Source organism: Sciurus vulgaris (assembly GCF_902686455.1).
Source record: "Sciurus vulgaris genome assembly, chromosome: 2".
Lineage (NCBI taxonomy): Eukaryota > Metazoa > Chordata > Mammalia > Rodentia > Sciuridae > Sciurus > Sciurus vulgaris.
The window spans coordinates 12,237,586-12,295,870 of record NC_136462.1 but is presented as its reverse complement, the minus strand read 5'-3'; the positions used below and the strand labels follow the sequence as shown (position 1 = coordinate 12,295,870).

Below are 58,285 nucleotides of genomic sequence, written 5' to 3'. Positions count from 1 at the left end.
GAGGACAAGACCTGCTGATGAATTCTAGCTTTGAGGGACTTCAAGCGTGAGGACCTCCCTCCTGCCGTGCTGGGCAAGGGGGAAGATGTCAAAGTCTGGAGCTTGGGAAACGGGCTCTGCGGGAGAGCCAAGCCGTGTCCTTTTCCCATACTGTACCCGGCAGTGTGTGCCAGTTCCTTGGAGTGTGGTTTTCACACTTTAAAATGTCCATTAAAACCACCTGTGATCCCTGCCCTAGTGCAGATACTCAGGGGTTAACTCTCAGAGACCCTGCTTCAACCTTGGGGCCCAGACATCTGAATTTTAGCCAGCTCCTGGGTGGCTCTCCGATGACAGGGTGAGGAATACCGGGCACAGCAACATTAAAAAGAAAAAAATTTGACCCACATTTTGCAGTCGTCCTAGGGAAGGCCTTTGGAAACATGAGATCAGCAGAAGTGACACAGGACAATTGAAGCACATGAAGCTTGGAAAGGCCTCTACTTCAGAACATCCAATACCTGAGAATAAGCTGGGGGAAATGTTTGATGTTTATGGAGCTCTTACAGATTAAAACAATGCCAATCTTTCATAGTCAGGCAAATCACAAAATAAATAAAAGTGATCCCCAAACATGAAAAATGTTTCAACCATATCAACAACAACAAAAAAATTAAGCTAATATTCAAATGCTTGTAAAATAGGCTCTTGAACACTGTGGTACTGTTCGCATGGACTCTTTGGAAAGCAGGAGGCGCTCACGTCCTTTGGCTCCGTAATTCTAGAACTGACAGAACCAGAGCTATCTGGTTCCAAATGAGAGTCCAGTTCAGCTTGGCTTAGGATAAAAGATGGTGCACGGAGCCATCAGACTGAAGGACCAGCGAGTCCAGCTAGAAGCAAGCTTCCTGGGGAGCACCTGTCAACGGAGGGGTCCTCTCTGCCCCCAGACTCCACTCCCTGCTCCCTCCTGAGGCTCAGACTGGATAGGCCGGCCCCCACAGCCTCTGTCCTGCAAGTTCTGAAGGCAAGGTCAGGGGAAAAGAGAAAGCATCTCTTTCCACACGCTCCTGAGCAAGACCCAGGATTCACTGTGATGGGGTCACCTTGGGTCGTGTCCCCTTTCAACAAAGGACTAATTGGCCAGGCCTGGTCTGCACGTCCATCCCTGAATGAACCTCTGTAACGAGGGTCCAATTTTTGAGCTTTGGTGAGATGGAATACCTTCCAGCGCTAGCAGCCCTTCCCTGGGGCATGTGGGGGGTGCCACATGAACCCCATGGGCTGAACCAAGGGGAAGGGGCTCCCCCAAAGGGAAATCGGCACCATTATCAAAGGGAGGTGGGACCTCGTGCCAGGCAAGCAGACACAAGATTCGCTGTGACAGACGTGACCACGGTTCCCTACGAAGATGTCCCATCGCACTGCTGTTTATAAGGGAAAAACACAACGGTATACCACAGGGGAAGAGCCCCGTAGATTATGATAAAACCTTATGATTCTGCAGCCATTATATGACATGTTTTCAAAACCATTTAAGGAAAACTACCCATAGGATATAAAACTAAGTGGGAAAAGAGGATTTAAAAAAAAGGAAGAACTTAACCCAAATTCAGTGAAAATTTCACATACACATATATATATAAACACTGTTGGTATCCTTGGGGGAGGGGTTTCAGGTCCCCCACCCAGATACCCATATCCAAGAATGTTCAAGTTCTCCATGTAAAATGGTGTGGTATTTCCATGTAACCTACCCACAGCTTTTTGTAGTCTTTAAACCATCTCTAAATGCCTTATGGCAACGTAAGTTCTCTTTGCGCAGTTATTGTATCGCATTGTTTAGAGAATATGACAGGAAAAAGTCTATGCGTGTTCAGGACAGACACAGGTTTTTCTCAAACATTTTCCATCTGTACTTGCTTCGAATCTGCAGATGCACACAGCCAAGTGTGCACCAGAGGGTGCTTCTGGAAGAAAGGACCCCGGCCCTGTGGAGGCGTAGTAAATAGGCTCACCCATCCTAGCGGGTTGGATTACACTCCCACGTTGCCACCCTGGGGTGCGGTACATCCATACTCCAGCTACAGCCCCCTGGTGGACAGAGTATGCATTTCCACCTCTTGACTTTGAGTTGGCCATGTGACTTGCTTTGGCCAATAAGATGCAAGTGGATTATGACACTAGCAGAGGCTTAAAACATGATTGTGGAGTGCAGCTCACTACCCGTGAGCTTGATCATGGTGAGGACGTTCCTCAGGGAGCCTCCTGGTTCCAGGAGGATGAGAGCCACATGGAGTAGACACAGACCCAGCCTGGAACATGGGTTCACCTCAATAATCCAGTCATCAGTCAACCCACAGGCCCATGAGTGAGAAATAAATGCTATGAGTACAAGCCAGTGAAAGATTGGGGCTGTTTGTCATGCAGCAATGACTGTCTGCTACACCCAAACTTTGGTTCACATTCCATGTCTCTCCAAACCAAGAGTCACCTTCACCTGGGGAGCAAGTCCACCTGATGGAATGATGTACCCCAGAAAGCTGGGGTATTTAAAAGTGTAGAAAGACAGGTGATAGCAGTTAGCTCTATATCAGAGGATTCTAGTTTTCTGTTTTCTTCTGTATACTTTTGCATGTTTTCCAAAGTTTTCATGTTTAACTTTTATAATAAAAAAAAAATACTTTTTCTTTTTTAATTGGAAACCAACCCTTCTTGGCATCTTGCTGATCCCAAAACTTGGTGTCCCCAAGAGTAGGCTAGCCGTCAGCACCTCCATTCACACTACTGTCTTTGGGGTTCTTGCACCTGCACGTTTTCTTTTCTCAAAGTGCATCAACTCTGGTTCTTGTCTGTGCCCCCGACTTACTGGTCCCTGCTCTCTGGATGGGTCCCCACTGCTCTCTAGCCTTGGAACTTGGTGTCCCATCCCAGGTCCTGCCCTCCAGACTGGTTCCAGGAAACATCTGGAAGAGGCTTCCTTTCCAAGGCCCAGCTGGGGGCCAGGGCAGGCATTCCAGTCTTCCGTCCTGCCGTGAGCTCACAAAGGGGCTCCAAGTCCTGCCAGTCTGCTCTGGGTCAGGGAGGGCTGGGCCCCTTGGAGCCTTGTGCACAGAGGGTCTGCGTGCCGCCTGGCTGGTGGCACTCCATGGGAGGTCTCCTTCCCCCTGACGCCTGCAGCCTCCTCTGCTCTCCTGCCAGGCGTCTCCAGAAACCCCTGGCCCGTCTCCGTGCCTTCCAGAGCTCACGCTCTCTTACCCCTCGCGGGCAGCTGCTTGGACCTTCCACAGACACCGTCTCGTGTGAGACGCTGAACTCAGGGTCCAAGGGAGGGCACCCAGGTCCCTCCAGGGGCGGATGCTGAGGGCAGAACCGACCCCCAGTGCCAGGCTGGGGCCCAGAGCAGGAGTTCAGTGCTGGAAAAGTGGGGGGCGGGGCATGGGGTTCCTGATGGCCCTGCAGTGGGAACTTCCCCATAGAGGCCACTGTGCCCCACGGCCCCATCGCCACACCCCAAGCTAGAGGCATCCGACCCCAACCTCCCTGTACTCCAGGAGCTGTAGCCTGGTGCGGCCACAGGGTAGTCCTGCAGCTGGCCAAGCAGCTGGACTGGGAGGCGCGCTCAAGTGCATGGGGTTCGACACTGAACGCTGTCACTCTCGGGAAGGACCCTAGGAAGAAGAGTGCGTGCATGCTGGCCACTTGCTGGCCGCCGCAACTCGCTAAGCTCTAGCGGCTCTGCCTTCATCAGGGTCCACGGGACAGGCAGCTCCCTCGGGCGCAGGAGGAAACAGGCTCAGACAGGCTGTAGCCAAGGTCCCATGGCCCAGGGGACAGGCCCCAGGTCTCCACGGCAGGCTGAAGGAGTGAGCGGAGTCTGGGTGGCGGTTCCCAGGTGGAGCAAGGGAGGCATGCGCTCCTGGGGTCCCTGCCACTCTGTGCCGAGGACCCACACCAGGGCATCTCTGGGAGCCTGGCAGAGGCAGGCGAGCATTCTCACAAGGTGGAGGGTGTGTAAGGGCGCAGTGAGCCTGACCTTGACCTCCAGCGAGGGGGGGACCTGAAGATGGCGGCCACATGGAGAGCGGGGGCACCTGCTCTGCTTCTCTGAGGTTCCCCCACAGGCTGTGGACCAACAGCTGCCAGTCTCTCCCAGCTCACCCAGAGCCACTGCTGTGCGGCAGGACTGGGGTGGGGGGGGCAAGTCACTGCCATGTGTGCTTCTGAGGAGGCGGCTTCCGCCCTGTCCTTCCCTGTCCTCTCTCCCCCTGCCACTTGAAGCCTCACCTCCTCTGCCATGAAGCCTTCCCAGCAGAGCTCACCTCTGGCTCCAGTCCCTCCTTCCCAAGTCTCCCTCCCAAGAGTACCTGCCTGCTTGGAGTCGCCACTCAGTCGCCTAGACTTTTACTCCCTTCCCTGGAGGAGTTCTCAGGAAGAAAGGCTCTGTTATAACCGCACCCCAGCACCCAGCACGCACACCAGCACACCGCAGCCCTCAGTGAATGTGTCCTTGTCGCCACAAAGTAAATGATGAATGAAAGTCTTAAGCAAAGACTAAATTAATATCTAAGTGAAAAAGTTAAGGAAAGTGTAGGAACCAAAAGTCAGGGATGTTTGGTGGGGAGGAATCTTGGTCAGCACTCAGGGTCATCCATGTATCGTGCACAGACGCTGATGAATGCGGCAGGCTCCCGTGTCTTCCCATGAAGCCGAAGGAATTGAAAGAATTTTTTTAAGCTCTCTGTTTTATCTCAACTCCCTAAGGTTTCCCTCCCAATAATGGGAACAAAGCCCTTAAAGCTGCTCCAGGAAACAGCCCCAAACAGAGAGTAAAAGAGTAAATTGAGCCTGATAGCCAGATAGTGCTCAAACAGTAGGATTACCAGAAACTATTGACCAGAATCTACACCTGTTGTAAAACATTGTGAAACATGTTGTCAGCAAACCCAGACCCCCTTTGAAATTTCCTGGCAGCTTTGTCCCCCTTTTCCCTTTCATGTGCGACCCCTCCCGATGTGTGGTTTCTGCCTTTATAAACCTACAAGATTTTCTGCTAGGGACTCGACTCCTCGAGTTGGGTCCCAGCGCGCTGGAATAAACACCTCTTGCGGTTTGCATCAAGTGACGCCTCCTGCGGTTGATTGGGGTTGCCGTCCATCCATGGGACAGAGTTGGGGTTTCCTTTTTGGGAGCCTTACAGAATCGCCCAGAGCGCAGCAGAACCAGGACATGCGTTATCTCTTCAGTGTGCCTCAGGCAGGGCTCTGGGCACAGCTTAGCTGGGTCCCCTGGCTCAGAGTCCCCTCATGAGTGTCTATCAAGCTGCCGGTCAGGGCTACGGTCTCCCCTGGAGCTCAGTGGGGGACGTGGAGGAGAAGCTCACTGGTGAGGGTGGGGGAGCTGCCGGTGTCACAGGCTAGTGGCCGAGGGCTTCCATCCTTGGCCAGCTGTAGCTGAGGGTCACTTGGATCTGCTCACTTCATGACAAGTGAGAGAGCCAGGGAGTCGAGCAAGACAGGTCACAGGCTTTTGGTGACCTAATCTCTCTGTCACTGTGGTTATGTGGGAGACCCTCCCCATAGGGTCCTTTCCCTGCAGATTTTGTGAAACCGGTAACAGATCTGAAGTTCAGTGTCGACAGCGCAGGTTTTATTCCATGGCCAGACAGGAGACGCAGGGGCCTGGCTCAGGAATCAACCTCCCACCCAGACACACGGTGGGGCGAAATCAGGGGCGGGGATACGCATCAGGTTTCAGGAAAGGGGTGGCAGTTGAGGAATCCAGGCGCCACCTGTCTTCCTCCCTTATATGGACCTTCCTGGTTGCTACCAAGGTGACTGTCAACTGTCCTGGCTGCTGGGTACCCATTTAGCCTGGAAATTAGATGATAAGGAGGCTCGGGTGTTAGAGGCCCTGGGGCAGCCGTCTTGCCCTCAGCTGGCTTATAGCCGATTCCAGCAGAAGAACCTCCTGTTCTTAAAGAAAGCAGGGCCAGCGGGGTGGGTAGGCTGTGTGGATGCTCTGGGTGGCCGCTGCACTCTGCTGGTTAGAGTCCAAGTCCAGTCCCTGCACAAGGGAGAGTTACCCAAGGGCTTGCCCAGGAGAGCGGGGAGGTCGCCGGGGCCAGGCCGCCCGCCCTCGCAGCTCCCTTTCCTGGCTGGGGAGGGTGGGGACTCGGCCCAGGCAGCAGACATCAGCCTGGCGGAGCCCCCTTCTGCCACATGCTGTCTCCGGCTTCTCTGTAGGCCTTGTCCCCTCAGGCCTCATAGTGGCCTTGACCCTCAGGCTTAGTCACACAGGACGAACAAGAGTCAGCCTCCAGGGGCAGGGCTGCGGCTCAGTGGCCGAGCATCTGCCTCGCCCTGTGAGGCACTGGGTTCCGTCCTCAGCACCACATAAAAATAAGTAAGTAAAAGAGTCAGGCCCCAGGTCCCTCCCAGGCAAAGCCCACACTTACCGGGCACTTATTAGACACCAGGTGCAGAGTCAGGTGCCTTTCAGGATCGTCCCACCTCGTCTTAGATGGGAAGGAACACCCCACCTTAGAGATGAGGACATGGAGGCTCAGAGGTGCGGCTGACTCCGCACTGATGCCAGGTAACTGTGGCACAAATGGTTGATGCCACTGCCCATACTCACAACCACCTTCTGTCCCTTCCACACCGCAGTGGTGAGGGATCAGCACCTCTGAGGACAGGAATCTCCATGGTGTGGAGATTAGGGGAATTCATGACTGCTGGCAGATCCAGAAAGGCTTCCTGGAGGAGGAGGCAGACCGAGAGGGTAGGTGGGAGGTGGGAAGCGGAGCCCGTGAGAAGGGCAATCGGGAGGAGCGAGGTGCTGAGAAGGGGGAAGTCACAGGGAAGGTCCTAGGCCCTGGGTGTCATCCTCGGAAGCTCCCGGAGAAGTGGGGACGTCGGGAAGAGAACAGGAACGCTGGGCTGGGGCCCCATGTGGAGCGTGGTGGGTGGACTTGGGAGATCTCTGCATCCGACCAGCCTAGGAAGGCCAGGCCAGGTCCCCTGCCGGAGGACGAGACCCCAGGCCTCACTCTCCCCTGGACTTGTGAAGCCATGGCCTCCGTCTCCACCTGGCACCTGGACGCCAGGCAGCAGGGTGCCTGGAGAGAGGGGCGGTTCGTGGTTCACCGCAGGCAGGACCACACACCCTCCGGGCTGCTCACATTCTCGACTCTGACTGGGGTAAAGGCTGCCCGGATGCCTGGTCCACCGTTTTCTCTCCTAATCAGCCCTTTACCGAGTTCAGGAAGAAGCCTGAGGAGGTACAGTTGGGAGAGATGCCCATAGCCTTCGTGCATTTGAGCTTCAGTTGAAGATTCTGTTTCACATACATCGTGCCGCAGGGCATCTCGGTTTAAAGTCCTCACTACGATCAGACCTTTTATGACCACTCAGCCTGCTCACTGAATGAGAAAGGAGGCCAGAGAAGAGCTAGGAGTCACCAGAGGACACACTGCAGTAAGGGCAGAGCCCAGAGCCAGGGCCCAGTGTTCCCTGGACTCCCACCTCTGCTCCTTTCAGTGCCCATGCTGGCCTTGCTGGGAGCTGCTGTGGCCTGGGGGCGGGAGGAGTGGGCCTAGGGCTCAGGTCTTACTGCCCTCAGTTCAGACTCCTCAGCCACACCCATGAAGCCACTCCAGGCTCAGCCATTCCCCACAGAGGGAGGCCTAACACATCCCAAACTGAGCAATGGATGCGGAGTCAGAAGTCCAGGGTCCGGTCAGGCCTCTCCAGCGACTCTGGGCTGCTCCCGTCACTTCCCTGGCTCTGAAAAACAAAAAAAAGCAGCTTGTGGTTCCCAGCTATGTGGAGGCTAAAGCAGGAGGATGGCTTGGGCCCAGGAGTTCAAGGCCAGCCTGAAGTGAGGCCCACTTCAAAACAAAACACAAAGCCAGAAACTTTCCAAAAAGCAAATAAGAGGGTGGGGCGTGCACAGCTCCCACAACCTGGCCTGTGGGCAGAGCGAATTCAGAACCAGCTCTGGGGTCTGGCGCCTGGGACTAAATGAGTCACCTTCACGTGGTGTAGATTTGGGCAAGTAGTTTAATCTCTCTATGCTTCAGTGTTCTCATCCGCAAAATAGGGACAGTAATAACAGGACCAACCCCCATAAACTAAGTAAATTGAGTAAGATAATATGTGTTCAGAGTTTGGGACGCTGCCCGACAGGGGGTGCGCTGTGTAACTGCGCACCTGTAAACAGCTGCCACTGCTGCTGCTCCTGCAGCCTCTACAGACCCCACGGTTGGCACCCACTATATGACATCCGATTGAAGACACAGATGTTGGTCTGCCCAGAAGCCCAGCCTGGGGCCTGGGGCAATGTAAGGGTGGGTGGGGAGGAGAACAGTCTCCTGGAAGTACTAGTACAGATGTCCCCACCTGACGATGGGGTTACACCTGGTCAATTGCTCAGAGATCAAGACAATGACAGGCCAGATATGCATTCAACACACCCGCCATCCACACACACCCCAGCTTAGCCACACAGCACTCTGCACTGCAGAGCGTCATTTATCTCTCCTCCCTATCCGGGTGGACCGGAAGCTGCAACTAGCTGCTACTCAGCATCCTAAAACAGTGTCAGATGATATTCCTAGTCCAGGAAAGATCGAGATTCAAAACTCCAAGGGTCGTTTCTCCCGAATGTGATCACTGTGCTACAGTAGAACCAAGTTGGTACCTGTCCTTGTAAAATGGGTGCACGAGATGGGGTGTGCAGTGCATGGGCACAACCCCACTACCGCCACAGGCAGGTAGCTCCTCCAGGGGTCAAGGGAAGGAATCTTCGAGTGACAAATGCTCCTTGTTTGAGGCCCAGAGTAATGAGCTTGTACGCAGGGTGAGTCACCCACACCTGGTTCATGATCTGTTCCTCCTACACACCCCTACAATTCCAGAGCCACAGCGTCAACCAACCTGAAAATTCGTCCATTCAACAAACATCAATTGGGTGCATGGCAACCTACTGATTCATGAGCCGGAAGGGGGTAAAATACTAGCAGCTAGACAGGGGCGGCAGGTACCTCGGTGTTATTGGACACATGTTTCTTAAGAAGTCTGATCTTGAGCAAACTATACTTATGTGACCTTGTTTATGAATTAATGAGGGCCAGCTAATACTTCAGGAGACTTCAGTTTGCTATTTTAGGTAAAAGCCCTTCAGGCTTTACAAATGAGGACCTGTCTCCTCTGGGCTGGGCTAACTCCTATGCTAGTTAAAAATCTTTCGGTATCTTTAAAAAGGGGCGGCCTCCTGTCAAATGGGCCCTGAAACATAGGCCGCAGGCGCGTGAAGTCCCACCCACTTTCTGTGACGCCTTACGTCCCGGCTTCTGATTGCTCACTTCCGACGTCAATCGCGGGGCGTGTGTCTTGCTGGGACACAGTGGCGGTCTAACCTTTGCTTTGCGGAGCGGTCGGGTGTATTCTCCGCACGCCCCCACGCCCTCGAGGCCCCCGCCGCCCGACCCAACGGTGGAGCCGACCAGCGCCTCCCGCGGCACCCTCCCGCACCGGATCGCTCCTCGCTGGGGCGGGACGTGGCCCGACGGCGCCGGTCACTATGGTCAGTGTTCAGGGGGAAACGGGAAGGGGCGCGGGGGCGGGGTCGCCGCCAGGGCGCATGTGCACTCGCGGGCACTGGGGTGGGCGCGAGGGTCAGTCCCCTGTGCTGTCCCCGCGGACTTCCCGACCCCGAATACCGTACTGAGGCCCCGGTACGCGTGCCGCGGTTCCCCAGGGAGCCTAGCCGAAGGGTCCAGCTCGACGCGCGGTCCCCGCCTGGCATATCCGCCCCAGGTGGCCCTTGAAGTCGCGAGGTAGGCGCCCTCGACAGGAGCGGGAGGGGGCTCCAGAGCTAAGGTTGTCCCCTCTTTGTTAAGTAGCCTTCCAGCCTGTGGCTCACGGCCCCACCCACCAAAGGGCTTGGCCATTAAAGCCCACTCCTCCCCTGCCCCTCTGCCCCAGCCCCGGTGGACCTAGGGCAGACACCAGTGGCCAGGTCCAGGTTGCTGTCCCTGTGGGTGTCTGGACTTTTGCTCCATCTCAGATGTCAACAGGTCTTTGTAATTTGGACCCTTGTGGAGAGGCTGCCTCAAGTTGAGAGGCATGAGTTAGGGGTTCAGGGAAAGCCACTGGAAGAACCTCCAATCCAGAGTCCTGTCTAAGCAGGAGGAGCCACAGGAGACCCTGGAAGGCCAACGCCTGGGCTTGGCACGTGGGGAAACAGGCCAGAGAGGAAGGGGCTGCTAACCCACCGGGGTGGTGCTTGGACTGGGGTTTGAACCCAGGCTTCTGGGCTCCGGGTCCAGTACGCTCAGTGTAACACATCAGCCCAGCGTCCAGGCGGCGGGGGACTGGGCGCGATGGCCTCCAGAGCACCTCAGGCCGAGCAGGCGCCCGTGGAGCAGGGTCAGGTAGCTCTTGGCTTGACCGTCTCACCCTCACCCCTTGGGAAGCAAGCGGCTTGAGCCAGTGAGACTTGCTGCTGAGGCCACGCGAGGTGGTGCCTGGGGAGCCCTGGGACTCCGCTGCAGCCTTTGCTGCGGAAGCGGGTCCTGGAAACCGGTGCTTGGTGCACAGGTGCCTGGTCTTTGTGCTCAGCCTCCTTCTTCCCATGTTGGGGCAGGAGAACAGGTCACCGCTGCAGGAAGCTGCGGGGCGGGGGCATGGGTCAGAGCCCGCTCCTGGCAACCAGGGCACCTGAGCTGGCCTGTCCCAGACTAGCTGGCCTCCTGCTGGCCATGGCTGGGGGCTTCTGGGGCCTCTGGAAGCACCAGTTTCCTGCTTCTTCCTGGTGCCCGGATTTACCTGGCTCCGCTGGTTCCTGGAAGGTGGCACAGGTGTTTTCACATTACCCACCAGGGCGTGGCAGAGCTGAGGTGATGGCTGAGCCTCCTGGCAGCTGGAGGCTGGCATGCCCTCTGGCCACCACTGGGTACATAAGGGCAGTAGGGGCTGGGCCTCTAGGCCTGTGCTTTGTGCTGTGCAAACTCCCTCTCGCATCACTCTGGGTTCAGGACCCGCAGTTCGGCCTGACCCTTACCTCTCGGGGTGAGGGTGCCTTGGCCAGGAAAGCAGTGGCTAACCAGTGGGAGCGTGGGTGGGAGCAGCCCTGAAGGCCGTGCAGGTTAGCTCTCTTTTGTTCACATGGCATTTATTGAGCACCTGCTGGGTACCAGGCACCATGCTGGGCCCTGGGCTAGGTGGAGGGGGTCCTCCGGTGTTTGAGCCTGGCCTGGGTGGTGGATAAAAGAGAACGTCCTTGGAAAATACAGTGTCTTGCTCATCAAAGTCGCTGGGCTAACCTGAGGCCAGGTCCCAGGTAGAAGCCACGGAGCCTTGTGGTGGGACGGGGGCTGCCCCTGGCAGGGTCTGCAAACAATGAGGGGTCTCATCTCCCTCAAGGTGCGTTCTGCTCCTGGTGAGTGAGGGAGGGTTGCCCGCGAGGTCTCGCCATGCAGCCTCTTTGGGCTGGAGCTGGACAGGGGTAAGAGAAGGCGCTGGCTCTCGGGAGCTCACTGCCTGCTGGCCAGGTAGGCTGGACCCAGGCAGCGCCGAGCTACTGACGTGGCCTGAGAGGCTTACCGGGGCCTTTGGGGCACAGTGAGAGGCCAGTGCACTCTGGGAGAGTTGGGGACACGCCACTGAGGAAGTCTTGAGTGGGCGTTGGAGGGTGTGCAGGAGGGTTTAGGACAGCCAGTCCAGTCTGGGGGACCGCGGGAAGGGCGAGCGGGTGGGAGCCCACCGGGAGGCCTTCACTGTGGTGCTGAGGAGCTTTCTTGTCAGCAGCGGGACCACAGCATTTTTGACAAGTAAGACCGTCGTTGGCATGGATGGGCTCTGCAGTGAGTGGACACAAGGTGGCAGTGGCCAGGCCGGGGCCCACGACCTGCTGGCCCGTTTCACTGCCTTAATTTGCTGGGGCTGCAGTGACAAGCGCCACACGTGGGGTGTTGCAGGTTCTGGAGGCCAGAGGTCCCAGCTCAAGCGCGTGCAGGGCCGTGCTCCCTCTGAGGACACTAGGGAGGCGTCATGCCAGGTACCTCTCTGAGCTCCTGGTGTTCCTTGGCAGTGGCCACCAAACCCCATTTCCATGTACCTGTGTGTGTGTTTCTGTGTCTGATTTCCCCCCTTTACAAGGTCACCAGCCATAGGATGAGAGACCCACCCCACCCCAGTGTGACCTCATCTGAACATCACATCTGCAAGGACCCTGTTCCCAAGGAAGGCTGCCTTCAGGGGTCGGGAGCTGGGACTTCAGATGTGAATTCTAGGGGCACCGTCAACTCACAACGCTCCATGTACATTTTGGGATCCTTGCTCCGGACACCTGGGGGTCCCGCAGAGACAGAGTCATTATGTGAAAAACATTAAATCTCAGGGTTACAGAATACTCTGTTTTAGTTAGCTTTAGCTTCACCTTGACCAAAAGACCCGGCAAGAACAACTGAGAGGAGGAAAGGTTACTTGAGGTTCATGGTTCCAGAGGTCTCCTTCCACAGGTGCTCAGCTCCATCGGCTGCACCCAAGGAGAGGCAGCGCAGCAGGACAGGGCCCAGTGCAGGGAGCTGCTCCCTCCGGCAGCCGGGAACAGAGAGAAGGGGCTGCAGGACAGATGCGCCTTTCCAGGGCACTCACCCAGTGACCTGCCTCCTCCAGCCGCAGCCCACCCGCCTGTGGTTACCTGGTTGTTCAAGCCAGAACAGAATCATTCTACCTCTGAATATCCCTGCATTATTAACAGGAGCTTTTGGGAAACACCTCATATCCAAACTGTAATATCTTCCTTGACTCCATGTCTCCCTCTTGGACACACTAAGGCAGGTGTTGGGTCCCCAAGGCCTTGGGCAGCCATACCCTGTGGCTTTGCTGGACTCAGACCATGCTGCCCTGATGGAATTGACATTCTAGTCTAGAACACAGCTGTCAGATCATGCCCTAAAAAAAAGTAAACAAGGTAAGGCCGCAGAGGTGAGGAGAAGCAGCTTCAGACAGGTGCTCTGGGAAAGTCTCTCTAGAGGTGTCATCACCTGAATCATATAAAAAGCAGAGAAACGGGCTGGGGCTATAGCTCAGTTGGTAGAGTGCTTGCCTTGCAAGCACAAGGCCCTGGGTTCAAATCCCCCAGCACCACAAAAAAAAAAAAAAAAAAAAGGCAGAGAAGCATTCCATGCAGTAGGAACAGCATGTGCAAAGGCCCTGGGGTCGAAATGAGCGAATCCCGATGGAGGAGCAGAAAGAGAGCCATCACAGCTGGAGATTAGGGAGAGCAAAATAAGCAAGGGCTGAATGTGGCCAGAGTGAAGAGGTCATTGTCAGAAGTTTGAATCTTCCCTAAGTGAGGAAGCCATTGGAGGGTGTCTTAGTAGGTTTTGTGATGCTGTAGCAGAATATCATAGACTGGGTAATTTATAATGGACAGAAATGTATGGGCTTCCTGTTCTGGAGACTGGGAAGTCCAAGATCAAGGTGCTGGCATCTGGTGGGGGCCTTCTTGCTGCATCTTAATATGGTAGAAGGCAGCAGAGGGGATAGAACAGGGGCCCTCTGTCCTAAGTGCCTCTGAAAGGTCCCACCTCTTAATACCTGATCGTGTCTTAGGAGGGGACACTAGACCACAGCATTCTTCCCCCCTCCCCCAATACCTCATGTTCTCTTATACAGAATACATTCATTCTGTCCCAACATCCCCAGAAATAATAACGCATTCCAGCGCCAACTCAAAAGTCTCAAGTCCATAGTCTTGGGTAAGGCAGGTGTGGGCGGCTGGGGGCAGGCTCCTCCCATCTGTCAGCCTTGGGGGTCACACGGGTTATGTGCATCCGGCACAGTGACGGGACAGGCACAGGACAGACACGTCCGTTCCAAGGGGGGTAAAGAAGCTCACCAGCCCCAAGTAGGTCCAACACCCGATAGTGTCCTCTGCTCTGCAGGGTCAGCCCCACGTGGACAGGGCCAGGGCCCGTGGCTGTGGCCACTGGAGCCGCCCTACCTTGCCCAGGCGAAGGTGGCACTGGGCTGCGGCCGCAGCACAGCACAGCAGGCTGTAGTCCAGAGCAGCTCTGCGGAAAGGTCACCCTCCGGCTCCCAGCTCGCCCCCAGGGCCTCTGAAACGCCATCAGGATCTTCTTTGTTCCCCCATCTCTATGATCGACCTGCCTCCCTGCGGCCACACCGACCTCTTCTGAAAAGGGCGGCGTGGCTGCGCCGCAGGTTTGCTCTCCTGCGGGGGCATTCCATTCTCCTGGCCGCGCTGCAGATTTCCCACTTCTTTAGTTCTAAACTCCGCTGTTCAGTCATTGGCCCACGCATCCTCCTGCTGCTCACCAGCCCCGGGCCGCGCTGCCCAGAGGCGTCTTCCTCCAGTGGCCCGGTTCGCAGCCCCGGCGGTCCACCTTCTGCGGAGCACTCAGGCATGGACGTAGGTGGCCAGGCTCCGTGGCACTTTACGAGTGAGGATGCCTTGCCTCCAGTTCCCACACCGTGTTCCTCAGCAGCATGGCCTCTGTGTCCACGGGTCACGGCCACCTAAGTAGACTGATGCCAGTGGCCCTGCGCTCCTGAGCCTGCATAGAACCGCCCCTGGTGCTGCGTTGACGGTCACGGAGGCGGCCCAGCACACGCTGCCCAGCCCCAGCTTCCTCGGTTGCCAGGTGTTGTCGTGGCAGCTCCTCACTCCTGGTTCTCAGTCCAGTTGTGCTGCTGTAACAGAGTGCTGCGGACCGAGTGATGCATAACGAACAGAGGCTGACTTGGAGAACAGTTCTGGAAGCTGGAAGTCCTACTCAAGACCTGGCATCAGGCCGGGTCTTCTTGCTGTGTGTGAGCGTGGTGACAGCGTCCCAGGGCCAGAGGGCTGGAGAGACCAAGAGGGGGCATTGGTCCATTCATGGGGCAAGAGCCCTGCCTTTTAATACCGTCGCACTGGTAGTTAGAGTGCCGCGTGCATTTGGGGGGTACAGTCCAGCCATGGCAGAGGGTGTTGGGGAAGGGGGTTCCCCATCTGCTGGCTGCTGTTGGGCGGAGCTGGTGGTCAGCTGGGCAGACCTGTTGCAGTCCCTTGGGGAGATGGCGGAGGCTCAGGCCAGACCCAGGAGCACAGCCACCTGGAGGGGAGAGTGGAAGAGGCTGGGATTTGGGGTGTATGCTAGGGAGCTGGGAAAGCCTAGGGGAAATGAGGAAAGCAAGAGAGCTACTGGGGACCAGTGAACTGAGAGCTGCCACTCAGACATCCCAGTGGTTGGTGACCCTTTGAGGTAGGAGCCTTAGGGCTCGAGGTCTGGTGGGAGATGAAATCTGAGGGTCCACTGGGAGGATGTCGTATGAGCCCAGGCAGCATTTCAAGGGGCAGTGCCCAGGCTCAGGGCTCTGCAGAGCCAGCCAGTAATGGGCTGGAGCCAGGGCTGGGGCTGGGCTGGGGCCCTTTCTTACAGAAAGAAAGGGCAGGGCCCTCGGAGTCAGCAGAGGTGATGGCCAGGACAGGCAGCTTCTGGGGGCTGGGAGAGGCAGAGCAGCAGAGTCCCCAGAGCCTGGGAGGAGCCAGGCTTGTCCTGTCCTGCCTGCAGCCCCGTGAGGCGCACTTTGGACTCCTGACCTCCAAGTGCAAGAGGGAAAAAATGTGTTGTTTTAAGTCACCAAGTTTGTCCTCGTTTGTTGTAGCAGCAACAGGAAACTTGGGGTGATAGCTGTCGCTATAGTCATGGCTTCCAAACACTTGATGGTCACCTCATCAATAAAAGCTTTGAGGACTCCATGCATACCTATGTCATATGTCATATCCCCGAGGTGACATCTGCAAGGGGCATCTCCTTCTAGTGCCTGGAGCAGCCCACTGCAGAGACCCTAGCCCCAGGCAGACGGGGCCAGGACCTCCAGAAGTGACTTGGGCCTTCTAAGAGGGGACGGTGCCCCCGTTCTGAACCTCGTCCTGCTGGCAGGTAAGGCTGGAGTGTGCAGCCTCTTCTGGTTGTGGCTTGAGGTCCGGCTATGTTGCCAGCTGGGTCTGCTGGAGGCAGGGCCTAAGGAGGCTGGCTCACAGCCCGGGGCCAGCCAGCCCTGCCCCGCAGCCCCAGAGAGAGACGGGCTGGCCAGGAGCTAGTTTTGCTGCTGGACCCAGAGTGACCTGGGGAAGGTGGGTGACCTGTAGGAGCCTGGGCTGCAGGTTGCCCTCAGGTGCACCCAGGACAGGGATGCTGGGCAGTCGGGCAGGGGTGTGAGCCAGTGGCCTGGCTGGAGATTGTCGCTGACAGTCTCCTCACCTCCACCTGCTGAAAACAACTGCCAAGCCCAGAAGCTGCCCACATGACTTAATTAATTAGCATCTATTTACAAACCAGCAATTACAGATCTAAAATCCTTTGATGTGGCCTGATTAGGTCTGACAAGGCGTGGGCATGACCCAGTCTGTGATCTCTGCATAACATCCTGGAAATTTTCAGCCAGGGTTTCATAAGCAAACACCAATTAGCATTAGCCAAGGTCAAACCCAGTGGGCTGTTCTGATTTCTGGGCTGGTACCTCAGGAATGTGCTTGGGTTTCGCCCTGGAGCCTGAGTCTCTAGTCTATTGGGACCGGGAGGTGACACAAGAGTTGTGCTGGTGGGGATGAGGTGGGGTTGGGTCACCTGGAGGTGTTCTGAGCGAGAACCTGAAAGACCAGAGTGGATACCCACTTGGCCCCAAAGTGCCCCAGTAAACACACCTGCGACCACTAGGGGCCGCTAGAGGCAACCGAGCCTCCCTCACCTGGGGATGGAGGAGCATCCTGGAGCCAGTTGTCAGCCAGGTGGGTCTTAAACGTCACTGAGTGCAGAAAAAGAATCCCGCAATATCTATAAAATAACGTACATTCAAATTTAAAACACACCCATAATACAGCTCTTGATTTTTTAAATTTTTTATTTATTTTATTTTGTACATTCTATTTCTGTGGGGTTCTCAGAGCAGTCAGATCCATAGACAGGCTGTCCAAAGTCTGTTGCCAGAGACTGGAAGCAGGGAGAGGGAGCAGAGCTTGATGGGGACAGTGTGTCAGCTTGGGACGATGATGTTCTGGAGGTGGATGGGTGTCTGAGTTTGGGTGGCAGTCCGGGAACAAGCAGCATTAAGTAGGGTTGTTCTGCTTTTTAGCCATTGTCTGAAAACCCTCATGTTAAGCCTTTTACAAGGTGGGACCAGTTGTTAGTAAGGTGGAGACGTCAGGCACCGCTGGGCAGGTGCCCCTGCTGCCTCTCAGGTTGTCTGCTGATCATCTCGCACCCACTCACCGCCCGGAGACTCTGGAGCTTCAGGGTGCCCGTGGGCATTTGGCACAGGGCAAGGTGGGACCGGCCCCTGTCTGCCCCACACGATGCATTCCCCCGTGCCGCCTCCTCTGCACTCTGCCTTCCTGGAGGTTGGGCGCAGTGGAACATGCAGGGTTATACAGCCGTGCATTACCGCACTTCCCAGCACGGGGCACCTGACCCTGTCATCAGCATGGGTGTGGTGGGAATAACAGTACTCACATCACAAGATCGCTCTGGTGACTAAGTCAAATAATGGGGATGTGGACCCTCTTCCAGAGTGTAGACGTGGTAGGTGCACAGTTATGGCACCTGTCCCTATTTCATGTGTCTTGAGCTCAGGGAATCAGCAGACCATCAAACCGTTTTCCACATGTTGGCTTTCTACCTTATGGTCACAGGATGGCTGCTATAAAGTAACTGCGTCTGCATTAAAAGTAGGAAGGGATTCAACATGCCATCTGTTTTCTTTTTATTCAGAACTGAATGCTTTCTCAGAAGCCCTCTGCAAATCTGTATGGGTATGTTTGACCAGCCCTGGTCAATGGCTGCCCACAGCGGCAAGACAGGCTGGGGAACGATTGGGAGAGGGGGGCGGGTCATTCCTCATCACGTTGCCAGAAGTGAGACTGGGATCTGTTGGTGGCGCAGAAATGGGTAATGGCTGGGGTGACAGCAGCTTGCAGCGACTGCCCTGGGTGCCACTGTGTGTCAGGGCAGAAGGGAGCCAGGAGCCTGCAGGTGACTTTGCAAAGAAGCCAAGTATAGAATGGAAACATCTAGAAATGAACCCAGGATCCCTCTCCCCACCCCCAGGCCTTTGCATGCTCATGTCTCTGAGCGTAGACTCTATCTTGCCCTTTGGGATGACAGGTTCTCTCCCCTGCCCCCTTCAAGTGTTCCTCTGGAAAGCGGCCAACCCCCCAAGTCTCGGGGAGGGGAGGAGAGCAACCCGGGAATTTCCAGGGAGATGGGTCCTGGGGCCTCAGATAGGACACTGGAGATGGCAGACAGCCTGCCAAGGGAGGCCATGTGGCATTGGAGACCACAGGAGGTGGGGACATCCCTGCCTCCTTGCAATGACCCTTCCCATTGCCTCTTCCCTGGCCTGATGCTGGGTGTAGCAGTTGGGGCCAGAGGTCGTTATCAGAAGTTTGGAGTCTTTTCCTGCAGGGACAGGAGCAGCCCTAGGAGTCACCGAGGCCTGCTCTGGCGGCTCGGCTTTGGTGAAAGCTAGCCATCAGGACCAGGGATGCTCCCCCAGCCTCGTCAGGACTTGGAACATCAGAGGCACCTCAGAGTGGGCCCGTTACTGAGGTGCCCAAGAGGCTGAGGGGCCACTTAGGAAAGACAGGTGTGGTCAGAGACCCAAAGTGAGACGAACTGAAGTGACAGCTAGGTGTCAGGGCTAGGGGCATACGTGGGCAGAACGCTAGGTTTCCGTTTACAGAAATCTGGTTCTCGGCCTTCCAGCTGGGTACTGCTGCGAGACACTGGCCTCCCTGGGTTCCCGGGGCTCACTTTGACCCAGGAGTGTGAGTGGCGAACAGCACTTCCCCGTGCTGATGCCAGGATGGCTCTGGCCAGGCTGGAGGCGGGGTGCAGGCCAATCGGCTGAGCAGCGTCTGCCCTGGCTGCCCTGGCCCCGGGACAGTGGCCCTTCCCTGCCAGCTGATTTCTCAGGCTTGGAGCACTAGTCCACCTTGGCTGGACTTGACCTTGACTCAGCTGGGCTGCTTCACTGGGAGGACGTGCGGGAAGATGTGTGCTCCTTGAACCCAGGTTTCCAAATCCTTCTGGCACGGCCAGACCTCCCTCTCTACCCACAGGAGGCCTCCTCTGGCCACAGTCTTCCCTAGATATGAGCCTGGCTGGGTGGAGGGGCCCTGGCTGTTCCCACCTGCGTGTGACCTGGGCTGGAAGTTCAGGAGTGCCTGAGCGATCGAGGCAGGCAGGACAGAAGGAACGTGCGTGCGGGCTCCTCAGGTCTGAGGTTTTGTTTTACAGGCGTCAGTTTGGGGTTGCAAGAGGAGTTTCCTCATGACCGTGGACACCTCTTCACAGTGCTGACCCTGACCCTCCTGTCTTGGCACTGTGACAGTCCAGGCAGGCGTCTAGGATGCTGGCCATGTGCTCACACAGGTCTTCTGAGGCAAGGTGTCACTTACTGTGCCCTGTAACTGGAAGCTCAGAAGCCATCGACCCGGTGACAGTTGGGTGACGCCATCAGGCACTTTTGAAATAGTCACAGAAATTCTTCCTTCCCTGTCTTTCAGAGTGAAACATCTTTCAACCTAATATCAGAAAAATGTGACATTCTATCAATTCTTCGGGATCATCCTGAAAACAGGATCTATCAGAGGAAAATTCAGGTGAGTGCAGGCAGGGAGGTGGGGGTGCTAGATAAAATGGCTGGACTTAGGGTCAAGAAGGCACCATTTTGATGTCTCAGAGTTTGGATTGGATTCCTGGGCAGATTAAAACACTCCAGAACATTCTGATGCGGGCCATTTTAAGCAAGAAATCCATGCCTTATTTTTTAAAAAATAGGCTTTTTTTTTTTTTTTTTTTTTTTAAAAAGCTAAGCACTATCCTAAGTGCTTGATCTGCTCACTAAGCTTCATCATTCCGGAGAGGCAGGGCCTTCCATGGCCCACTTTGCAGCTGGGGAAACTGAGGCACCATCAGGCAGCACCTCATTGCTCCTGAGTGGCCAAGTTGGGATTTGGACCCTGACAGCCTGATTTTCTGGGTCTTATTCAAAACCAGTGCGCCAGGGCACCTCTCAGGAAAGGGAGGCTGCTGGGGGCTGCGCTCCCTCTAGGGACAAGGACAGCAGGAGAAGCGAGGCCCCTGGTCTTGGGCAGATGCCTCTGCTCCTCTCGCCAGGTGGAGTGGACTGGCTCAGCACTGACAGGAAGTCCTCCTCAGCCTTTTGTGGGGCAGGTGGCGATGGGTTGGCAGCTCAGGGCAGTGAAAGCTCCACATGCTTCCCCAGGGAGCACTTCTCAGGCAGGAGCCAGCCTGGACGCCTGTCCCCTGTACTGCCTGTGGGGCATGCCCCACCCTGCCAGCCTGCTCAGGCGGCCCGGGCTCTGAGCCGTCTCGTCCCTGTGATGGAACTGGGGCTCCCGACCCCTTGGAAACCACGCTCTGCTGGTAGAACCCTGACTGTGGCCCCACAGAATTGGGGAGGGGATCCGGGCCACTGCAGAGGGATGCTGGCAGCCAGATGCAGGGTCATGGGGTGGCATGGCCTTCCTCATGCCTGTAAGAAATGACTGGAGGACTGTCCACATCGCTGGTGCCCATACCTCCCACCTACAGCACCTGTGCCCACCGGCAGCTCTGCTGAACTCCCTGCCCCCAACTCATCACCATTCCTTCTGGAAGCCCTTCTTGACTGCTGCAGTTGGTGTGGACGCCCCTGCCCAGTCCACCCCTGCTGTCACCATTACCTAGCTGCCTGTCACCTCCCCTACTGCAGGCTGCCTGGGGACAAGCCAGGGTCCTCCATGCCTGACAGCCAGGCCACCTAAGTCTCTGTGGACGAGCGTGGGTGGGAGGCAGGGAGCAAGCAGATGTTACCTGGGAGGAAAGTCACTGTCACCTATCACTGCAAATGTCCACATGTCCTTCTCTCCCGGGACCACAGGAACTCAGCAAAAGATTCACCGCGATCCGCAAGACCAAAGGGGATGGGAACTGCTTCTACAGGGCCTTGGGCTATGCCTACCTGGAGTCTCTGCTAGGCAAGAGCAGAGAGATCCTCAAGTGAGTGGGCCAGTGGGCTGGTGGGGTCCCCCAGTTCTGTGGTAGGTCAGCCCCAGATCTCCTGGAGTGCCAAGTGGTGTTGGCATGGGGAGCCCAGCTGCCCTCTGCAGTGGGATTGAGGGCATCAGAGCTCACTGTCCTTACACCTGCAGGTCTGGGTCAGCCCAGGTCAGCCACCTTGGTGATACATGGTGACTTAGACCAAAGGAGTGACTGACCAGGCATTTACCTGGCCAGCTGCCTCCAAGGCTAATGCCGCAGAAAGTCCTGACCTTTCTGAGCCTCAGTTTCCCCATGTGTGGAAGGAGGACAATACTGCACACTTCAGAACTGTCATGAGCGTTCAGCAGGGCAATACTGGCAAAGCCTGTGCCAGCTCCTTATGCGCTGTCCCCTTCACCCCTGTTCTTCCTGGGTGCCATCCCTCATCTTGTCAGTCATCATGAGGTACCACATGCTGACCCAGCTCCAGGCCCTGGGGATACAGCAGTGGACAGACACAAAACTCCCTGCCGCCTTGGGCTTGTGCCCTGTGGGAGAAGAGGGAAGTACATGGGTACCATGTTGGTGTGTCCAGTGTCGATGAGTGTTATGGGGAAGAATCAGCCAGGGGTGGCTGGGGAGCCAGGGGCCTGGGTGCGGTTCTAAGCAGAGTTGGAGGAGAGAGGGCAGGGCACACAGGGTTTCACAGGACTTTCTAGGGGCCATGGCCTTCAGTTAAATGATGTGGAGGCCACCTAGAGACTGAGCAGAGTGGGACCCTGACCGGGTAACTTTGTGCAGGATGGAGGCCTAGTGGGGATATAGCCGGGGAGACATGGCCAGGGAGGGGTCAAGAGCAGAGATGGCAGTGTGAGCAGCACTGGGACAGCTGTGGAGGGAAGTGTCCATTCTAGATACCTGAGGAGGTGGCATCTGCAGGGTTCATGCAGGACCTGGATGTGGCCTATGAGTGGAGGCGGTCCAGCCGCCTCCTGTGTGCTGGCCTGAGAGTTAGCAGGCTGGAGTAGCCATTTGCCACAAATGGAAGGTAGGGAGTTGGGAGTTTCATTTTGGTGATGCCAAGTCTGCAATGTCTGGGAGCCCTTGAGTGAGAGTCACCCCCAGGCAGTGGGGTGTACGAGACCACTTTTCAGGAAACAGGACCTGCACCCAGTGGTCACTGGCATTTTCTGTCATGAACAAATAAGGGAAAATATATTCAGGCCTCCAGGAGCCTAGGAAACCCTCCACAGGCCTCTCCAGCCCCTCACTGCCACCTGCATTCAGGCAAAGGGACCCTCATCCTGACACTAGAGTTTGCATCTGTCACACTGTTGGACACAGGCTCTGGCCTGACTCTGACCTCCGTGTCCACTCTGTAGTTCCTGTCCCCAGGGAGTGGTGGCCCTTTGTAGTCATGGGCATTGAGTGACCGACTCACCTGAGTACTTAGACCCCGACAGCGCGCACTGTCAGCTCTGTTGTCTTTCTCTTTGTCCTCTGGGACTCTCTGGGCACCCTGTGCAGCCCGCCTCCATGCTGCAGCAGCCTGAGGGGGCCTCCTTGCCGCGGCTTCTGTGCGCCAGGGCCTGTGACAGGGGTTAGCAGCACCCTCCCTGAGGGAAGCCACTGTCGTTACCTGCTTCTTACAGATGAGGAAACTGGCTGTACAGGGGTCGCGTGGAAGCCCCACCTGAGTCTGCCCTTTAGCCCCAGGGCTGGCCTCCTTCCCTTCCGCTCTCCCTTGTCTCTGGGGAGCTGGCCCGAGGGTTTGCCCCACTCAACTAGTCCTGTGTGTCACTCATCTCCATGTCCCCTGGCACAGAGAGCCCCACAGTCTTGGTGAGAAATGAATGAGGCAGGGGTTCAGGGATGGGTGGCCCAGGAATGGAGGGGGGAAGAGATGGGGGCAGAGATCTAGGAGCAGAGCTGTGTTATGGCCTGGAAGAGGGCGTGGACCTAGAGAGCTGTAGCTGCCCCTTGGAGTGCTGCCCAGTGCCCAGGCCACTGCTGAAGACAGGCAGGGGTCACCATGAGGCTGCTGCAGGGCAGACCTCCAAATCCCCACTGGGACCTGACTGGAAGGGGTGCCGGTGGGCGGAGCAACAGCAGGAACAGCAGCAGAAATCCTATTCTCTCAGCAGCCCTGCAGAGGGGGCTGTGGGCACCCATGCTGTGCAGAAGGGGCCTGTGGCCACAGCTTAATGAGGCTGGGAAGCTGTGGCCAGAAACCAGCTCCATGTTTGTTGCCTCCACCTCGGTACCTCTCTTAGGTGTGTGCAGCCCGGAGTGACCAGGGGCCAAGATAGCTCTGGGCAGAATTACCCACTTCAGTTTTAGCTCCCTGCACCCTGAGGTGGCCCCAGGCCTTCCCCAGCTTGCAGCTTCCCTAGCAATGGCAGGCCTTGCACGGTGACTTCAACTTCTTCCGAAACCTGCCTTATCAGCATCTGGCCCCTCTTACCAGGGGACAGGCTGCTGGGCAGGAGAACTGGGCATGGCTAGGGTTGGCATGTGCTCCTCACTTGGTCCCTGTGTGGCATGCAATCCTTCTTCATGGACTGCAGTTCTGTGGTTCTGCATCTTGTCCCTGCTGTCACCTCTGTGTCCTGGAGCCCCAGAGGTCAGGCAGGGGGCTCCTCACTCTGCCCCCACAGGTATCAGGATGGGTGCTCAGTGTGCAAGGGCTTTGCAAAGGAGCAGAACTCAGAGCAAGACCTCAGGATTGCCTCTGGAAGGGCAATCAGGTCCTGGCAAGGGTGGGACAGGGGCCCCGTCCGTGGAGTTGGTGGATTTCTGTGGTGTAAATACCAGCCAAGAGTTGGGAAGAAACACAAGATACCACACACTTGTAGCCCATGCAGTGTCCCCACCATACACTCAGGTCCATAACCTCAAGAGCATAGGTGACACCAGATAACTAGACAGTGATGAACTCTTGAGTACTTGTTATCTTCGTTTTTTAGTATATGTTATTTCATTGTAAGTTTCTACCATTTTGGTTTTAATAATGACTGTGTTAACACCTGGCTGGCCAAATTCTTGAGAATCTAACAGTTCGTAGGCTTTTGTGAGGGGACGCAAACCAACTCCAGCAGCCCCTCAAGAATGTCCTGCAGAGGCCGCAAGGGCTTCAGGAGGAACGTGCCATTGTGGAATGGCTGTGGGGGCTACCTCTGAGGTGCGGAGGGACATCCCTGTGGGGTCCTCTGTGCCATGGGCAGAGCAGGAGCCATTCCACAGGAGAAAGGTGTTGGTCACTCCAGAGGTCCCTATGGAGAGGGGAGAAGACTGGGCATGTGCAGGCTGCATGGAGGTGAGAAGGCAGGGGCCACAGGGACAGGGAGGGGGACAGGGTTGAGAGGCCTCTGAAGGGAGGCTCACATGTCTGCGAGCAGGTGTGATTCCCTCACTTCCTCCACTGCAGGGAATAGCTGCTCGGGGGCATTCCCTGGGGAGGACAGATGGTCAGTGGGAGTGCTTTGAGGGTGGAAAGGTGCTCCGCCTGTGAGGGGCACAGCCCCCTCGGGTGTGTGGGGTTGGCATGGGCTGAGCAGTGGCCAGTCACAGTGGCACCTGTGTTCTCCCATAACCAGTCTACTCTCCTTCAGGTTCAAAGAGCGCGTCCTGCAGACCCCGAGTGACCTTCTGGCTGCTGGCTTTGAGGAGCACAAGTTCCGAAACTTCTTCAACGCTGTGAGTTCACTGGGTCACGCTGCCGAGGAGCCAGCACCCTCCACACTGTGGGGCAGGCAGGAGTGCCCTGGGCCCTTGGCCTGCAGCTCTGCAGCTGGGGCCTCTGGCTCCTCCCAGCTGGGCCTGGGGAAGGACAGGATTGCTTCCTACTGGTGCTAGGTGTGGGCACAGGGGGCCCAGGGCCCTGCCCTCCCTTCTGTCCCTGTCTGCTAGCGAGCGGGTGGCTTCCAGGACTCCCAGCCCTCTGATGCTTTGAATTCGAGGTGGAGGAATCTCTGCCCATGTGGTGGTGCAGGGCCTGGGCCTGTCCCTTGCAGCGCCTCTGTGCCAAGGCATTAACCCCATTACTCGAATCTTAGAATCTAAGAACGATTTCCCACCACAGCCTGAGAATCTCAAAAAGAAACCTCTAGGGAATCCCTGGGGTGGGCAGGTTTGCTGGTCTCCCCTGCTGACGGCCAGCGGGGTGCAGTTTTACAGCGTGGTGGAGCTGGTGGAGAAGGACGGCTCTGTGTCCAGCCTGCTTAAAGTGTTCAACGACCAGAACTCCTCGGACCATATCGTGCAGTTCTTGCGCTTGCTCACGTCGGCCTTCATCAAGAACCGAGCAGACTTCTTCCGGCACTTCATTGATGAGGAAATGGACATCAAAGACTTCTGCACTCACGTAGGTCCCCAGGGTCTCAGGCCTTGGGGACACAGCCCCAGCTCTAGGCTCTGCCCTTGTCCATCTCCTGCAGACTTCAGCACCACTGTTGCTGGCCAGGGGATGTGGGGGTCACGTCTGCACTTGCAATTCAAATTGTACTGGGTTCAGCTGCACATGGACCCTCCTGGAGCTGTCTGAGCTGTGTGACTTGGAGCAAGTCACTTTCCCTCCCTGGGGATTTCCTTCTGGAAAAATCAAAGCTTTGAACTGGCCTGTTTACAAAATCAGAGTCACGGCTTAGTCACATCTGCCCCAAGATGTGGTTTTGTTTAACAGTGTATTTTTCTGAAGGAGGGGCCGGTATTTAACAATTGGGCAATTTTTATATGAATATCTGGATGTCTCTTTAAAAAAATCAGAAGATTAAGCCCCCAGCCCTTACCTCTCCATGGCAACAAGCTATAGGCCCTAAGTAGCGGCTGGCCTCTCTGTGGGACACATCTGCCACCTCTGCTGCTTCTCTCCATGGCCTCATCAGCATCCGGATTCAAGACACACACTTACCCACCCTCCGGCCTTGTCCCTGTGAGCACATAGGTCTGGAAGCCCTTGATGACAGGGTCCCTTTCAGCTCTAAGATGCTTTGATAATAACCTGAAAAGTTCCTGTCCCCTTTCCAGATTCCTCACCTGGGAAAAAACCATCCAGGTTCAGTGTCTGAGCCCCAGTGATCTCCTGCTGAGTTGCTTCCTCTAGAGCCTCAGCTTCCTCTGTGCAACGAGGTCAGCGCCTGCTCACAGGTGGTTGTGCAGATTCTTTCCCAGCATAGAGGCCACAACCGTGGCCCAGAGAGCCAAGGCTGAACCCACCTGTCCTCTACCAGGCCTCCCTCCTAAGCTGGCTTGTTTTTCATTTTGGCTTTACAGGAAGTGGAGCCCATGGCCATGGAGTGTGACCACATCCAGATCACAGCCCTGTCCCAGGCACTGAACATCGCCCTGCAGGTGGAATATGTGGATGAGATGGACACCGCCCTGAACCACCACGTGTTCCCCGAGGCTGCCATTCCTTCCGTTTACCTGCTCTATAAAACATCCCACTACAACATCCTCTATGCAGCTGATAAACATTGATTAATTCTGGGCCATGCAGTGGAACCTGTCACCTAACGGGACTGCATTCTAAATGGAACATGCCGGCTTTTCAGTTTTTTAAGCGATTTGGACTATAACTAGAACACGTACAGCCTTTTGGGCAAAGCCACTGGGAATGAGGCCTGCCCACTATGGATGCTGGTGACTTGGTGTATTTTTTGTATTTATTTTATGAAGGACCAAATACCTTCTAACTCTGGGCCAGAAAGCGAGGACCCCTGGCTCTGTACCCCAGCCAGTTCCCTGTGAGACCCTGTGGGGGTCACCTACTCTCTTTGGACCTGTTTATTCACCTGGAGGAGGTTTCTGCCAGTGTTGACATTCTGTTGTGTAAAAATGAGCGACTCGGGTTTCTCCTTGCCAGGGGAGGCAAAAACTCAAGTCAGCTATGATTTGGTGATTGACCTGACGCTGCCAAGGTCCAGTCCAGTCTTGTCAGGCTGGGCTTGGTGGATGGCTGACTGAACGCGAGGGCTTCCGTGCGGTTCCATTCATGATGATCTGTTTCCCACCCTTCACTTAAAAAGACTTTTATACCAAAGTCCAGCAAAGGGCCTTTAGCCTTCAGAATGAAACTCAGGTGGTTGAGGTCGTCCCTCTGCCTCTCAGGGCCAGAACAGCCCGAGAGGCTTTTAGACTTGATGAAGTCTATAGTCTACACCAAAATCTGCGTGTCCATGGTTGGGACCAGGAAGCTGCAGCTTTCTGCCAGCCTGAGCTAGGCCTAGTTGTAGTCTAGGTTCTTTACAGGGAGGGGAGCTTGCAGCTGTGGACTCCAGATGAGCAGTCATTTTGCAAGGCCATCTTTGGCTTCTTCCTCCCACCCTGTTCTCTTTATGGCCTGATAAAGGGGTTAGTGGGAAAGAACCGAAGACAAGCCATGGAAAGTGGGAGTAGGGAGATTTCCATTGGTGAAGATAGCCTGACAGCCCTGGCCAGCAGCTTCTTTATTCATCCACCTGGACATGCCTCCACTTAGGAAGCTCCTCACCTTGCTGCCTAAGGACCCCTAGGAGTCCCCCCAGGGTGGCAGGCAAGAATTCAGCAGTGGATTTTACAACACTGGCTGGGTTGAGGTGCTGCTAACCACCTGTTTGCTGCAGAAGCACAGGGAGACAGAGGGTATGCAGTTGCCCTCTGGGGTCTGCATTTAATGGAAGGCCACCTTCTTACAAGTTTCACTGTGCAGGGATTTATTAGAATCTACTGGTGCTACTGTGGGAGTCTGCTGACAGTCTGCACCAGAACTGGGTAGCAGACGCCCAAGTGTTGACACAATTGTCACATTTGTATCACTCTTGCCTTGATGAAAGCCAACAGCACTCTCAGAGTGCTTTAGTTCCAGGCTAGGCCCTGGTTCCCACATTGTCCTTTATTGGCATTTGGATCCAAGGGCTCAAGCTAAGTGATTAGATCACTCTTCCACAGGACATAAACTTGACCATCAACTTTAAATTGGCTGTCCCCCATCCTGCTCTGGGTAGGACTAGTACACTAGAAGACTGGGTGTTATCATGGCTGGTATCACCTGCCAGATGAGACCCCAGGGTGTCCTTTTCTACACTGAAGGGCGCGAATACACAAGATGTTGGGTGATACCCGGGGGCTCCAAGGGGTTTTGAGATGGTTGCTAGACCTGCCAGCTGGACTCTCAAGCACACCAGAAGCCAGCCCTAGCTACCAATTCTCTGTGTTTGTGGCTGTGGTATTCTCTGTTCTGACCTTTTTTCCAGGCTGGAGAGTTGCCGAACCCCACACAGGACCCTCTTCCAGGAGAATCAGGAGAGAATCAGCCAGTTAGGATTAGGATGCCCAGGCTGGTAGAAGCAGGCCACATGATTTCCAGGGTCATATCCTGTAATTTTCTTTTTTCACAAACCCATTGGCCAAATTTACTTGCCCTCACCATCTCCACATCTGCCCTCAGACCTTTGCCTGAGGGAAGCATGGTGAGGAAGAGGCAAGGCAGGACTTGGGCAGCTGTTAAAACCCAGCCATCTGTGTGGTCACCTGGCTTGTCTGAGGTGGTGTGTCACTGGTACCCCCATTTCCTGGGTGACTCACTTACCCCACGGAGCCACCTCTTTCTAGGCCAAAGGCTGGAAGGAGTTGCCTTTAGGGCATGAATTACAACTGCATGGGTATTGTTTTCTTTCCAGAGGAAATAATCGAAGGGAACTATTTAGCAACAAGAAGAGCAGCATCCTTGCTTTGGACTGGTTTCCTATTTTAAGCACAAATGCAAGGTCTCTAGACCCAGACTCCTGGGTTTGAATCTCAGCTGTGCCTCTCATCACTTGTGTACTTTGGCCAAGTCTCTTCACCTCTCTGAGCTCCGGTCCTCACGTTTGTGACACAGGGCACCTATGTGTCACAAGACTATTGCTTACAGTAGAGCTACTCATGGGACACAGGCAACAGAGCACTGCTAGATGAGGAAGCCTGCCACTTGGGCAGTGACTGCGCCTTTTTCAACAGCAGGAGCGTCAGGGAACCATCAGACAAGTCTAAGCCAAACACACCCTGAGCGCAATGGGAGGCAGGGGCTATGGCTCAGTGAGTGCGTGCTCAGGTCACGCCCTGCTGCTTCCCTGGGAAGTCAGTGAAAACAGTTTCCTAACATTAAAACGGTTTCCGTAAACAACTTTTGTCCTGGCTTTATGTTGGGTACCTGGCATGTACTGCAGGGCAATACTTCTACAGAGCTTTGTGTGGGAGTGGATTATGTGGGAGGAATGTTCCTTATTTAATAGGTGGTCCAGGACACTCAGGAAGCTCTGCCCACACGGATCTCACCCAAACCTCTCCAAACCAGGTGATAGAACAGCCTGGAAAACTGGTTTTCTTTTCTTAAGAATCTTACGTCCAGGGGCTGGAGAGATAGCTCAGTTGGTAGAATGCTTGCCTTGCAAGCACAAGGCCCTGGGTTCGATCCCCAGCACCGCAAAAAAAAAAAAAAAAAAGTATCTATGTCCAGCCTATGACGAGTGGCCTTAGGCCTCCCATGGCCCAGGTGCTCCTCAGGCACTTTATTAATCCCACCGACTGCCACTGCATCATCTGGAAAATAGAGAGTCCCGGCCCTCTGGCAGCTGTCAGGAGCTGTCCTCCCACAAGAGGTACTTTCTTCTTCTGCCTAGGTCTCCAGCTGACACTGGGGGGCAGGGAAGGGGTATTCCCTGGTGACACTGCTGTTTCTCAAGACCAAAGCAGTTTTCTGAACCTGCCCTGCATCCAGAAGGAAGATAATCTCAAGTTCTAATCCCACTTGGATATTGTGTGACCCTGAGCATAATCATGGATTCCTCAACTATAAAAAAGGATATTAGGATTTGCCTTGGTTGAGGGAGAATGATAATTGAAATAGATAAAAAGTACCTAACAACAGCTGGCACTTAGTTGACAGTGCCACCTGAATCTGGCCAGGCACAAGGCCAAGTGTCCTGCCACTTATCCAGAGTGGCCCAAGGAATCCTACTGCCATTCTCCTAACTGGGATCTTAGGGTACCTAGGTCCACTTGTGTACCCTCTTCAAATCCATAGGGCCCCTTGGACCAAGCGGCTGTGCTCTGCCCAAAGTGAACATCTGTGTGAATGTCCAGACTAGCTGTGCAGAAATCTGTGCTTCTCCTGTGTTGTGGCAGCTGTGGCTACTTCACTAGGGAATGACGTGGGGGAAAGCTGGGGCAGTACCAGGTCACTTGTTCCCTCAGCACAAATTTATACCAGGTCTGACCCAAGCCTCCAGCCCAGCTGGAGCCCAGCCCAGAGAACGCAGCAGCATGTGCTCTGAGGGCACCTGCCACTCCTGGAGGACACGAAGCAGCATGCAGGGTGGAGAGAGCAAAGGCATCTAGGTTGAAGGGAAAGCCTGTTTTGTAAAATGGTTTGGGACAATAAGAAGGGTATGTGGAATTTGGGCAGGAGTCTGTTCTGTCACTGAAGAGAGGGGTAAACAAGGCTTGAGCAAGATCCTGGGGCCTCCTGCTCCTGACCCAGTCAACGTAAGGTGAGCGAAGTCTTAGGACAGCAACCTCTGCTGTGCCCACCTTACAGGGCAGCTCGGACAAGCAACAGACAGCAGGGAATGGCACAGAGCTAAGTGGCTGGTAGGGTGCTGCTGTGGCAAAGGACAGGAACACGTGCTGAGGTCCTGGAGCAATGTGCCTATGATGCTCTTCCCACCCCATCCGGGAACTAGCACTGTGCTGACCCAGGGGAATCACTAAGTAGGATACAAACTGCATCCCCCATATTCTGGCTCCAAATATGAGGAAGACACTCTGGCTCTAACCATTGTTTTTAATTCAGGAAATCAAGCTGAACACATAAGAAGCCTGTAAACACTGGAATACAGAACAAGCTACTGTGTAGGATTTACTCCAAAACAATGTAAACCTGCAAGAGGTCCCTCCTAAGGGGGAAGAACAGTAAATTTTCCTAATGGGTTCTCAGTGGAGTGAAGCACAGGGTGGGAAGAAGCTTTTCACATATAACCAGAGAACAGACACCAACACTGACCAGGGGCAGTTAATCTGCACTTGTACTTGGCTGCAGAAATCCTTGCTGCTCCTCTTTTGGCCACTTCTTCTTCTTCTTCTTCTGTTTGGAGAGGCAGCTCAGGGCCGATTCCCCAGTCCTCGGGGCAGCCATGAGCTGGGGTAGTCTGCCAGACTGAGTGGGATACTTGGTTTTCAGGTCCTCTTTGAACAATGGCTGGGAAAGCAGGTGACGCAGCTCCTTCTTCAGGACCTTCATCTGCTTTTGTCGCCTGCGCTCTTCTTGCTGGTCAGCTTTTCCTCCTGGAGGGAACACCAAGGAGATCATATTTACTATGATGCATGGAAACTGTTTCCTTCGATGGATAATACAATGAAAAATGTTTCAGAACTCTTTGAGGGAGGCAAGCTTCTGAAGATGTCTGCAGAAGTTAGTGCTGGCTTCACAGAAACTGAACAGCTAACTTCTGTTTAGGAGGAATATACGGGGACCACCCTGTCTTTTATTCTTCATAAAACCCTTCTAAAAAAGAATCGTCTTCATTTTACAGAAAAGGCAGCTTGGACTTGGAGGGGTCACTCGCCTAAGGCTAGCTGTGAAACACACTGGAACCCAAGATTCCTAACAGAAGATCAGCTTCCTTCCTACATCCACTCACTGCCCATCTGGGGTCTGGCAACATGACGGCTACCAATCCCTCAGGAGACGGTGAATGTTGCACTGCAGCCTGGCTCTCCTGCACCTCACCCAGTGCTGGGACTACACATGCAGAGGTGGGCCCAGACAAAGGGTTCTGCCCAGTGAGTCCTCAGGAGGGAAGGCAAGGGCCTCCAGACCTTCATCTAAACCCCAGGCTTGAGCTACAAGTAGTAGCTGTAATCACGACCACTGCTTTGGTTCCTGGCTTCCATGAGAAGACAGCAGTAAGTTTGTTTCTGAAGCTGCTGTCTTTGACACTGGGATGCCAGCAACTCAACTGAGCTGTATCCTTGGTGGGCTGGAAGGAACAGTGGCCAGAACCATCAGATCCAGATGTGCTTCTTCTGTGACGCCAAAGTTTTCCTAAGTAGGGACTATGCAGACCCACACTCTGAACCCATGGGGCTCAGGCACCGCCTGGTGTGGGAAGCTGTTTCGCCACACAAATCCCTTCTTTCTGTGAGCCTCTAGTTACCACGTGTAATTCTGATTTATTCATGCCATGAAACTTGTGGAGATGATTAAATGAGATGGTGACACAGAAATGCTTTGTCAGTGTGGAAGGCAGGTGTAATAGTAACAATAATGATAAATATAACTTAAAAAGTATCATATACTTTGTTTGCCAGGCTGTTATAGATACTTTACACTCCTTAATCAATCTTCAAAACAACCCCATGAGGTAGTTTTTTACCTGTTTTAAAGATGAGGAAACTGAGGTACAGTGGAGAGACTAAACAACTTGATGAGTCACATAGCCAGTTACGGGAATGGGCTGGCAGCAAACATGAGCCACTCTGGCCAAAAAGCCTGCTCCCTGCACTGCACATGTCCATGCAGGACACAGGCAGCTGGGGGTCCAGAGAGGCTGAGTACATTCAGTTCATCTGGGATTAGGGACGGCCAGCAGAGGAGGAAAAGGTACTGCTGATTCTGACAGGGTTCACAGCAGCACAGATGGTTCCGGCAAGGCAAAAGCTGAGGGACAAGACGAAGAGCTGACTCTCCTCAACTCCCATCTCCAGCCCAAAGTGCTTACCTTTATACATCTCTTCTTCCAGCTCAATCTCCAGGGCAGCTGCTGCCTGTTCAATCCAAGAGTTGTGCAGACAAGCCTGAAAGTTCCGGTACTCGGCTTTCTCAATCTGTCGAGCTAGACGAATTCGCTCCTGGGGGAAAGGAACACAGCATTCATCTGATGGGAGTTCATGTCTGTGGGAAGCACAGTCTCACTGAAGTTGTATTTAAAAACATCCCTGAGATCAGTGCTCAGTAAGATGCAGCTCAGTTCCAACTGAAATGCATCTGTTTGGGTTCCTGATAAAAGCCCGGAAGGCAATCACTACACATACGCACACACCCAAAAATAGGAGCAGCTTTACCAAGGATAAACCCTGACTGTCTCTACTCAGAAGTCCATCCCAGCCCAGCTCCTAGTAGGAGACAGGTCACAGCTATCTTCCACAACTCTCCTCTCCTCATGGGTTTAAGGAGAGACTGCAGTGACAAGAACCCACCATTACATGGTGCATTGTGTAATGCAGGGGCAAAGAACCATGGAAAGTCAGGGTGTCTTTCAGTCCTCCTTGCCCAGGAATTCTCTCTGACCTCTACCTTTCTGTCACCGCCCACAATTCCCCACACAGGTAATATTCCTTTGGAACCAGGGTACACACCAATCCTTGAACGGGTCAATGCTTTTGCTCCCTCAATTCCTGGAGCTCTTTCTCCTCTTCACGCTCCACATCTCTGCTGCAGACACAGCCACAGCCACATGCCTACCAGCACCACAGTGCTCCACTGGCACCTGAACTTTAGCATGGATAGGCCCACTCACAGGTGGGTGAACCTCTGGGGAGAGCCCACTCTGCTTTGGTCCCGAGACGTTGTGGCCTGCTCACCCCCAAGCGCCACTGAGTTAACATAAACTTCCAAGGCAGGACTTACTGGCTGTTTCAGGGACGTACCAAACCTTTAGTATCTGAGACACGTTTAACGTGTCGCTCCTAGCCCTCTGACAGGACGTTCATTTGGCCAAGCCCACTTTCCAGTGGGGGTGGAGGTAGGTGGTGACTTCAGAGTGAAAAAAATGGCTGAGTGAGAATATATCTCGCTCCTTTGGTCACTCCTTTTCTCCCTTCTCCCAGGTTTGGTGTTCCTAGCCTTTTACAAATCCCCCTATTCAGCTGTGGGCAGAACCTAACTGGTTTCTAAGAGTAATGCCGCCGCAGTGCCAGCAAGGTGCTCTGTGAGTAGAGGGATCCCTCTTAGCAATGGGGTTTGAACTTTTTTCTTTACCTTGACTACATCCATGTATTTCGTCTGCACAGGGAACAGTGGGATGTCCTCATCTTTCTTGAGGGTTTTGTAAATCTTCTTAAAGTTGATCACATCCTCAGGCCCAATCAGCATCAGGCTGAGGCCTTCACTCGTGGCCCGAGCAGTTCGTCCACTTCGGTGGATATAAATCTCTGAGGTGCGAGGGACCTGCCAGGCAGGAACTAGGGTCAACACGTGGCCACTGCCAAATACTGTTTTTTCCCTCATGACCACGTCCCTAAATCGGACCCTTCTCCAAGCCGGCCAGGTGAGTAGGCAGGAACCTTTCTAGCATCATGGACCAATCTAGCCCTCTCCCTTAGGCCCACATTCAAACTGTCCCTACGTTCAACCACTCACTGTGCATGGTTTTCCCTGCCATGCCCGCTACCCTGGCTCAAGTCCTCATGCCTACTCAGGTGGACCATGGCAGTTCCTTCTTATTTGATCTCTAGTCCTCCATACTCCTACTGCCCCTGCCCCAGGGCCGTGCTGTCAGTGTCATTTTCCTGAGTCTCAGCTCTGACCATAATCCTTTCCAGCTAAAGAAACTCCACAGGTTCTTTATTAACTTTGCACAGGTGACTGATGATGGTCCTAACAACCAACATTTATTCAGTAGCTGCATTGTGCCAGAAAATTCTAAGCATTCTACATGTATTATCCCATTTATTCTTCCCAATAACAATAAGAAATACCTAATGCCTATTCACATTTTATAGACCAGGAAACTAAAACAGATCACAACAACTCCCCCTTGGTCACTTACTTAAGTGGTAGAGTTGGGATTCAAAAATGAAGCAGCCCAGCTCTAGAGACCATGCTAACTCTTAGGCTATAGTGCCTCTATTTCAACACATACTGAGTGCTTACCCATCAGTAATGTGGCATGGTGCTGACACCCCACTCTCCCCCAGCCCCAAGGCAAACACCATTAATCAAGCATGAAGTCTTCTCCACTGAGATAGCAACTTGGTATTTTTTTCAATACAGTATTCTAACTAGCCACTGTGATCAACTCATAATGGTTCTAGAAATAAGATTCTTCACTTACAGGATAAAGGTCCAGCTCCTCCCCTTGACACCCAGAGCTCGGTGACCTGCCCCCAATGCATCCCCTTCTATCCTCAGGAACTACTCAAGTACTCCTCTCTCAACACAGCCCTCTTCAAACTCGAGACCCACTGCCCCTAAACACTGCCCACTTCTACATGTTCCTTCCTCCTCTGCATGTCCAGATCCTCCCCTTCCTCAAGTGTCAAGCACCTTCTTGGAAAGCACTTTCCAATCTCCCAAACTGGAAATTTTTTTCTAATCCCTTCTAACTTTTTAATACCTTCTGCCTTAAATCACAGTGGCAGTCATCTCACACCCTCCACTGGATTTGACACCTCTTAGGAACTGGGGCTGTATTAGGTTCATCTTGATATTTTCCACAAACAATGACCCACAGCCCCCTTCCCCAGGCAGAAGCAGAAATTCACTAAACTGGAATTGGTACCCTGAAAGATTTTTATAAGTGCAAAGAAGAACTAAAGAGGAAAAATAGTAATAATGATGTCAAAACAACTACCACTTATGGAGTACTTACACTGCAGGTGCTTCATCATCGGCTCACTTCAGTTCTCATAACCACCCTCTGTGGCAGGTAGCATTATTACTTCCAGTTTACAAACAATGACTCTGCAACAGGAGTATTAAAATAACCTGCCCAAAGCCAGTCAGCTGAGGCATCAGTGTGGGGAATCCAACCCAGCAGTTGGCCTTGGAGCCCACACTCCTAGCCACAGCAACATGCTCACACGTCTAGGTGCGTGCACTAATATCACTGCTATTATCGACGTAAGCTAACATGTATTAAGTGCTTCCAACATGCCAGGTGGTTTCGTAAGCTCTTTCCATGTATTAACTTATTTTACCTTAATAAGAACCCTACAAATTAGTAATACAGTAATTATCATTTAACGAAAAAGAAAACTGAGGTACAGAGGGATTCTTGAACAACAAATATCTTGGTCCAGGGTGGCCAGGATTTAAGCTAAAGGAGGTCTTAACTACCACTCTCTTCCACTTCTCTACATCAGGATAACCACTTAACATGCTGCTATCTGAATATATTGCGTCTTACTTCCTCAGTGCAGCAGCTGGAGGTGAGGCTTGGTGTTCGGGTGGAGCCTTCGTGAACAGATTAATGCCATCTCAAAGGAATGAGTTCTTGCTTGAAAGGGACTAGACTAGTTACCATGGGAATGGGTTGTCACTCTTCTGTTTTCCCTTTGCAGGTGCTGCCTGCTTGTTATCTTTCTACCTTGAGGCTCCCAACAGAAGCTGAACAGATAGTGGTGACCTGCTTCTGGACTTTCTAGCCTCCAGAACCATGGGCCAAAACGAGCTGCTTTTCTTTATAAACTACCCAGTCTTAAGTATTCTATAACAGCAACAGAAAATAGACTAAGAAATATATTCAACATATATTTCCCATTGCATGGAAAACTAAGATTCTTTTTTTTTTTTTTGGAAAACTAAGATTCTAATCCAATGGTATCAAGTAGTTGGAGGGAAGGGCTCCTTCACATTAGCCTACACCAAGACTTCTGAGACTAAATCTCACCAGTGTTCCAAAAGTACAGCAGTGAGCGTTAGATGCCAGTGATTATGTTCTGTTGTGGGGGCCTTAGACCAATTAATTCCTCCTCCCTCCCCCAAACTTTGCTTTAAATTCCCCATTCAATGTGGGAAGATGCTTTCAAAGCCCCAGATACCCCTACCTGGTAATGGATGACATGCTGGACTTTAGGAATATCCAGACCCCGGGCTGCCACATCTGTTGCCAAGAGAACACAGCTGTGGTGGAGATGGAAAGCACGTTTACAACTAACAGCAATCATTATTTAAATTCCTACCATCTGCTAAGCACTCTAAACCCCACAATCCTTACAACCACCCTACAAGATAATACTATTATCTCCCTTTATAAATAAATAAACTGAAGTTCAGAAAAAATTAGCTTCCCAAGGTACAGACAGGTCTATTCAAGTGTGGAGTCCAGGATCCAAACTTGGATCCCACTGACCCATATAACATGCCACACTCTGTGATGACATAAGGCCCCCCAGCCCACCTCCAGACAACTGAATGAGGCAAAGGACAAACTGCATAATGAGATATAGCATGCATCCTAGGGTCTGCTGGACTTGTGTAAGGCCCAGCTCTACACTTCTAGGCTGAGAAAACTTGGGGAAGCTGATCAGCTTTTCTAGACCTAATATTTTTCATTTATAAAATGACAATCATAATAAATGATGATAGCTGGACTAACAATTATTAAAGCTAACATTTAGTAAGCACATACTATGTGCCAGAGACTGTTGTAAACACTTTACCATGCATGAATTTTCAACTACCTTATTCTTATAACAACCCTGAGGTATCTTCTATTATTATCCTAAAAATGAGAAAAAGAAGCACAGAGAAGTTAAACTTGACCAGATATAAGTAAAGGAGCCAAGATTTGATCCCAGGTATTCTGGTTGCAGTCTATTCTTGGCCAGAATTTATTCTGCTGCTTCTCAAGGACGTTAGAAGTAAAACAATGTGGAAATGTATCTGAAGTGCCAGCACAACGCTTTAAGTGTTTGATAATTGTAGGTATTTGCATCATTACTCCTTGTGGAAGTTTCTGTAGGGCATTAATAGAAAACAATAACTAAATGAGGATGACCCTGCCAATGCTGCGGGCGGAGGGAGGACACATGACAGACAAACTACCTTCTATGGATAGGCCCCTATGACAGAAAGTAGCTTCCACCATTTCCCTACCAGCCTGGCCATCTGGCCCAGCAGACAGAGGCCAGGTCTCTGGAGGTAGGCTCCTGACTTACTCTTCCAGACGGGCAAACTGCTCCAGGTTTCTGAGCCTCTGTTTCTGGTGCATGCAGGCATGCAGGGTCAGTGGCATGATATCCAGGACTTTGAGGAGCCCAGAGAGCCTTTTGATGCAGGAGATGCTGTTGGCAAACACTAAGCTGCGACCTGGATACTGCATCAGGAAGTAGTATAGATATAAGTCTTTCTCATCTGTCTCACAATGGATCTTGGTCTCCGTCAGTGTCTCAACTGTACCCTCATTCGTTGTGAGATCAATGACTTTTGGCTTGCCCCTCATGCCAATCTTCTGCATGAGGAGGTCAAGTTTGGCAGTTTTGTCCATTTTTTTGATGTGCTTCTTATGAAGGATTCGAGTTGGAGCTTGATGTACCAGTGTCAGAGTGGCAGAAAAAACAAGTGTCTGTCTCTTTGGATTGTACTGGGAGTCATTTAGCATCTCTAGCAGCTGTGAGAGTTCAGCAAAATGACCTTTCTCAACCATTCGGTCAGCCTCATCCACTACCAGGCACCTGCAGATCCAGACAGAGCCACATCACTGGTTGGTGATGGATCACAGAAATCAGGTACAGCAATACTCTCCTCCTACCCCAACCATACACACACTCACACACGCAGGCACCCCCGTCACTACCAGGACCTCAAATAATCTTCCTCATGCATGCTTAGCTTTCTAAAGGCCAGGGCCTGGCTGGTACTATCCTGTGGCATTCTGTGACAGGGAGAAGGCACTGCACATGACATCATGTCACCTTAGGCTCACTTCAGAGTGGGTAAAGGAGAAAGGGAGAGGTACCACTTCTCACCTGAGCTGCCGAAGGTTGCTCAAATGAGAGTGCCTTTCTTTAACTAGCTCCCACAGCCGACCTGGAGTGGCCACCACAATCTCAGGATGGCGGTTCAGCATCCTCTGCTGTTTCTGTGCAGACATTCCACCAACCAAAATAGCAGTTTTAATTCCTATAGGACAGAAATCATAAGGGACATTGTTATTCAGTCTGGCTGCTTATTTTCTCATATGACTAATATACAGCCCAGAGTAGTACTGTCACCAGAATAGCTCCCCACTCCCAGGAGTGCTAAGACTGTCCTGGCCTGAGTGCTGAACCTACTCCTAGAGGAATTACCCACATATTCTGTGACCTGGGCCTGCCTACTTTTCCAATCTCATTTTTTTCTACTTCCTCCTCCAACCACAACAGAAAGGCCAGATTTGAACCCAGTTGAGCTAACCTCCAAAGCTCTGGGATACCTGAGCAGTGCTGCACTACAATGCTGGAAAGGATGTTACCTGCAGCTCCGACAAACCTTCTCTTGAATGCCCTTCCCATTCTCCTCAATTAGAGTTAATGTGAAGCTCCTCTGATGCCCAGTTATTCTCTCTAGCACAGGATTTCTCACAGTGTCCAGCATAGGAAGGAACAGAGGATAACGCAGATAAAGTAATGAAGTGCTGTGCACATGGTGAGAACTTCATAATAAAAAACTTTTATTATGAAATTACAATTTCCATAGTAAAAATCCTTCCTCAAAGGAATTCCCTGAGAGAATTAAGTTCTTACTCTAAGGCAGGGGTCAGCAAACTTAAAAACAAACAAAAAAAGTCATTAGCAACCTCACTGGCCTTGTGGGCCAGATGGTCTGACATAACTAGCTCTACTCCACTCTTTATAGTAGCCACAAACCACATGTAATCCCTGGTGCAGTTATGTTCCAGTAAAACTTTACTTAAAAAAACAAGGTAGTTGCTAACTCCTGACCTAAGCATCCATTATATTCACTATATTAACCAATTTTCTATGTATCTAGAATGACTTTAGCTATGTAGCACCCTTGGGAGAACTGAGAAAATGTCACTTGACTGATTTTCTATAAGGCTTAATTCTAGGAGAAAAGGAACCATAGCTTATTCATCTTTATTCCTGGTATGTAGATTTGCTCAAGAAACTTTATTAAATGAAACTAAACCTCACCTGTAAACTTGGCCACAGCATCGATATGCTGTTTGACTTGGACAGCCAGCTCTCGAGTGGGAGTCAAAACCAGGCCAAGCAGAGGATGCTTTGGATGTGATTTACAGGGAGCAATGTTGCCATCCACCAACTCCTGTTTTACCTTTCCAGTCTGCTCCTCCTCTTTGTCCTCATTCTGTTTGGGGACAGGCTTCTCTGTGATCAGGGAAGAAGGCCCTTCACCAGCATCATCATCATAGAACAGTGCCTGGTCAGAGATTGAGGCACTGATCTCGCCTCTGACCTCAGCTCCAGCCTCAGGGAGTAGTGCTTCACTCTCAATTACAGTCTCATCAAGGAACATTCCAGCCCCTGTAGTGGCCTTGCTTGGTGACCCAGTCTCAGCTCCAGCTGAAGACCCAGTCTCTCCAAGTGGAAGTCTAGTGTTACTTGGGATGGGCGAAGGTTTCCTCTTCTGCCACTGCAACACTGCATGAATCATTGGGATGGCAAAGGCAAGAGTTTTCCCACTTCCTTAGAAGTAAAACAAAATAAGAAGTAGTCATCAAATTGAATGTCATTGCTTGCATCTTTGTAACCCTTATTTAACTTAACAATGGTCCTAAGGTACAAAAGTAGTAATGCAGGCTATTCAGATATGCTGAAGGAAACTGTAAAGTGCTTCCTTTCATTAGAAAGGTGAATGTTCTCAACTTAATTATTAGGAAGGAAAAAAAGAAAAAGAAAATGTGCCTGCCAAGATCCACAGTATGAAGAAATCTATCCAAGAAATTGTGAAGAAGAAAGAAATTAATGCTGTTCTGCTGTTGCACTTCAAACTGCAAAAAACTATGGCCCTAGCGTACAATAAGTGCTAACTTAAGATGTAAAAGGCATTAAATCTGTGTTAAGTATTATATATAGTAAAAAGCACTGTAAGGGTAGGTTCAGTACTCTCTGCAATTTCAGGCATTAACGGGATCTTGGAAGGGTAACTCAGGAACAGCTGCTGTGAAGAGATACACAGGGCAAAGTACTGGGGTCAGCGGGGATGATAGTGTGCAAAGTGTCCATATATCTCTCTGGCACACCTTCTACAAATTCGCCAGCCTAGAAACTCTCCAAACCCCATTGTTGTAGGGTTTTAATGGTGCTTCCATTATACAGGCATGATAGATAAAATCACTGGCCACTGGTGACTGAACTCAGTCTTCAGCCCTTCTTCCCTCCCTGGTGGTTGGGAGGAAGGGATGTGAAAGTTCCAGCCCTCTGATTACTCGGTTGGTTATTCTAGTAACTAGCTCCCATCCTGAAGTTGTCTAGGGACTCCATCTGCCAGTCATCTCATAAACATACAAAAAATACTCAGAGATTCTAAGGTCTCAAAGGTCTTATATGACCAAGATCAAATACTGAAAAGATGCTCCTATCAGGAAGTTACAAGGGTTTTATAAGCTCTATACTAGGAACTGGGACCAGAGAGGAAATACATATTCACAGATACCATCTTATTTCCCTAATCGTTTCATGAACTATAATTCTTTATGTCTTTTTAGTGGTTGCTTTGGAATTCACAATATATATATAATCTATCAGTTTACCTTCAAGTGAAGTAGTACTTTGAATATAGTATAAGAACCTTGCGAAAGTATATTTCATTTCTCCCCTACAATATATATAATCTATCAGTTTACCTCAAGTGAAGCAGAACTTCAAATACAGTATAAGAACCTTGCAAAAGTATATTTCCATTTCTCCCCTCTGTGCTTTTATTACATACTGTATTTCCATGTGTTAGAAATTCCAAAGTGTACTTTCATTGTTTTTGTTTTAAACAGTCAGTTATTGTTTTTACCATTTCTGATGCTCTTTATTGCTTTCTGTACATCCCAATTTTCATCTGATAGTCTTTTCTTTTGCATGAAAGATTGCCTTTAGCATATTTTTAGAAGTATTTTTTTAGTTGTCAATGGACCTTTATTTTTATTTATTGATTTATATGTGGCGCAGAGAATAGAACCCAGTGCCTCACATATGCTAGGCAAGCACTCTACCACTTAGCTACAATCCTAGACCCCTTTGGCATATCTTTGTTTTTGTTTTTTTTTTTGTTTTTTTGTTTTTTTTTTTTTTTGTACCCAGGATTTAATTCAGGAGCACTTGACCACTGAGCCACATCCCCAGCCCTATTTTGTATTTTATTAAGAGACAGGGTCTCACTGAGTTGCTTAGTGCCTCACTTTTGCTGAGGCTGCCTCTGAACTCACAATCCTCCTGCCTCGGCTTCCTGAGTCGCTGGGATTACAGGCGTGGACCCCTGCGCCAGGCCCTTTAGCATATCTTACTGTACAGATGTGCTGGTGAATTATTTCAGCTTTGGTATGACTAAAAAATCCTTTATTGCATATTTGTTTTAAAGAAAAATTTTTTTTCTGGATGTAGGGTTCCAAATTGCCATTTTTTTTTTTTCAGGTTTTCAAATAAAATGTTGCTATACCTTCTGCCCACTTTGGTTGTTTCTAAGTTATATCCTTTAAAATAAATGCTTCCCTGAGTTCCATGAGTCAAACCCTCAATTTGTAGCCAAGTCAATTACAAATACTGGAGGCCCATACTTGGGATTAGCATCTGAAGTGGAGAAATCATATAGGACTGAGTCCTTAAGCCTAAGAGAAATGACACAAACATAAGCATAACAATTTAACTAAATTGTAGTGACAGCCCACTGAGAGAGCTGAAGAGCTGGTTGTTAGTGTGGCAAGAACCCACACAACATGGGATGTCAAAAGTGCTCTGCAGGTATAAATGGATCTTAACACAGGTTGAACATCCCTAATCTACAAACCTTAATTCCAAAATGCTTCAGAATCAAAATTTTCTGAGTGCCAACATGACACCATAAGTAGAAAATTCCACATCTGATCTCCTGTGACAGGTGGAAATCAAAACACAGGTGCACTAAAAACTTTGAATTACCTTCAGATTATGTATATAAGGTATATATGAAATATAAGGAAATTTCATGTTTAGACTTGGATTCCATTCCCAAGTTATCTCATTATGTAGATACTATTTTTTTTTTTTTTAAATCCCAAGTCTGAAAAATTCCAGTCTCAAGCATTTCAGATAATACTCAACTGTGGTGTCACAAAAAAACAACAATTCAATCCCAAATAAGGTAAAAGAGGAAAAAGGAACAAAGAATAGCTGGGACAAATAGAAAACAAAACCACAGATTTAAACTCAACTATTTTCAAGAATCACACTAAATGTAAATGGCCTCAATAACTCAATTACATAACAGGAATTGTCAGATTAAAAAAGATAAAATTATATGCCCCCTCCAAGAAAAAGCCATATTAAATACAGTTTTTCCAAAGCACAAGTATGAAAAAAAAAACCACACTATACTATCATTAATTAAAATAAAATGGGGGATAGCTACACTTATACCAAAGTGATTTTTACATCAAAGAACATTACCAGGGATAAAGATGGTCATTTTGTAATGAAAAGGAACCAATTCACTTAGAGAATATACAAGAATGTTTTAATCCACAAAACATTATGCACCTAATAATATGATTCAAATACATGAAACAAAAAATCTAACAGCACTGCAAGTAGAAAATTACCACTCAAGGAAAATTACATAATATGAGTATCTCTAGTGTTTAAAAAATTAAATTTGTAGTTAATAACTATCCTACAAAGAAAAGTATAGGCCAAATGAATTCTAACAAATATTTAAGAATGAAAACAAAAAGGAATTCTAAAAAGCTCTCAGATAACTACATAGGATATACTTCAAAAGTCATTCTGAGGTCAATATTACTATACTTCCAAAACCAGACAAAAACATTTCAAGAAAACTATAGACTGATAGCCCAAAAACATAAATCTAAAAATTCTCAACAGAATTATGGCAAATCAATTTCAACAATATAAACAGAATATATTGTGACCAGTTCAGTTTATCCCAGGAATATTTTGTTTCATATTTGAAAAAAAAAAAAAAAATGTATTATATCAAAAAACTGAAACCAATACCTTGATATATGCAATAAAAAAAAAGTGAATGAAGAAAATCCAACATTCATTTCTGATTAAAAAAATTCTTGGCAAACTATAAATATAAGAACTTTCTTAACTTGACAAAGAAAATCTACAAAAAACGTACAGCTAACATCACACTTAATGGTGAAACATCAGGAATAAAGCAAAAATGCCTACTCTGCACCACTTCAACTCAAAATTATACCAGAGATTTTAACCAGTGCAATAAGACAAGAAAAATAAACAAAAGGCACCTAGATTGGACAATATGATCATTTTGTAGCAAATGTCTCAGAAAACTTACTTGTAGCACCAAGTTGCAGGATATTGGATGGATATATAAAAATCTATCAGATGCCTATTAGCAACAATCAGAAATAGAAAAATTTAAATCATCATTTACAATAACATCAACATGTAATATTTTAGGGTAACTCTAACAATAAACATGCAAAATCTACACAATGAAAAAAACATTGCTAAGAAAATTTAAAGACCTCAAGAAATGGAGACATATTACATTCATGGATTTAAAGAGTCAATATTAAGATGACATTTGTCTTCAATTTGTTCTATAATCAATGCAATTCCAATCCAAATACCACCTTGCTCTTTTGGAAAATGATTCTAAATTCACAGGGGAGTGCAAAGGCCTAGAATAACCAACAGTACTTTCAAGAACTAAACTTAAAATCAGGAAGAGCCTGATTTTAAAGCTTATAACATAGCTACTATAACCAAGTTAATGAGGTACTGATGGATATAGACAGGTAAGATTGATGACTTTCAACAAATATGCCTAGTCAATGGAAGGATAGTTCCTCAATAAATGCTGCTAGAATAATTAAAAAATTTTTTTTGATTAAAATTAAGTCAATAAGAATCACAAACTGAAACATAAGACTTACAACATAAAACTCAGAGAAGAGTAACACTTCTAGAAGAAATCAGGAAAAAAATCTTTGTGATCTTGAGTTAGGCAAAGAGATGTTAGATAAAGTAACATCCATAGAAGAAAAAGTTGGTAATTTAAACTTCATTAAAATAAAATTTTCTTTTCCTATCTTCTTTTTTTCCATTGCTAAGGATTAAACAAAGGGCCCTGCCAGCACTCTACCACAGAGCCACATTTCCAGCCCAAAACAAAGACCTTCTCTTCTTCAAAATACACTGTGAAGACAAGTCACATACTAGGGAAAAAAATTGCAAGTCACATATCTGATGAAGGACTCGTATCTAGAGTGTGTTAATGAACCCTCAAAACTCAGTAATAATTGAACTAAAAAATAGGCAAAAGAACTGAAGAGACACCAGCAAAGTAGGTGGTATGGTTGACAAACGTGCAAAGATGCCCAAAATCATTCTCACTAGGGAAATGCAAATTCAAACCACAGGAAATAACACTCAAATTTTAAAAGCCTAAAATAAAACTGACAATACCAAGAACATGGACCAACTTGAACTCACAGTACCTGATGGGTATGTAAATCAGTATAATCATTTAGGAAAATTCCTAAGAAGGTACACTTAGCCATTTCACACAGGAGTATATCCAAAGACTGGTACACCAATGTTTATAACAGTTTTATTTTGAATAACCAAAAATTTGAAAAAAGCATAAATGTTCCATCAATAGATGATTAAATCAGGTCCTTGCATGTCAGAATACTACTCAATAAAAAGAAATTAACCATTGATATTTGCAATAACAAGGCTTAATCTCAAATCATGCTGAGTAAAAAATGGACAGATGTGTCCCTCCCAATGTATTGTATGATTTCATTATATAAAGTTCCAGAAAACACAAATTTATCTCTAGTGATAAAAAGTCTATGGGTGACCAGGTGTGGTGGCACATGCCTGTAAACACGGCGACTGAGGCAGGAGGATCACAAGTTTGAGGCCAGCCTCAGCAACTTAGCGAGGCGCTAAGTAACTTGGTGAAATTCTGTCTCAAAATAAAAAATAAAATGGGCTGGGGACGTGGTTCAGTGATAGAACATCCCTGGGTTCAATCCCAAGTACCAAACAAAACAAAACAACCAAACAAGGTGGTGAGAGCCAGAGGGAGGGTTGTCAGGGAAGGACTTACAAAAGAAACTCAAGGTACCCTTTGAGAGTAACAATGTATTACAGTCTGTCCACAGCCTCAACCCAAATGCATGGCCTGTCCCAAGTCTTTCTGAGTCTTAGACTTGCATATGCAGAGCACTGTATGGGAAACTTGTGTTATGGAACCAAATGTCAGGTTCTGGTCATAGTGGCTGACAAAAGACTGCCCCTGCCTTCCAGAGATTCAGTTCCAGGTCTGTGCACATACCAAAGAGGTATAGCAAAGTGCTTAACAGCACAAAGGCCTATCTTAGAATACAAGCACTACCCTTTCAATTTTAGGAACAGTCATCTATCTTCTGTGAAGCTGTTTCCTCATTACAAAATGGGAATTCTGTTATCTGAACCTCAAGGCGGTTATAAGAACTGAATTCATCAATATAAAGCACTTGACACAGTTTAGGACACATTTTAAATGCCCAGTAAAATGTCCTTAAGTTGTTATTATTACCTCCATTCCCCTTTTCCTTGAGTTTCTTTGCTCTTCCAACCATAACTTTCATTTAGGGCCTCATCCCTAGTTTTCCTGACCACTGTTTCAGAAACTCAAGACACAACATGTGTAGATAGTCTAGTCTAGATTTTGGTGGCTACTATACAATACTGTATATATGTATTGTTAGAATTGATTTCACCTTTTACTAACTTTAAAAAAGTGCCTCCCAGGAATTTGAAATTATGTATGTAGTTTGCATTAGCTTTACTTCTACTGGATACTGCTAGTCTAGCTGGACCAATAGTTCCAAGCAGTAAAAATGCCTTCCCCCAGTCAGTAGTCTAATCTCCTTGAGTTAACAGGTCGTTTCTTAAAGCCTTAGCCCAAGGAATCAGGGAATTTTAGTTGGTATTCTCACACCTGAATCTACCTATGAAATATACCCAGTATCTATCCACCACACTCGAATCAATGACAAGAAACTCACCAACTCCCAAAGGAACCCTTTCTATATTTAGATAACTCCTGAGAACATGGTGGTACTCCTTAATCTCACGAACATCTATTTACCTCTCCTGTGAGCTAATTTTAACCCCACCTTACCCCTTTGAGTTATTCAGAAAAGGCTCAGGAACAGAAAAAAGGGGCTGGGGAGATAGCTCAGCTGGTAGAGTGCTTGCCTCACAAGCACAAGGCCCTGAGTTTGATCCCCAGTACCACCAAAAAAAACAAACAATTAAAAAAAAAAAAAAAAAAAAAAAAAAAACAGAAAAAAAGCACCATTTGCAGATCATTTACAAAGTATTGTGTAAACTTTACTGTAGCATTTAATCTTCACAGCAATGCAAGACCTACCGTTTTCTCCATTTTATAATGGGGCCTATAGAGCTCAGAAAAATAAAGCTAGGATATTGAAATCAGGAAGAGGCAGGTTTCAACCTAGAGCTGGCTAACTTCTCAACTACTTCATTCAATACTGATTTTGTTAGTTATGCTCTCAACATCCCCCTCTCCCAGTTCTACCACCTATTAGCAGCTACAAACTCAACCCAGATGCAATCCTGTCCTGGCCAGAACTGTCCTTACCTGTCTCAGCAGCCCCGAGGATGTCCAGTCTGTCACGGATGGCAGGTACCAAGGTCAGAGCTTGGATTGGTGTGGGTGCAGAAAAGCCTAGAAAGCTGAGTGCCCGGAGAACTGACTTGGGCACAAACAGGTCCTTCCAAGCTGATACATCTGCCTTCTGGTCATGCACCTCAGGCATCCATGTCTTTGCTTTTTTGGGTACCTTGGGGGCAATGCTCTGGGAAGGCTCTAATATTTTTTTCCCTTTGTTTTTCTTCTTTTTTGGAACAGTCTGTACCAGGTTTCTGGATGCCATCACCCCTACCTCTGAATCAGGACAAACAGTGTCATCTCCCTGGGGTTCTCGCTCAGCATCGTTGACTTCAAATTCTTTCTGGGTAGTAATAGCTACTTCAGTAACTGGTACCACATCTTTACTCTTCTTCAATTTGATCTTTTTCTTTGGAGAACTAGACTCTCCTTCCTCTTCTTCTAAACCAGCTTGTACCTTTCTCTTCTTGGGCTCCTCCTTTGAGAAGAGATTGGAGGGATTCTTGGCAGGAGAGACCAACCGGTAGTCTGTCAGTTCCTCAAAGCACACCAAATCATCCATCTGTCCATCTGCAAACATGTTTGGGTCAATCTTCACCTGCTTCCATTTCCCCAAAACTTTGATGCCTTTGGTCTGAAATTTGCCACGGCTTGGTGGCTTTGGCCTTGATTTTGTCTCCTTTAACTTCATGGTTGCTAAAATGGAGAGAAATGTTCCTTTAGGTTGGTAACTGAAAAGCAAAGCATTCTAAAGCAACAAATAATTTCTAGGTAACCTATTAAGTACCAGGACCTGCAAAGAATTGAGAACTCCAAGCTGTAGAAAGAAATACACCCTTAACAGGTGGCTTGGCCTAGAACAGAGGAAACAGGAAATGGAGCAAAGGCATATGAGATAAACCTGTTTGTATTCCAGATCCGTAATGTAGTGCATCTGTGACCTTGCACATCCTCTCCTGAACCCGAGTGTTCTCATCTTTAAAAAGGGAGAAGGGTCTGTTACTATCTTAAATTTTATGTTTTGTGCAAATAACTGAAATTATCTAAAGCACGGAAAATGGGGTTTGCGGTTCCTAAGCTATTTTGAAGACAGGATAAAAATCTGAGTTTTTGTTTGGGTCTTGGGGTGTGTTTTATTAAAAAGTGCACCAGCTTCCTCCTCCAGCCAAGAAGGCACATGCCTGTTCCATCTTTCTGGCCTTTACCAGGTGGGTTAAAACCCACCCAGCTTCTTCGTTACGCTTTTAACGCTTAGGCGCAACTCGTCCGGGTGAACTAGGCCCACGTTCTCCCTTTCTACCTAACACGTCAAAGTCAACAGATTCCGTGCAAAAGACAAAAGCAACCCAGGCTTCGGGTACCGACCCGCCCCGCCAGCTCTGGATCTGCGGCGGCTCCGGCTCCGGGCCTGCAGGACCGGACGAGTGCGACCCCCACCGAACACGCCGAGGTGACGCACCTGCGAAACCGCTGTCGGAGGCGGGCCGGCCGCCGCCGCCGCCGCCGGACAGCGACCTGCAGAGCAGGCACCCGAGCCCCGCGCCCCACGCTCTCGCCTCCCTTGGCGCACTCAGAGCCGAGGCTGCCGGCGCTGAAGCCCGAAGAAGGGGTCCTGGGCTCGAGGACCGCGAACGGCGGGCTCGGCGGCCTCCCTCTGAACCCAGCCGCCCGCGGGGGTCCGCGCAGGGAGCCCCGGGTCCCGCCCCGGCCGGGCTCCCGCTCGGGTACTCACCGCGTGGGGACGGGCCGCAACTCCCTCACGCGCGGGTCAGCCGCTTCAGAAGCCGCCACAGCAGTGCCTCAGCTGCAGCCTCGACCGCAGTTCCGGGGCGGGGTCTCCACTCACGCGTGCGCGCCGCCGGAGGAAGTCCCGCCCCCACGCCAAAGCCCGAGACCTGATTGGCTGCTGTGCGGCTTCCGCCGCACGAGCGTGGGGAGCGAGGTGGAGCGTGTGCGGGGCTTAGGGCTCACGCCCCACGGCAAGGTCCGAGTGCGCCGTTGCGAGCGGTTCGCCGACTGAGCACCGGAACGCAGTCCTCTTGCAGTAGCCGCCCACCTCTTGGGCACGCATTCCGTGCCTGAAGCTTTGCACGCCGGTTTCTCATTTAATTTGCGGCGCAGCCGGCCTGAGTTGAAGGTGCTGTTTCCTCCAGGTTTTTTGCGCCTTGCCCATTGCATCGGATCGTTAAGGTCCCTGTGCTCGACTCCAGAACACATGCTTTAACCACCAAGCTGGGCTGGCTCTTTGTTATAATGCAGAGAAGTTGGCCTCGTAGTAGGTAGTGACCTTTTCACTTGGCTGTCACGGGCCCACCTGAAACTCCTTTCTCATACACTACCCGATGAAGTTGGGAATTACTGAAGCACAGTCGCGGGAAGTTCGCCGAGCTTAGATTAATTGTGCACTCACCCCTCTCCCCCACGGAGCCACCGTGAGTCAGAGCTTCACTCATGTCTTGGAGAACTTGCCGTTTGTATTCCCAAGATTTTGGGTAGCATAGAGCCTGGGCGTAACTGGTGCCCGAAAAAATCTGATAGCAAGAGACCGGAGTTGTCCCTGATGGTCGAGGGAGGAGAAGGGGCTGCACGTCCCTGAATGGCAGGATAAGTGTTGTTATCTTCTCTGGGCCATTTACACACTTTGGAATGTTGTGGGTTGTCTTTGTGGAACCTAACCTAACAGGGCTGTTTGCTGAGGAAAGGGACCCAAACAGAGAGGCTGAAAGTAAGACCCCGGAGGTGGGAATTGGGAGCATCTTTCCAGGTCAGGATGCTACCCTGTGTCCGTCAGGATTCTCTGGAGGAAGAGAACTGGCAGGATGTGTGTTTTCGTCAGCTTTTTCGTTGCTGTAACTAAGTGACCCAACCAGCACAATGATAAGGAAGGAAAAGTTTATTTGAGGGTTCATGGTTTCACAGTTTTTAGTCTGGCTTTTTGTCACAGGTTTTAGAAGGCCGGCTTCATTCCTTGGGGCTCAAGGTGAGGCTGAACATCATGGTGGGAGAGGGTGGCAGAGGGAGGCAGCTCACATCTCAGTGATCAGGAAGCAGAGAGAGACTGACACTACAGATGCAAACATATACCCAAAGTGACGCCCCAATTCCTATCTCCTCCATCCATACCACTTCAGTTACCACTCATTTAATCCCTATGAGAGGATTAAATCATTAATTGAGTTAAGACTCTGACACCTCAACTATTTTTTTCTCTGAACCTTCTTGCACTGTCTCACATGTGACCGTGTGGGGACACCTCACGTCCAAACCATAACATTTTGCCCTCAGCCCCCCAAAATCTCACAACCATCTATAATGCAAAATACATTTTTTTCCATTTCCTAGAGCACCCATAGTCAACAGTTCGGAGATTGCTCAAAGTTCAAGTCCAAAGTCTTCTCTGAAGCTCAAGGCAATTTTGCATTGTGAGCTTCTATAAAATTAAAAGCAATTTACAAGTATCCAGCTTATAAAAATACAGAGTAAGCATTTCCATTCACAGAATTAGGGGCAAAGAAAGATGGGATAGGACCAAAGCAAGACCGAAATCCAACTGGGCAAACAAATCCTATAGTTCCATTGTGTGGGTTTCGGTTATTGACACATAGTGAGACCCCCAGAGACTAGACTAGAAAGAACTTAAGAGAAGAAGCAGGCTAATGCACTAGGGGTGCAGCTCCAGAGCAGAGTTTGAGGGAGCTGCAGCCCTGAGTGACTCAAGCAGGCTGTTTTTAAAAGGTCAAAACCACAAAAATCTTGGCAGGCTTACAACAGGGGTCTTTTTTCAAGAAATGCAAAAAGCAAGCTTCAGTTTATCTATTTCGGGCTGCATTTGGAGGGTTAGCAGGGCTAGGCGGGGGAGCAAGACTACCCATATCTGAAACTGGCAGCTTCAAGGGCCTCCAAAGGGATGGGTTGCTTCACAGAAATGATCACAGTGACCTTAGTTCATGGCCATGTTATTTTATCTTGGGTATTTCTGTCCTTGTATTTACCACAGTCAGCACAACTCAAGATTTTATTTGCACTCATTTTGGTTTGGTCAATCTTAACTAGATATATTTGTTTTCTGTCAGAGGGTCTTTTTATAAGGGGGTCTCTACTCTTTCACACCACGACCAGCATCCGGGGCACATGGCATCCTGATGTTCTCTCCAAAGGGCTTGGGTAGTTTTGCCCCTGTGGCCTTGTTTGTTGCAGCCCTAGTGGCCTTTCTGTTGGCTTGTTTTTCCTTGATTCCTGCAGCTTTCCTAAGGCAATGTCTCACATTGTTGGCATTTCTTAATCTTGAGTGGTCTCCACTGCAGCTTTGACTTCCTCCTCACACTTCCACACTTTGATTTGTCAGGGGTTTGCCTGCAGGGACTTTAACCCTGCTCTACTTTGCCTGGCCTCCTAGGCCTTCCTTTGAAATCTTGGGGGAAGCCTTCATCCCCTATAACTCTAGCATCCTACTTTCCTGCGGAATCCGTACCACGTGGTTGATGCCAAAGTCTGCTGCCATCTCAAACAGTAGCCAAGACTCCAGAGACCCTTGCTGCAGCAGCCTCTCAGTGTCTGGGTGGCTGAGCACGTTGAAAGAACTTCTTAGGCCCCCTTGTGTAAGAAGGATACCCCTGGTCTCTTTTCAAGAGAATTTTCACCTTTACTCTCTGGAGCTTGGGGTGGGTGTGGTCTTTCCAGCTCCTGAGATGCCCTCAAGCCATCTTTCTTACTGTTTCTAAGCACAGTCTAGCATTCTTTTAGGGCAGTAGTGTCTTTAACAACTCTAACTTTCTTAGCCCTAGTTTTATGTCTGCATTTCAGGTTTTCCAAATCATTCTGCTCTGCTTCTGCTCCTGGTTGTCACAGTAAATTTGGCTAAAAGCTGCCAGCAATATCCATGCCACTTCCTGAATGCTATGCTGCCTAGAAATTTCTTCCACAAGATTAAGAAGTCCATCACTTTTAAAATTAGCCTCACAGAGATTCTCTGGACATGGACAAAATGCAGATAACTTCTCAGCCGGAACATAACACCAATGGCCTCTACTCCAGATTCCAATGGAGTCCTCATTTTTTGAACCCTCAGTTTCTTCACTGACCACAGTCCTATTGCCGTTCTAGTCTTCTGAGCTCCCACCAAAATCAGCCATTAATTTCTGCTTACAACAACCTAAAGCATTTCCAAGCTTGTACTGCTACACATCTCAAAATTCCTTCCATCAATTCCAAAAAGCTCATAAAGCTTCTGAACCACATGGTCAGGGTAGTTACAGCAATGAGCCCATTCCTCGTACCAATTTCTGTTTTAGTCAGCTTTTTTGCTGCTGTGACTAAATGACCTGACCAGCATAATTGTAAAGAAGGAAGTTTATTTGAGGGCTCATGGTTTCACAGGTTTTGGTCCATAGAAGGCCCTCTCCTTTCTTGGGGCTTGAGGTAAGGCTAAACATTATGGTGGGAGAGGGTAGTATAGGGAAGCAGCTCACATCACAGTGATCAGGAAGCAGAGAGACTCCACTCTCCAGATACAAAATATATACACCCCAATTTCCATTTCCTCCATTCATACCCTATCATTTCAGTTACCAGTCAGTCCCTATCAGGGGATTAAATCACTGTTTGGGTTAAGACCTTTACAACCCAGTTATTTTTCCTCTGAACCTTCTTGCATTGTCTCACACGTGAGCTTTTGGGGAACACCACATCCAGACCATAACAGTGTGCCTGTGTTGTGTACATAAATTTAAAATTTGTGTAATATTTTTAAATGGGAAAGGGGGAGATTCCAGCAAACATAAAGTAACAAAGGTTGTATCATAATAATGGAAACAGGTATTTTTTTTCTCTTCTTAGTATTCTAGTTTTAAAAGTTATTCTCTAAGAAAATAAAAAGGTGTCATAATTTAATAGAAGAAGCAGGACTCTTTTCAGTTGGTAAAAGTAATCAAGGTAAAGACAAATAAGGAATGAGTCCATGTTCCCCAGGGACCCATGCAGAAGCCTCCAAAGCCATGGGTTGTTGTTGGTATACTTACATTTGTGTAGGTAGATCATCAAGAGTGCACCTGGCACAGTTGGAGCAGGTGAGTTCATAAAACTCCCAAGTAAGAAGGTGACATGTCTAGCCAGAGAGGCTCCTGGGGAGGGCTGGGGGTCTAGAATCGGATTACCCGGCTCCTCATCTAAACTCTAACATGAGCTGTGTGAGTTTGGCAGATTATTTAATCCGGCATCTGTTTCTTCATCTGTGAAATGAGACAGTACCTGTAGAGCTGTGAAGATTAAATGGAATAATGCATGCCCGTGCGTGGTGAGCGGTCAACCTTAAAACTATTCCTGTTACTATCATCACGCTCTTCTCCTAAGCATACACACACCTTTCATGCAGTACACGTCAAAAAATTAAAGGTTTGGGGAAAGCAGTTCAGTCAGATGCCCCACAGTTCATTTCAGACTTTTGCTGTTACCAATAACAGCACAGGAATCATTCTTGTGCAGATGTTTTTGTGCACACCTTGGAGTCTTTCTTTACAATGAATGTGAAGAAGAAGAATTTGAGTCAAATGGACTTATACTGCGTGTTCAGTTGCTGACCAGAAAGGCCTTGTCAGGACATACCCTGCCCAGCAGGAAGGAGAATTCGCCCTACCCTTTCCAAGTCTGCACACGCTGCTATTTTCAGTTATTTGCTTTCTGAGCAGATAATAAGGACATACTCGGTTTCATTTCATCCCTGCCATGAGCCCTGGAAGATAGAAAGCCAATGAAAACAAATTTTTCTGCAACTGGCTTGGACTCTCAGGCAGCCTGACTTCCCTGTGCAAGAATGCAAAAGTGGAGGGGACACAGGAACTGCACATCTGCTTCCTTAGCTCTAAGCCTGGTACTAGGACCTACTCAAGTCCCTGTATGATATTCTTTTCTTTCTTTTTAAGGTACTGAAGATTTAATACAGGGGCACTGTGCCATTGAGCTATATCCCAAACCCTTTTTATTTTTTATTTCAAAACAGGATCTCACTGAGTTGCTCAGTCTGGTCTCAAACTTGAAATCCTCCTACCTCAGCCTCCCTAAACCCTGCGATTACAAGTGTGCACCACAGTGCCAGAGTGGGACTTGGTTTTCACAACAGCAGAAGCAAAGTTTTAGGATCCAGTTCTTAACCTACCAGACATTTCACTGCTGTAGATGACACATGCAGTTAATCCTTTCTCAGCTTTTCTGTAATATATATCATTGTATGATGTGTGATGTGTGGTTTGAGTGTTATAGATACTAGTAATTAAGGTTGGAATGGAATGGAAGAAACTTGGGGATTGCCACTGTCATAACACCAGGTGAATCTTAGAGTACTCAGTGAATTCAAGCTGATGAAATTGATGTCACTTGTGAATTCCTTGGTATTCAATAAATTCTGACATTGTGGAAAGACACAAACATGTCCAGTCTGTGTTATTGCTCATGACATGTAGGAAAGGTTCTGTTCAAGATCATGCTTTGCATTTTCAAAAATGGCAGATGAGAATGCCTCACAAGAGGAGGATTCAATATCATAAAGAGCAAAGTTTACTGTGAGGTCACCAAAAGGAATGAGTCTGAAGGACCCTGGTTCATTTTTGGCCAGCTCCTTGTAAGTTTCTCAGGAGGCCCAGATCTGAAACAAAAACAGAACAACTTTGAAAGAGCAAGTTTTAACCATGTTAAGGGGCAGTGAGTGGTTCCTCCCCACACTCCCTAGGTGCAGGTGATTGTCCCTAAAAGCACCTGCTTAGTGGCTAGGAGATCATGTTAGCACCAGTTCATGTTGACTCCCTGGTTATTACAGATGTCAAAAGAATCACAGCACTGGAGACTCATGCTAAGTGGAATAAGCCAGTCCCACAGAAAGTCAAAGGTTGAATGTTTGCACTGATATGTGGAAGCCAATTGAAAATCGGGCTGGAGGGTGGGGGGAGAAGGAATTTCAACAAAACAGGGAAGATCATTGGAGTAGATGAGGGAGATGGAGAAGGAAGGAGGGACGGGAAAAGGGAAGAACCATGGAACGGATCTGACCAAACTCTCCTCTGCATGCAAGGACACGGCAGGGTGGGTCCCGCATCAGGTATATCCACAGGAGGAAAAGTAAACTATAAATGGACTTGAAGAGGGATGAGGGGAGGGAGGGGAGTGGGACAGAGGGTGCTGGTGTCAGAAATATTGGGGTGCCACAAGAATTCAGACATGCACTAAAGAGTTCCTCAGCAAGGCAGATTTTACTTAGCAGAAGGTTGTGCTACCAAAATATCTGGCAAGCAAGCACACCGGCAGGAAGTGTGCCCCGGGTTTTCTCCCTAAGGCAGCACTGGCCCTTGCTCTGCTAGGAGGAGTTAGAGACTGACTAATTTAAGATAGGGCAGGGCAAGGGGAAGGGCTGTGGTAAGGGATCACCTCTTACACCGCAAGCATTATGATTGGCAGGCTGAGGACAAAGGGAGTTATGTTGGGGCGCTCCAAATGGCTGCACTTCAACCACATGGTTTAAATGACAGCAAACACGTTTGTTACATATTAGGAAACTCACTAGAGGTTTAACTTTGACAGAAAAGAACGTTAACTCACTGGGGACTGAAGCGAAGCAGGTTGTGTTCCATGATTCTGTCAGGTGTATACATACAAAAATTGTATATAATAAAAATTTTTTAAGATTACAGCAATCTAACATAAAGATCTTAATTGGCTTTATTTGTGATTCTAGAATGAGGTGATTTTTCATACAGTAGGAGCCCCACCCCCGCTCCAAGACAGGACACAGCGGCACCTGACCCTGTCACCTGGTCACTGGTAATGAGCCTTGCTCAAGAATATCACCGCAGCGACAAGCCTCCGGTTTCCTGTCCCTTCCGGCTTCAAGCACAGCAGTTTCTCTTGCCCTTGATAATACACAGTCCACTCCAGGTCGATTCTCCAAATCTGAAATTGCCTTCCATCTGAACCCTCTGCTTTGACAACTCTGTGGAGCCAGTTCATTCGCATTCTCCGCTGACCCCCTGCAGTGACTCGGAACCTTGGCACTCATCTCGCTGCCTGTGCTGGCAGGGCGTCCTGTAGCCTGCACTGCGGAGCCTGCTTGTGTTCTGTATATGTGTCTAGACATCACTGTGTGCAGTGTCGTGTGTGACTTGGGTGTTTTATATATATTAGAAATTAAAGTTGGAATGAATTAAAAGAACTTGTGATTGCCCGGCTTATGACTATCAAGTAACACGTGAGTATTTGGTGAATTGCTACCACTGCAAGTGATTTGCTTGTGAATTTACTATTCAATAAATTCTGACATTGTGAGAAGACACATCACATTTGGCCTGTGTTAACGGCATAGCTTACCCACAGCCAATCAGCCCATTCTTGCAGGGCAGAGGTAAGCTTTAATTGGCACTAACCCTTGATTCATTTATTTGATTGATGTGAGATGACATTATTTCCATTGGCCTTTGGGTGTGGACTTCATTCAGGCAGGGCTGTTTAGCCTGCCTCCAGCTGAGAGACTGCCCTGTGTTCTCAGGGAACAGCCCTCACCCAGGGAAATGGGTGAGGAGAAGAGCATCAGGAACCCCGAGCATCACATACCTCTGCCTCCATCCAGGATCACCGTCACTGATCAGAGGTGAGCGCCTGCTGGGAAGGAGCTCCAGCCCACCCTCACCCTGAGCCTTTGGAGCAGCTGGCCTGGTCCCAACTCAGGCTTCCCTCAAGACCTAAGACCTGCTTTGGGTGAGGGTTAGATGGACAAGGGACAGAGATGGAATGTTAGAGAACAGGACCATGGAGAGGACCCAAGAAAAGTTATTAACCCTTAAATATGAACTGTACATATTTGGGGGCATCCTGGAAGTGGCTCACAAACTGCAGTAGGACACAGGACGTGTCACCAGGACTGAAGGTTCTGCTACTAACTTCTCAAAGCTCAGGAGACAAAGGTTGGTGGGAAACAGGTTTAGTCAGAGTCAGTCCTGAGGAAGAAAGAGGAGAACTTGTCTATCCCAAATCTTCATCTTTGGGGGCTCAGGGGTACAAACAACTTTTATAAGAAGAAAGGGGGTACCGTGGGACAAAAGGCAGGGAGCATGTGTGTGGATGGAGCTAGACAGTGCTAGCCTGAGAATACGAATATTCCACTTTTCCACCCTTGCTGGTGCCCACCCCAGCTGCTGGGCCAGTTCCTCACTTCCATTCTCAGCGGGAAGGAGACTCAGTTGCAGACAGACAGTTCAAGACACTGGGAAGCCTGGGCTTTTAATGTTAAAGGGCTCTGTTCTACACACCACCCATCAGAAAGCACTCCCATGTTACACTCTGTTTCTAGGAAAGACAGCGGTGCCTATGGGAACCAAGCATTGGGTGTTTCCACACGGACACCATGAGCCACTCGGGAGGCTGAGACAGGGGGACCGTGAATTCAAAGCCAGCCTCAGCAAGAGGGGGGTGCTGTCTCTAAATAAAATATAAAGTAGGACTGGGGATGTGGCTCAGTGGCTGAGTGTCCCTGAGTTCAATCCCCAGTACCCTCCCAAAAAAGATGTCAGCGAGAACCACAGAAAATGGGAAGGATTTTCTGCTGAGGCCCTTCTGCAGGAATCTCAGTCAGGTAGAAAGTTCCTGGAAGGAGATTCCAGAGGGTGAGTTGGCCCAGGGCGTGGGGGAGA

The 58,285-nt window shown here is 50.0% G+C and overlaps 2 protein-coding genes across 4 annotated transcripts; one reads left to right on the top strand and one right to left on the bottom strand.

Annotated features, from left to right (window-relative positions):
- Positions 1 to 9,166: 9,166 nt before the first annotated feature.
- Positions 9,167 to 29,396, top strand: OTUB2 (OTU deubiquitinase, ubiquitin aldehyde binding 2). Of its 2 annotated transcripts, none has more exons than XR_013761925.1 (6): positions 9,167 to 9,567; positions 19,564 to 19,659; positions 20,943 to 21,061; positions 24,655 to 24,739; positions 25,212 to 26,170; positions 26,315 to 26,445. XR_013761925.1 is itself a non-coding variant. In XM_079127694.1 (6 exons), exons 1-6 carry the CDS (start codon positions 9,565 to 9,567, stop codon positions 26,519 to 26,521), a joined length of 705 nt encoding a protein of 234 aa, XP_078983820.1. In that variant the 5' UTR covers positions 9,179 to 9,564; the 3' UTR covers positions 26,522 to 29,396. The 2 variants fall into 2 exon arrangements, 1 of the variants encoding a protein (XP_078983820.1); XM_079127694.1 differs by having other exon boundaries at positions 9,179 to 9,567; positions 25,212 to 25,406; positions 26,315 to 29,396.
- Positions 29,397 to 30,831: 1,435 nt separating this feature from the next.
- DDX24 (DEAD-box helicase 24) lies at positions 30,832 to 49,475 on the bottom strand. Of its 2 annotated transcripts, XM_079128642.1 has the most exons (9): positions 49,351 to 49,474; positions 47,589 to 48,314; positions 39,920 to 40,432; positions 38,753 to 38,906; positions 37,943 to 38,458; positions 36,830 to 36,905; positions 34,041 to 34,229; positions 32,782 to 32,911; positions 30,832 to 31,345 (listed from the first exon to the last, which is right to left on the bottom strand). In XM_079128642.1, exons 2-9 carry the CDS (start codon positions 48,307 to 48,309, stop codon positions 31,074 to 31,076), a joined length of 2,571 nt encoding a protein of 856 aa, XP_078984768.1. In that variant the 5' UTR covers positions 48,310 to 48,314; positions 49,351 to 49,474; the 3' UTR covers positions 30,832 to 31,073. The 2 variants fall into 2 exon arrangements, with proteins under 2 accessions (XP_078984768.1, XP_078984769.1); XM_079128643.1 differs by lacking the exon at positions 39,920 to 40,432 and having other exon boundaries at positions 49,351 to 49,475.
- Between the last annotated feature and the right edge of the window lie 8,810 nt (positions 49,476 to 58,285).

What these genes read in the sequence shown, in the direction of transcription:
- OTUB2 (XM_079127694.1), top strand. An exon ending in TCTATCAGAGGAAAATTCAG is followed by an intron (nt 19,660 to 20,942) that starts GTGAGTGCAGGC and finishes CCGGGACCACAG; the next exon opens with GAACTCAGCAAAAGATTCAC. An exon ending in TCCGAAACTTCTTCAACGCT is followed by an intron (nt 24,740 to 25,211) that starts GTGAGTTCACTG and finishes AGCGGGGTGCAG; the next exon opens with TTTTACAGCGTGGTGGAGCT.
- DDX24 (XM_079128642.1), bottom strand. Translation starts at nt 48,309, where the DNA reads ATGAAGTTAAAGGAGACAAAATCAAGGCCAAAGCCACCAAGCCGTGGC. An exon ending in AGCAACCTTCGGCAGCTCAG is followed by an intron (nt 38,459 to 38,752) that starts GTGAGAAGTGGT and finishes CTGGATCTGCAG; the next exon opens with GTGCCTGGTAGTGGATGAGG. An exon ending in CAGTTTGCCCGTCTGGAAGA is followed by an intron (nt 36,906 to 37,942) that starts GTAAGTCAGGAG and finishes TCTCCACCACAG; the next exon opens with CTGTGTTCTCTTGGCAACAG.